General features: G+C 34.9%; 3 protein-coding genes across 4 annotated transcripts; 2 read left to right on the top strand and 1 right to left on the bottom strand.

Annotated features, from left to right (window-relative positions):
• The first annotated feature begins 12,701 nt into the window (after positions 1 to 12,701).
• LOC132056794 (serine/threonine-protein kinase RUNKEL) lies at positions 12,702 to 22,947 on the top strand. The gene is made up of 11 exons (XM_059449144.1): positions 12,702 to 12,833; positions 12,912 to 13,001; positions 14,648 to 14,700; positions 14,831 to 14,906; positions 15,800 to 15,861; positions 15,949 to 16,027; positions 16,120 to 16,179; positions 17,355 to 18,971; positions 19,669 to 20,538; positions 20,887 to 22,005; positions 22,693 to 22,947. Exons 1-10 carry the CDS (start codon positions 12,786 to 12,788, stop codon positions 21,994 to 21,996), a joined length of 4,065 nt encoding a protein of 1,354 aa, XP_059305127.1. The 5' UTR covers positions 12,702 to 12,785; the 3' UTR covers positions 21,997 to 22,005; positions 22,693 to 22,947.
• Positions 22,948 to 35,678: 12,731 nt separating this feature from the next.
• On the top strand, positions 35,679 to 44,561 carry LOC132056778 (uncharacterized). Of its 2 annotated transcripts, XM_059449130.1 has the most exons (7): positions 35,679 to 36,309; positions 38,945 to 39,044; positions 39,531 to 39,596; positions 40,432 to 40,549; positions 41,933 to 42,015; positions 43,397 to 43,458; positions 44,195 to 44,561. In XM_059449130.1, exons 1-7 carry the CDS (start codon positions 36,128 to 36,130, stop codon positions 44,301 to 44,303), a joined length of 720 nt encoding a protein of 239 aa, XP_059305113.1. In that variant the 5' UTR covers positions 35,679 to 36,127; the 3' UTR covers positions 44,304 to 44,561. The 2 variants fall into 2 exon arrangements, with proteins under 2 accessions (XP_059305113.1, XP_059305117.1); XM_059449134.1 differs by lacking the exon at positions 43,397 to 43,458.
• Positions 44,562 to 44,970: 409 nt separating this feature from the next.
• Positions 44,971 to 55,552, bottom strand: LOC132056764 (AUGMIN subunit 2). The gene is made up of 6 exons (XM_059449105.1): positions 55,197 to 55,552; positions 52,639 to 52,764; positions 51,503 to 51,607; positions 50,870 to 50,938; positions 46,178 to 46,291; positions 44,971 to 45,570 (listed from the first exon to the last, which is right to left on the bottom strand). The coding sequence occupies exons 1-6, from the start codon at positions 55,329 to 55,331 to the stop codon at positions 45,232 to 45,234; spliced, it is 888 nt and encodes a 295-aa protein (XP_059305088.1). The 5' UTR covers positions 55,332 to 55,552; the 3' UTR covers positions 44,971 to 45,231.
• Positions 55,553 to 71,202: the final 15,650 nt, after the last annotated feature.

The following is a 71,202-nucleotide window of genomic DNA, read 5'->3' as shown; positions in this document are numbered from 1 at the left end:
CATTGATTCTTTCTTCGCTAAACCAAGTCCTTGATCAGCCTATTCTTGCTCTTTTTCTATTCCTTTTTCCTAATCCTATTATCTTTTCTTTTTGGACTGTAATACTGACAATGTTTTTGGGTGACTTTATTAGGTATGTTTATGCTTGTATTGACTGCTAGAGCACATAGATAATAGTGGAAGATATCTCTGATTTGTGCATATGGTTCTCCTTAATTTATGCCTTGTTGTTTTTGATTTCGTTCATGCTGAGTCGCTTTAATAGCCTGAGTTAATATCTCTGAACTTCTTTAAGCTTGTGCTGTTGATAATCTCTTTTCAATGATGCCAAAAGGGGGAAGATAAGTGAAGATAAATGATGATAATGTTATTAACTGATGTTTCTCTATGTTTAAGTGGCGGCTAATTGCTCATAAATGGCGGTTAATTTCTAATTGTTCTTAAAAAGTAAAAATGGTCACATTTTGTTAAAGGCCAAATCAACAGGGGGAATATCATGCACAAGTTTGTCTTCATAAAAAAAGTGGAAATTGGTATATTGAAGAGTTACGACATTTCATAGTTTTGATGATATGACAAACATGCCAAGGACCTGTTCCTCCATCAGGTCCCCTACACTGAACGACCATGACAACTGTAAAGTAAAGCGTACTGTTTCGAACGGGCAGAGTCACAGCCGAACAGTAGCTGCATTTTGGGCAAAAAGCAAAGGACTAAAGCAACTTTCCTTTCACAGTCACATGCCACCCACATGAGTCCTACAGCTTATATGAATTTGCGAAAACTCATCCTGCTAAAGCTGACTATAAAGAGGAACCTCGTTCTCAAGGGGAACATCTCTTACAAGTTTGTCATCATCAAAAAGGGGGAAATTGATGAGTTATAAGATTCCATAGTTTTGATGATTTGACAAACAAGCAAGGGACCAGGTCCTCCACTGGTTTCCATGAGAGCAGCACAGCACAATAACAGCTGTAAAGCTGCTGCACTATTCACGCAGAACTGCAGCAGAACAGTTGTATGTTTGCCAAAAGGCTAAGGCTTCTGTAAGGTCACTATCCATGGTCACATGTTCCTCACATGCTCATTGCTTGGCCTCATATATATACAAAATGTTGGGATCATTTGACCTAACACTTGAAAAACAAAAAAAGGCCAAAATCTTTACAAGTGCAGCCGCCACCTTTCTCAAGGTGCTCTAAAGAACAAAGTCTCAACAAGCCGAAGGACCAGATCCCAGAACTTAAGATGCTTAAGTCCTTAGGTTTGTTGAGAGTCTTTGTTCCTTGTTCTATATATTGTAAACCTACATTCCTTTAAGAAGGGTTTGTAGGTATTTTCTTGTTCTTTGTTTTCAAACAGTGTGTTAACACTTTGGCTAGAGTTAGTCGTTGTGGTTTGAATTCTCAAGGGGTGCCCTTGAGTAGTACACTATGATTGTACTATAGTCTAGGTGTATTAGTTTCTCGACCTAGAGAAGTAAAAAAGGGTGAAGATTGCAGAGTTGTTTGTGAGGGGAGATTAGTGGTCTAGATTCAATTACAATAGAGGTGTTGTGAGGGGTAGAATTAGGAACTAATTTCGAGGACAAAAACTTATAATCTTACACCTTGCTCAGTCTAGTGAAATTGAAATCCTATTGTTGTAGGTCGTGGTTTTTAATCCCTTGAGCAAGGAGTTTTCCAAGTAAAACATCTTGTCTTATTTACCTTTCCGCACTTAACTGTTAAACAGTTCAGGCACCTAGTCCCCCAGACTATTTTGGTGGACGCATCGGTTCTATCAAAAATATAATACAAACAAAATCTAACCTAATACATAATCGACAATACATTATGACATAAGCATGCTCCGTCTCCCTGTTTTGTGATTTTACTTTTTATGTTTTAATTAAATGAAATTGATAAACTTAATTAAGGCTTCTCTTACTAAGGATTTTGAGTCATATAACCATTTAAATAAAGTTATTCAAAAGTGAATCTTTTTTTTTTTTTGGTCGAAGTGGAAAATTTGTTTCAACCAGGTAAATAATTACAATGCTGTCAGTTTTTTGTACTCTAGAACTGGTCCTCAAAATCAGCCTCTTAATACTAGGATAACCGTTTAACTATCCTAAAATCTTCTTCCACCGCTGTTTTTGATTGCCCCTGAGGTGTAATTGGACCACAATCTCTCAAACTCTATCCATTCTATCCCTCTATTTGTGCTGAAATCTTATGGCATTCCGCTCAATCCAAATGTGATTTTGAGAATAAGAACTTCAAAATGTTTGTCTTTACTCCATTGTTGTTCACTCGTTTAGCCAGCCAAGCAACTTCTGTGCTCCAATCCATTTCAAGAAGGATTTCCAGACACGTTGTGCATGTAAACAGTCAAAGAACGATGTTCCAATGATTCATCTGCCCCTCCATGGCATAACACATAGTTTTTGGAGAAATGAATCCCCCATTTTTCGAGTCTGTTCACAGTTGCCAGTCTCTTATTAATAGCTAGCCAAATGATGAATTGGTGTCTTGGTAGAGGCCCTAACCTGTGGTAATGCTCTTCCAAGGCACCTTAGCACTTTGTGGTATAAGTGATATGTAAGCCCTCTTTATGCTGAACTTTCCTTCTATGCAATAGTTCTGCGATTGTGCTAACTGAGTGCCATTGTTTAGCCATTTCCTTGCATCAAACAACTTTTTCACAACCCAACTTGCCTGTTTTGGAGTTGCCATATCCGTGATGTCCCTATTCTTTATATAAAGGTTTGCTCCCATTTTATCCACAGTGCATCCTTTTTTTGAAGCCAGGGACCAAAGTAACTTGCAGATAGCTGGCTTATACCATTATACACATCAATAATGTTTAGACCCCTACTGACCTTGGTATACACACTCTATCCAAAGCTATTAAAGCTTTTTTTGCCAGTCCTGCAAATACTTGTAACCAGCTTAGTAATCTTCTTAGAAAGAAGAAAAATATGTGCCCGGTAAGTTTGCATTTCAAACATCACACTCCTGATAACTGCGATCTTCCACCATATGATGAGAATTTTGTTGTTCAACACTTTACCCTGACCATTATCTTCTCTACAAGAGGCATACACCATTGAATACTAAGTTTCTTTGATGAAAGAGACACCCCCAAATATCTAAAGAGAATCTTTACTCGTCTCTTCCGTAATTTAACATTCAAAAACACTTTTGAAAGATTAACAGATTATTTTTGTGACATTAAGAAGAACACTTAACAAATAATTTAACAAAATACAAGATGTTACAAGTCAAAAGTACTTCTTGAAACTCAATTTGACCAAAAATATATTTTAAAATAAGTATATTTTAAAAACACGCTCATTTTTTAACAAATAATATAACTTTAGATAAGAAAATGTATCTAGTATTTCATCCGTCTCAAATTATCTTTCGTGATTTCTAAAAATAATTATCTCAAATTATTTTTCATCTTAGAAGTTCAAGACAATTTCTTTCCATTTTACCCTTAGTAGTGAGGGTTTTTTAAGACATAAACAACTCAAATATGGGGGTGATGTTATACTTGTTCAAATATCAATGAAGGGTAAAATAATTAAAAGTTCCTCTTAATTAATATTTTTAAGAGGCGTGTAAAAAAGAGAACTACGACAGATAACTTGAGATGGAGGGAGTATAACTCAAAAAAAAAAAAAAAAAAAAAAAGAGGAAGCATATTTTCAAATCGGAAAAAGGCCAAAAATACCCCTAAAATATGGGAAATGGCTGGGTTAGAATGAATTTGAGCGAGTCAAAATGGGCTGAGTTAATAAATTAACCAGCCAAAAAGATACTTGGGCGGAGATGGGTTTGGTTGAAATGGGGTATAAAGCGGGTCATAACCCAACCTGTCCAATTCGTACTAATTTTAATTCCTTTGCGTGTTCTTTTATAATGTTTTAGTACCTAATAAAATTATTTTTATTCTTTATTATGGTATATATAACATATCAAATAAAACAAATGTATTTTTGAAAATATTTTGACAATATTTCTCATGAGAAAATTTTGGCTCCTTATCATCCCGACTTTTAATGGGCTGAGGTAATAATCGGGCACAATGATCAGCCCAAACTTGAGTGGGTTGAGCGGGTCATATTTCATGGGGTGATTTTACCACCCCTTTCTCCATCCACCTATTGATCTAAAAATAGCCAACCTATTGATATTTGTGAGTAGGGATAGGCGTTCGGGCCGTCGGATTTGATATGAAAATTTCGGTTTGTATTTTTAGTTTTCGGATTGAAGAAATTACAATCCAAATCCAATCCAAATAAGCTTGAATTGGATTGGATTTTTTAAGTTCGGTTTCGGATTAATCGATTTGGATATTTCAGATTTGACTTTTGAGTCTTTAAGACAGGATTATTTGTAACTAAATTCATGTGTCCAGTTACAAAGTTACATGTCTTATGATAAGGTGAAACCAAATTTGAACTAGAAACCAAAGCAGTCAATATACTTTCTGCATAAATTCAAAAGTGCATCTTCCTCTACTTCAACAGAAGAATATTATTCAAGTTTGAGTTCGATAGAGGAAAATCTAAATCTTAATTACTTTGTAATAGTAAGAACAATAGAAAAGAATTTCTTTAATAACTTGAGCTAATACGATCACTTGACATAGTGGCATTTGTTGCGAAAAGCATTCTGGGCAATGCAAAGATAAAAGAATTATAAAAATGTATCCAAATGTAAAGAGAGTCCGGAACCAAAATGACCCCAAAAAAACCTTATGAACCAAAATACCCCAACAAAAAAAAGGTTACATAAGTACCTTTATACTGCGCTAAAGCACTAAACCGTGACGGAGCCATTAAGTGCTTTAGCGCAGTATTTTACTGCGCTAAACCAATTTCTCTCCCCCCTATAGCGCAGTAAAATATTGCGCTATAGGAGTCCACCATTTTCCCAAAACAGCCATTTATTACATTTTCACACATTTTTACGTAGTTTAGCCGGATATTAGTCGTGCTTTGAGACTCCGAAACTTCAATATTTTATATAGAATCCTATTTATATTTGTACGATTAATAAGGTAGGCTCAATACTTCAAGGATACGCAAAAGTTGGGATTGTCGTTTTAGTGGTTGAAAAGTGCTCGAAGTCCTTTTTTATTTGAAGACTTGTAGTCATTAGCTTTACGTTATTTATCTTTTAGGATTTCACGTTATTTTCAAATTAATGCTTAACTTTATTTCGAATGTGTCACATTTTTTTTTTATTATCAATTAAGGATGTGAAACTATAAACAATAATAAAGACTAAGATAGTATTTATAAATATAAATAGATATGCAAAAAATATATAATATTTACGATAAACTGTACAACACTAATATATATACACTATCGTGGATGGGTCCCACATGTGGTATGCCTGAGACTATCCTTAGGCCTAAGGCTCATACCATCCCCACCGCCCTCGCCACCGTCTCCATCGCCCTTTTTCCTCTTAATAACCTGACGCTCTAAGTCATGATCATCTCCTCTTCCCCTGACCCGTGCGCCCTTGACTAAAATGTGCTTCTTCTTGGGATCTAGTCCCGCTAGCACGGGCAGAACCTCATGCTGACCTGGGTCTGGAAACTCGACCTCTTCCTCGTCTGGAGTCGCCACCGCAGGCGTCGAAGGCTGAACCTAAAAAGTATATAATAATTAGTACCATTTCTTATTTATATTGAATACATTAACTTTTGTTGAATAATCAAACATGTGTATCAACGGGCGCCTGAGTAGGCTCCTGAGATGGGTCCGGTGCAGACTATGAGGTAGTCTCCTGGACGAGATGCTGTTCGAAGTCCAAATAAAGGCTATAAAAATTAAATAAATATTTACCTTATATTGAATAAAATTGATTTTAAGTAAAAATATTACCTGCGCCTCGGTAGTCTCATGAGAAGACACCTCTGCCTCGGCAGGCTGATGAGAAGGCTCCTGAATGGGTCGCTCCTGTGGACCCACTGGCGTCGAATCCTAAAATATGAAAAGAAAAAAAAACGAAATAATAAGTAACATACATATTTAAAATAAGTACTTTAAATAATCAAATATGTATTTTAAATATTGACCTTATATTGAATAAAACTAATTTTAATAAAAAGCTTACCTGTGGCTCGACAACATGGGAAGACACCGTTGTTCTCGGCGGGGCCCATGAGAAAACGCACGAGTAGGTGGCTCACGGGACCCGCTGGCGCCGAATCCCAAAATATAAAATATTACTAAATAAATGAGTAACATATATATTTAAAATAAGTAATTTAAATAAACAAATAAGTATTTTAAAGACTAACCGGGATAAAAAAAACCCATCGAAGTCAAGAATCCTGGCTCCCTCTAAATTCCTCATAGGCCGCTCATCAGCTAATAAAGCGTGTAACGCCGCCCAATCGACGTTATCACGCTCCTCCATGTATGCATTCTGGCTCGACTGTGATGAAGACCCAGGTATCTCAGCAAGTAGAAGCGCCGGCGTAAACGTAGGTGAGTCCCCAGGTGAGCTGCCACTGGCCTGGAACGGCTGCGGATGGACTAGACCGGGAACGTCCTCTAGAATGGGATCGGCCTCATCTGCCTCATCTACCAGATGGTGTCCTCCACCACCAGGTCCTCTAGCAGCAGCACCGCGTCCTCTACGCGTACGGCATCCTCTGGCAGCACGGCGTCCTCTGCCAGCACGGCCTCCTCCTCTGGGAGCATCCGGTCCTCCTCCCGGTGCTGGCTGATACTCAGCCTCTGGAACAGGATCCTCCATGTGCCTAATCTCTCCTGCTTGTCGGATACCATCCTCGGGTATCTGTACTAGCTCCGACGCAAGCCCCGTAAGCCTGGGGTAAGGCATATGCTCTAACCCCAATATGCGTAATCGCTGTACGACCACCAGTTGCATTTGTGTTCAATAGTAAAAAAAAGTTATTTTTTAAAATGTAATAATTAATGCAATTAAATAAATCTAAATACGATAAACTTACCAATGCCTCATACTGCCCCGCGAGTGCTGAACATCCTACATCCCTAGCGGGACGCAAAGCTGTGTTGCGGATCAATCGGTGTGTGATCTGATGATACCAGTGCATGTAATCCTCAATGGGAGTCAAATGGCCAACCACCGCTAAAGTGCCCAACCTGTTCTCCCAAAGGTGAAGCTGGACAGCCATGAAAGCCAGAAAATCATCATCAACGGTAGCCCGATCGTCCCGCTGGTAGTGTCGGAGCTCATGACAGACGTCAGGGGGTATACTCTGTGTATGCCATAACTGTCACGACCCAATCCCGTAGGCCGTGACTAGTGCCCGAACTGGACACTCGTAAACATATCTGTTAGATATAATAGACTGAAACTACGGACAATGTGGAAACTTGCAAAAACAAGATATTATCTCAGAATGCTATATATCATAATAAGCCCATCTCCTGAGGAGTCACGGTGAATCAATCAAGCATGACATAATACGCAAGCCGACAAGGCTGCCACTACATATGGGAATATCCCAAAATACATACGCAAGCCGACAAGGCTGCCACTACATACAACATCCCAAAATATATACGCAAGCCGATAAGGCTGCCATTACGTACGGGAACATCCCAAAATAAGTCATATCGACACAGGAACAACATCTATATACAACCCACACATATGTCTACGGACCTCACAAGAGTATCAATAGTGACATATGACGGGACGGCCCCCCGCCGTACCCCCGGATAAACATATACATATACTATACATCAAAAGATCCTCGTACCAAAAGTCTAGGCTCCGTAACAATGGAGCACTCCAAACAAGCTCGATAGAAGTCCTAAGGCCGGATCACCAAATCGAGTATCCGTACTGCGGGCATGAAACGCGGCCCCCCAAAGAAAGGGGGTCGGTACGAAATATGTATCGAGTATATAAAGCATGAAATACATTAAGGAAAATCATACACAGATTTCGGGAGACAAGTATGATAATCAAGAAATCAGGCGTACTCGTGCCTTATGAAATAAAATCATGCATAACTATATCATATACCATATCCGGCCCATTATGGACTCGGTGAATAAGTCGTATACATGTATACCATGCCCGGCCCATCATGGGACTCGGTGCTATCATCACATCATCACATCATCATATCATCATGTCATCATATCATCATATCATCATATGTATATATACCGTACCCGGCCCTCTAGTGAGGGACTCGGTGAATAATGCAGTGGTGCACGAAAACATACCCGGCCGGGACACGGTGAAAGATGTAATAACAAATAGTATGCACGAGCGAGTAGTGAGCAACCATATGCAAATTAAATCATCATAGAGACTCAATAGAATAAGTAGAATAAATTTGCACTTGAGTATCAAGGCGATAGTCATATTAAGTACCCCTTGAATGTCACTATGGACTATATCAAATAGAGCCTCAGGAATCATAGACATGTATCAAGATAATGTGAAATAGCTTATGGAAGTCAAGGACATTAATCATTGTAGAGTCTCTAAGAATAGGAGCTTATACATACCGACTACTATCCAACATATAGAAGACTTAAGAGGCAATCGCTCAATTACCTTAAGAGTTCTAACATCGAAAGTGAATAAGGATCATGAATCACACTCGAAGCTTATGAATAGAATTACCCCAAAGTTCATATCATACGTCACTTATATCTAAGACATGCCAAAAGAAAGAAGGGATAGCTTTACATACCTTGAGTTACGACCCTCGAAACAATTATGACGGATCAGCCCCTTTTTAAAACTTTATCTACAAGATAATGATAGTAACACAAGCATCGACCAACTTGTAATCAAGCACAACCAACAAGACAGCATATGGGCAATACGACGAGCCACGAGCTCGCTATATGACAACTATTCGGCGTTTCACCTTGCCCTTCCTCCTCCAAAACTCCATAACAACAATAATACAACTAGGCTATGTACACATCGTCTCAACATCATATTCAGAAATTTAATTACAATAAGAGCATTAGATAGGCTATAGCCTATACAAATTCGGGCTCTACAAATTTGAATAATTGAACTCGGCTTTTCGAGCACATAACGCGAGTTCTAAGCCGGAAAACATATTACATCGCTTATATGATTTAATCTTGCAACTATAGGAGAGGACGTCATGCCTCACTTGATATATTTATGAACAACAATATTGGTATCAAGTATTAACTATAGCACACTTAGAATCCAAAGTCTAAGCTAGCACGTTACTTAACAAAATTCGGGCATTTTTCCCGAAAACTTAACAATCCTCGAGATTCCAATTCAGCCAAAACATCAATTAAAATACCAACAACGACAATACCAACAATTTCATATCAAACTAGAATTAAATCCATTCTTAAATCACTTCCAAAACAGCCTAATATACATTCGCATACCAATGCTTGTATACCCTTCTATTTTATATAGATAGTATAACAAACATAACAACAACAACTACAAATCCATAGTACATTATTACAAAACAATTCATAACAACCACCAAACAGCCCACATGGTAACAATAACAATTTATCCGATTTCCGATATAGTTTTCGTAATTCTTTCATCTAGCAATGTAGATACGACTTGGTAATTCAAATACATCTAGGAGAGAGGATTTCTTACCTTATATACCAAGATTTAATCTTCTTCCACCTTACTTCATTACGAAGAAATCTCCGATTTGCTATCATCATAACCAACGAAACGTGACCTCATTTGTCGTTCTTCAAGTTCTTGCTTAACAAAGATAATTTCCCTTCCATACGTTGTCTTCTTTCAATTCGGAAAATATATTTTGTCAACTTTGTATTCCAAACGTTGTTGTAAGTAAAAGAACCAAGTTGCTGTAGGATTTGATTTCATTAACAATTAGCTCTATGTTGAGATGTATTGTTAGCTTAGTTAATTCTAAGTGGACCTCACCTAACTTTTGTAGAGTTGTATTAATCGAGTTGTACGCGGCTTTTTCCCACAATTCGAGCTTAGAATCTTGCTCCTTGACTTGAATATACCGAGAATCTAAACTTTCCCGACAAAAAATAATAGAAAACGACGTATTTTGATGTGGGGACCACCTTGAAATCGCCTCCAATAGCGTTTTTGAAATTTTTTTTTTGCCAAAGGACCAAAAAAACCCGATGGGTTTTTTGTTATTTTTAGCGAAGATTTTCACGCGCTTATGGGGAGAGAAAATATTGTTTAGCGCACAATAAAATCGATAAAGCACTTAATTAATCACGGTTAAGTGCTTTAGCGTAGTAAAATACTGCGCTAAAGGTACTTCTGTAACCTTTTTTTTTTATTGGGGTATTTTGGTTCAAAAGATTTTTTTTGGGGTCATTTTGGTTCCGGACTCATGTAAAAAAACCCTATATTATATTTGATTTAGTAGAAAATTCTATGTTTGGACTTATTACTATAATGAATAGGGCAATTCGCAGAATTGCCCTTCTTTTGGGGTGGTCTTTAAATTTTGCCCCTCATATTTGAAATCTTTAAAATTTGCCCTTCGCCACCCATAGGTTTCGGTGTTCGAACCCACGCGCGAGCAAAATTTTAAAAAAAAAATTCGCAAGGCGAGTTTAAATTTCGCTATACTTGACCCGATACTTTTTGTTAAGGAATTACCAAAGTTATGCGGGACCGGCATACTTATGCCTTGTGGGCGACTTGGATAAATATGCGGATCCGGCATAACTTTGATAATTACTTCACAAAGTTATGCGGTCCCGCATAAAACTATGGATAAAGTGGATCCATGCCTACTATGTCAAGAGTAGGATTTGACCAATTTAACATGCTTGGCGTACATATTGGATGGTTAGACAAATTTTTTCTTGGAGAATCCTGGAGCAAGTGCATACTTCTTCTCAACTGGAAAAGCTTGATTCGAACTAAATTCTTATTATTATTAGGTAATCTGAAAGAATCAGGCGAAAATTTATGGTGTTTCAACATGCCACTCGACTATATTTCACAATGTGATTGTGCTTACATGGAAAGACTATAAACTAACTAATAGGATCATACAATGGGGCTTGAGTGTAGAACCAATTTGTGTTATGTGCAAGTGTTGTGATGAAGAAAGTTTGCCATTAAAAGTATGCCCCCACCGCATAACTTTGTGAAGGAATTATCAAAGTTATCACTCCGGATACTTATGTACTTATATGGCTTGGCATAAGTATCAGGTCGGCGTAACTTTGATAATTCCTTCACAAAGTTATGCGGGTCCCATAAAAGTTTATGGATAAAGTGGATCCATGCCTACTATGTCAAAGAGTAGGATTTGACCAATTTAAATGCTTGGCGTCGACATATTGGATGGTTAGACAAATTATTAGTTCTTGGAGAATCCTGGAGCAAGTGCATACTTCTTCTCAACCTGGAAAAGCTTGATTCGAACAAAATTCTTGCAATTATTAGGTAATCTGAAAGAGTCAATGAAAATTTATGGTGTTTCAACATGCCACTCGACCAAAATATATTTCACAATGTGATTGTGCTTACATGGAAAATGCTGGCATTGCTAATAGGATCATACAATGGGGCTTGAGTGTAGAACCAATTTGTGTTATGTGCAAGTGTTGTGATGAAGAAAGTTTGCCCGTTAAAAGTATGCCCCAGATAACTTTGTGAAGAAATTATCAAAGTTATGCGGACCCGATACTTACAAGTCCGCCCATAAGGTATGAGTATCTTAGGGTTCGGCATAAAATTTGTAATTCCTTAACAAAAGTATCCGGTCCCCGGCATACACGCGATTCAACCCTTGTCTTGCGATTTTTTTTAATTTTTGCTCGAAATGGGGTTCGAACTCAAAAACTAGCGCGAAGAGGGCAAAATTAAAGACCAATAAAAATTTAAAGACCACAAATATGAAATTAAATTTAAAACCACCCCCGAAAGAAGGCACTCACAAAAATTTGTTCATAGCAGAAGGCTTAATCTATTAGACCTTTCGAAATTGGATTTATTAGTATTATTGGCCTATTGGACACATATGACATGGGCAGGGTTGATTATAACGTATAAAAATTTTGAATTTTGGGATATCCAAATATCCGTAGTACTAAATCCAATCTCCAATCGGAAATTCATAAATTTTAAAAATAAAATTTGCAATCCAATCCATAATCCAAAATTCCAAACCAAAAATTCAAAAAGTTTGAATTTTGCGTTGGCCCAAACTATGCCCACCCTTATGAATTATGAGACATTTTCTATATATTGGGTGGGGGTATTTTTGGCCTTTCCCGTTTTCAAGCATTGTGGGTTTTTTTTTTTTTTTTTTTCTATTCTTTTTTGTACTGGAAATCAGAATCAAGCATTGTGGGTTCAAATTTAAACTTTATCGTGTTGGTCAATCAAACCGTTATAACCTGCTGAAAAACAAAACGCAAAAGAAAAGTGTACTCATGTTGTTCACCCAATTATTATTGAACAAACAGAATATAATATATATACCCTTTTTGCCTTCTATTTGGAAAAAACAATCTTTTAAATTTTTTAATTTTCTCCAAAAGAAGATCTTCAATTATTTTTTTTCAACTCAACACCTTCCCGCCCACACACACAACACACTCTATCCTCTCTCTTCATTTCCTCACAAATCTCACCATTTTTCAAATTTCATTAAAAATTCATCTCAACTTTAATCACACCATCCAACTACCTTTTTTCCATTAAATCTCTCTCATTTAGCACACACAACAACTATAGTACTTTCAAATTTCAGATTAAAAAAAAAAACCCTAGCTAAAATTTTGAAATATGAATCAATATCATATATACGAAGCTATTGGTCGTGGAAAGCATTCGGTAATGGATTTATCCTTTTTTTTTTTTTGGGTGAAGTATGTTATTTAAGTGATTGATTTTTTTTTTTTTTTTTTGCAGACTGTATATAAAGGAAGAAAGAAGAAGACGATTGAGTATTTTGCGATAAAGAGTGTGGATAAATCTCAGAAAAATAAGGTTCTTCATGAAGTAAGAAATCTTGGACAAAAGTTTGTTTATTTTGTTTTTACATTTTGACTTGTAATTGTAATCATTTCTGACTTAGGGTGTGTTTGGTACGACAGAAAATGTTTTTCAAGAAAATATTTTCTCAGAAATAAGTGGTTTCCCTACTCAATTTCTTTTGTTTGGTATGCTAAGTTGGGAGATGGGGGTCGAGGGGTAGGGGGTAGGGGTAGGGGTAGGGGTAGGGTAGGGTAGGGGTAGGTGGATAGGGTGGGGTAGGGGTAGGTGGGGGTATGCACGTAGGGGATGGGTGGATAGGGCGGGTGTGGGTGGATAGGGCGGGTGTGGGTGTGTTTTTGTTGATCCGGAAACTTCTTTTTTCCTTAAATTTTCAAGGATAACATTTTCTCCTATTTTTGAGGAAAACGTTTTCCTTAACCAAGATATTTAGTGCGACTAAACAAGGGAAAATAGGAAAACAGTTTCCATCAATACCAAACACACCCTTAGTTCATATAGAATTTACTAGTGATATGGAATTGGATTGTTGAAGTTTTGAATTTGCTTTCACCTCTCGCAATAAAATTGTGGAAATGCCCGATTTATGCTTTATATTCCAAGATATAGAATTTATTTGCTCTCTTAGAATTTTGACAACTTCATAATATTGATTTTTAGAGGAATAGACAAAAAGGAAAAATGTGTATGCATTAAGGGTGTGTTGGGTATAAAGGAAAATGTTTATTGGGAAACAAGTGAGTTTCTTACTTATTTTCTAGTGTTTCGTATGTAAGCAATTTTTTTTTATTTTTTATATCAAACACATTTATATGTAATATAGCTAACACTATGGGGTGGGGAGGGGGGTGGGGGAGGCAATTTTTTATTTTATTTTATTTTATTTTATTATCAAACACATTTATATGTATAGCTAACACTATGGGGTGGCGGGGGGGGGGGGGGTGGGGGCCAATGGGATGGGCGGGGAGGAAACAATGAACTTGGAATATCATGTATGGAAACTTGTTTTCCCTATTTCTACTAGGGAAGTCATTTTCCTCATTTTTAAGGAACTTTTTTTCCTAGAGAAAATATTTTCCAAAATCTTTGACCAACCAAACGTGGAAAAGCCAGAAAATATTTTCCTACCAAACACCCTCTAAGTATTATAGGGGTTATATTTCATGGACCCTCCTCAGTATGGAATTTAGAAACCGTCTGCTGGCTGAATATAGTTAGAACACGTTGTTGTGTAAGTTGTTATGCATTGACTTGCTAAGTAATTCTATTGGTGCTGGCTAAGCTACAGTTTCTCAATGGATCTACTCAATTGTTCTGACGTTATACGTAGTTCTTGCAAATCTTCAAAGGCAGCTGAACTACTTCAGAAGCTGAATGTCTATGCTTTTAGTAAGCGTGGTCTTAGAAAAGCAACTTGCCTCGTCATATTAGCAGATGTTTAGGATTGTTGATGCTTGTGACTATTGAGTTGTGAGATTATTGGTAATTATAACGTAGAGTCATAACAAAATCTGTTTATTCTGTGTTATTAATTTGAAGTCTCGCGACCAAAAAATCATGAAGCACAGCTTTTTCAGTATTTAAATCTATTTCCTTTCACTTTTCTTTATGCCTCTTTATAATTCTTCTGTCGGCTGCATTTGCTGCAGGTCAGAATTCTTCATTCTCTGGATCATTCAAATGTGTTGAAGTTCTACTCCTGGTAAGATTTATCTTTTTCCTGTCTTGCATACAACTCCTTTTTTTTCAATTTCGTTTCTGGGGGTGAAGGTCCTTTTGGCGTTTAACAAGAAGATTTCTCTGACTTATTTTCTAATTCAACCGATCCATAGGTATGAAACATCCGCACACCTGTGGTTGGTTTTAGAATATTGTGTTGGAGGAAATCTTATGAGCTTGCTGCAGCAGGTAAACACTGGCAGGTCTGCTATATTTTATAAATAAATTTCATTGTTCCAGTGCTATAACTGCTTACCAAGTTAGGTGCGTGTTGCATGTTTTGGCATATAGGACGCCTCATGCAGACATTAGACATGAACATCCAAATTTGTGACGTCACTCTGATTCTTCTTGGTCTCTTTTTCAATAGAGGCATGGGATATTGAGGTTTCTCGGTAAGTTTGTTGCACGCCTACAGTGGGGATTCCCCAAACAGGCACTAAGGACAACAGTGTCATGTGCGATTGAGCACTTTAATTTAGATGATTGTTTGTAGTCTCACAAATAAAGTTTGCCAGACTTGAGACTAGTTTTTTGTGCCAGCAAAGTGAGGTGAAAGAAGTAGGATTTTCTTTTTTGATTTGTATTTAAAGAGTAGTCAAGAGACCACAGTGGACTGTAGTTGGTAATGTCACATCTGCATCACCTTAAGGGGTCGTTTGGTTCAAAAACAAATTACGCTGGGGTAAGTTATGCTGGGATTAATTATGTTGGGATAAGTTATGCTGGGATTAGTTATTCTGGAGTTATTTTTTATTGACTGTTTGGTATGTTGGACTGAAAGTATTATATATTGGATAATTTCTAAAAAGAAGAGGTTTCTTCCTTATCCCGGGATAAGTTATCCGGGGAAAACTTGTTCCACCCTGTGGCAGGTATAAGTTATCCCAAAGACTATTTTTACTCCTGGGATAACTTATCCCATGATTACTAACCAAACAAGCGATAAGGAATTGCTAAATTCTTATCCCAGGACTATTTATGTTTTTCCTTTGTACCAAACGACCCCTAAGTCCTTACCTGTATTTTAGTTTTAACCACACCTGGGAAAATTTTGACATCATCTAATTTCTGAGTTTAAGGATGGTAAGCTTCCCGAAGATTCAATACATGATCTTGCTTGTGGCCTTGTTAGAGCTCTTCTGTAAGTAACTTTAACCTTCATTGTTCTTTTTTACTGCTTGTTGTTTGGGCATGAATTAACTTTTTGGTGTTGTGTCTACTATACCAGATACTTGCATTCAAAGGGAATAATCTACTGTGACTTAAAGCCATCAAACATCCTATTGGATGAAAATGGAATCACAAAGGTATGGTGATCTTTATGTTGTGACTTTTCCACATCATGATGAGTGCCTTTGACCAATTAAATGACGTTGAAGTTTAATTTGTTTCCTGGCAGCTGTGTGATTTTGGATTAGCAAGAAAATTGAGTGATATATCAAAGACACCTTCCTCCCAGGTAGTTCCCCTCTCTTTCCCCTCCTTTTTGCCCTAAAATGAATAAAAAGGAAAAGCAAAATAGGTGGCATAATGGTTTGGAAGTTCCTTAAAGGTAAATGCGCGAATGGTGCATAAGTGAATTCTTTTTTTGAATAACGGCAGTGTGCGGGTTAGCTTGCGTGCACCTCCGCTATTCCACTGGGTACGTGCTGCCTCCCACCAACATAGGTATCGGGTAACTCTATCCACCACAACTTAGGAAGATGAGAAGAAATCACTAACAACAACATACCCAGTGTAATCCCACAAGTGGGGTTTGGGGAGGGTAGAGTGTACGCAAACCTTACCCCTACTTTGGGAGGTAGAGAGGCTGTTTCCGGTAGGCCTTCGGCTCAAAATAAAGCAATAACAAAGCAGGTCAAATAGGATGAGAAGGAATCAAAGAGTGTTTTTATTGCTTTTGAGATTTGAACCCTGATCTCCAAGGCTTGCACCCACTTCATTGAAAACTAGTCCACACCCTTAGGTGATTGTGCACAAGTCAAGTCTTAGCAGCTTTTACGTTTGTATCAGTGGTTAATATGCATCTGTGAAGGCTTTTCATCAAAAAAAAAAAAAAAAAAAAAAATTGCATCTGTGAAGGCTTTTGCAAGTTGTTGGTTCTTACATTGGACACTTCTTTATTTATCTATTTGATGTAGTAAGTATCTGAGGCTGTGCTTCGGGATTAGGAAGCTGAACCAGAAAACATAAAATGAAGCCAGAAGAGATAGATTTTTATTCTTCTGGTGCAGGGAGTGGGGAAACCTAAGAGGAAGATGGTTTCTGTTGTTTGGGCATTGAGAAGAAGCAAAATGAAACATCTTGCATGAGATAGTTTCTCGTCATTTCTGCAGAAATTCTCTAAAATGTTCTCTTTTGGTCTGTCTAGAGAAATTTTGTAGTGAAGAGGATGCACAAGTTCCCTAAAACTCCTACAATTAGCTACCTTCTTCCTTTCTTTACTTTTACTTTTAATTCACAAACCAAATACGGAAAGTATATATCTAAAGTTTTTGCATTTTTCCTTTCTTCAACTACCAAATGGAATATAGATTTGTATAAAGTGGTACTTATTGCTTTTGATTGTGATTCGTGTCTTTTTCCCACCTGCGATCATTCATCTGTGCTATTTTTATTTCATGTATGTTTCAGTTACCACAAATAAAGCGAGGAACCCCCTGTTACATGGCTCCAGAGCTCTTCCAGGATGGAGGGGTCCATTCCTATGCCTCTGATTTCTGGGCTCTGGGTTGTGTGTTGTTTGAATGCTATGCTGGGATACCTCCTTTTGTTGGCAAAGAATTTACCCAGTTAGTGAGATCAGTCATTTCTGATCCAACTCCACAACTTCCTGGCACCCCAAGCCGCCCCTTAGTCAATCTGATTAATTCTCTTCTAATAAAAGATCCTGCTGAAAGAATGCAGTGGCCTGAGCTTGCAGGACATGCTTTCTGGAAAACAAGATTTGCTCCAGTGCCTTTACCCCCTCAACCTGCTTTTGATAATATGATAGAAATTTCTTCTAAACAATGCCTTTCAGAAAGGAACAGTGAAAAGCCAATACAAAACAAGACCCCACAAAAGACTCGTGAAAAAGATTCAAAGGCGTCCCTCAAGCAGGATGAAAATTCAAATACTGGATCCAGAGGTTACGTGACACCAATCAAGGGCATATCCAGTGGCCGGAAAGCTCAAATGAAGGGTTCTGGCAGGACAACTGATGACAAGCAGAAAGACAATTCTAAGGGTGTCAATCTATTACGTCTTTCAAGAATTGCAAAATCAAACTTAATGAGGGAAAATGAGAAGGAGAACTACCGCAGGCCATTGCCTAATAACTCTGAGAATGATGCTGAACTTAAGGTTGAAAATACTGACATGGAACTTGACTTTAATGAGAATAATGAGGATGATACACAAGATGAACCTGATGAAACTGACAGCACTCAGAGTCTTGAGTCAACTCCGACTTCAACTAATCAGTCGGAGGGTAATGTGGAAGAGATGGATAGTGAAAGCAGAAATCCAGATACACCAGCGGGGCTTAATACACCTTGCTCAGATTATTCAAGGACATCTGACCATGAACAATCTTCTAAATATGAAGATAGCCCTCAGCTAAAGACTCCTGTGATTAAAGAGAATTCCACGAATGTCTCTGATATCTCAAAACCATCTACAAACCTTTCAGATATTCTCTGGCATCCATCTGATCTCTCAGTCAGACCTGTAATGCCTAGCAGAAAATCAGATAAAGGTTCAGATACAATTCCTTCACTTTCATTCGATGCACCTCAACTGTCTGATTTTGTCAAAATGTCAAAGGAGCAATTAGACACTTTTAATAGTAGAATCATCAGTATTGTTAGTGGGAATACTGCCTCAGGGGAGAAGCAAAATGTGATCAGATATCTTGAGCTTTTGAGCAACAATGCTGATGCAGCCAACATCTTGACCAATGGGCCTATTATGTTGGTTCTAGTCAAAATGCTTCGTCACTCCAAGGTTTCGCTGTTGCGTGCTCAACTTGCTTCAGTTATTGGCTTGTTGATTCGTCACTCTACTTTTATTGGGGATGAGCTGGCAAATTCTGGAATTTTAGGTGCACTAACTGATGGTCTCAGAGATAGGCAAGAGAAAGTGAGAAGATTTTCCATGGCTGCTTTGGGAGAATTACTATTTTACATATCTACTCAAAATGAGCAAGCTCGGGATAATAAACCAATGGAATCTCCATCTAAGGACAGTCGACCCTCATCGTGTTGGCAGGTATCTTTTGTCGCTGTAACTTCTATTCTAGTGCAGCTTTGTCAAGCTAATAATTATATTTTGTTAAAATTCCTTTTCACAATAAATTATTAGGCTATATTGCAATGGAGTTTTTAAGTATTAAGTGTTCTATGAGCGTTTCTTAAAAGCATAGACGCTGTCAGAAACACAATCCAAGCACCAATGCAGCTCTTATGGGTAATAATGCAAGTTGTCACTAGGATATAAATGATACTTATTAATGGGCTAAGCACCATACAACAACAACAACAACAACCCAGTGAAATCCCACAACGTGGGGTCTGGATTATCTTGTAGTAAATCATGTATACATATCTGCACATGCACATATTTTTGACATGAAAATTCTAAAGAATAAGATGGATGACAGATGGCAACTTGGCATAAACCAATATTTTCCTGTAAGCTATCTGTCCCACATCACAAAATGTTGTAGAATCTGTATATACGAGATTATTCAAGTTTTTCTCTGTATTTTACCGGAAGAACGAATAAGCTTGCAATCCTTTGTAATGCAAAACTATATAGCAATAAAATGAACAAGAATTTTAAGAGATTTCTCTTGGAGTTACGGGAAAAATAAGGTAAAATCATCCAAGCAGCTGTACTATCTTTACATAAAGCAAAGCGTTGCATTCTGTCTTTACGTTCCTTTCTGAAAATGTTAATGTTGTAGGTTACAAGTCCAACAATTTCATTGGTTTCATCAGTTCTACGAAATGGAGAGGATGATATTACTCAACTTTATGCTCTGAGGACAATTGAAAACATCTCCAGTCAAGGAGGGTACTGGTCAGCTCGTTTCACCAGCCAAGATGTGATTACTAACCTCTGCTACATATTTAGGGCTCCTGGAAAGCAGGAGAGCATGAGGCTGACAGCAGGGTCTTGCTTGGCTCGTCTTGTTCGTTTTAGCCCTTCTAATATTCAACGAGTCATGGAAAAACTTTCATTCAAGGATATGGTTTCAAGCCTGGTCAAGCGCAATCCACGAGAGCAACAAATCTGCTTAAACATTCTGAACCTGACCCTCCTTGAAAGTCATACACTTCCAAGTGTTGGAAGGTACCTTCTTGCCTTGGTCGAAGACAAGAATCTTGTTCTGAACCTTGTGACTCTAATTGAGCAGGGAAGTGAAGTTTTGAAGGGAAAGACACTCATATTTGTGGCTCTACTTTGTATGAATGGGAAGAGGTGGCTGCCACTATTTTTTTGCAATGCAAAACTGCTCTCGACCGTTGATAGGTTGGTAAAGGAGAAGGACGACTTTGTGAAGCAGTGTTTAGATGCACTTGGAATGGTTGTTGCATCAACTGTACCAAGTTTGCTAGAGTCTATATCCGGGGACATTCAGCAACTCAAGGGTGGTAAACGCCGTGGGCAGATGATTAGCCTCACAAGTCGAAATTCTTCTAAGAATAGTATGCATTTATTTCCTGTTGTTCTCCATCTTCTTGGGTGCGCTTCACTGAAAAGAAGGGTTGCTAGTCATCAGGTTCTGCAACAGTTGGCAAATCTGCTTAAACTGGTGGAGTCTCCTTTCCAGGTAATCTGATGATATCTTTATTACATTATCTAATTGAAAAATATCTAGTATAAGATAAGGTTCTTATTTAGAAGAAAAGCAAAAGCCAAGTATTCCTAAAACCCACATACAAGACTATTTATATATCCCTTGTCCTAGTTGGTACCTTGAATTTAACATGGTTCATTTGCAAGACCTCCTAATAATTGCATCTGAGCTGAGTGTTAGCTTAAAACACTTACAGCACGGCTCAGAGATTTAGCTTAGTTTGCTCAAACGTTTGATCCATGATAACTGAAGATGGGTGCAGAAGATTGGGTTTCTTGTTGGTCTACGAAGCACTCACATGATTCTTCCTTTCGGTTGCAGGGTAGAGATGATTTTCAGATAACACTTTTACGGGTTCTTGAATGTATATCGGAGGAGATATCACTGGTTCAAGAATGTTCTAGCATTTTTGTTAGTCAGATTCTACCTAGTTTATCTGTTATTTACAGAGGAAATAAAGACGGAGATGCCAGATTCTTGTGTCTGAAGATTTTGTTTGATGTGATGGTCATGTTACTGGATGAGACGTCTGAAAATGAACAGAAACCGGAGAATTTGAAGTCCATATCTAATTCTTACTTCCTCCCTCTCTACCCCTCTTTGATCGAGGATGAGGACCCAATACCTGCATACGCTCAGAAACTTCTTGTGATGCTCATTGAGTATAACCATATAAAAATTGCAGACATTGTCCACATGAAGATAATCTCGCAGTGCTTTGAATTTCTTCGTGGTGATTTCTCAACTGCAAATGTCAACAATGTACTTCTCTGCTTGGCTCTTACATCTGCTCCAGAACTGGAAACCAAATCCCTCTCCCAACTAAAAGTTGTTAGAAAGATTGGAAGCCTTTTGGAATTCGTATTTGCAAAGGAGATGGAAGATTTCATTGAACCTACTCTTCGTCTGTGTAGGGCTTTCCTTTTACGCTCAGTAGGTAGTACGAGAGGCTCTATGTTTGCAAAAGAACCTGTTCTTTTATATGATGATGGAGCTCGTGGCTTTGATCAAAATGAATGCATCAGAGATATAACGGACTTTGGTGAAAATGTTGGGGTCTTATTAGAACTCACCCATTTGAACGAGATTAATGTTGCAGACTTAGCTTCTGAATGCTTAATTTTATTGCTCAAGGCAGCTCCAAGGGAAGCTACCACCGGATTCTTGACAAACCTTCCCAAAGTCAGTCTCATCCTTGAGTCGTCATGGAGACAAAACATCTCTCACTTGCTGTTGCAACGGATTCTGATCGCACTTGGTTATTCTTGTAGACAGTATCTGTCACATGCAATGATATTGTCAATCCGTTTGCCTGACATATCAAAAATCGAAGGGATTGTTTCTCAGGTCAAAAACTCCAGTATACCATCTCTTGCTGATGCTGCTTCTCGTGCAGCGTTGGAGCTTCAGAGACTGCCTCGTTGCATTTGAGTTTGACAGGTTAGTTGTTTCCTTTGATTGTATGCTACTTTCTCATCTGTAGTTTTCCATTAGGAGTTATTGGGTCATAATAAACCTTCTTGCGAAAATGATAAAAATGCTCCCTTATTTGAGGGTAGGTTCAAAATAGTCCTTTAAGTATGCACTTAACAGTTTTGGTCCTTTAAGTTTGCCAAAAGTTAACACTTTTAGTCTCCGTCAAATATTTACCAAATTAAGTATGTTAGATTTGATGGGAACTATGAAAGAAAGGAAATCACTCGGAACTCACATTTAGAAGTACACTTTTTATAATGTATGCAATTTTTGGATTTATTTCTAGAGGTTGGTGCAGCTTTTTGAGGTGTAACTTTCGCTATTTTTTAAATTTTATTTTAGTATCGAGTGTAATTTTTTGTGTTGCATATTTTAGGATTTGATGATACTTTCTTAATGTTTATGGATAGAAATTTTTCCCACTGATTTTGTCAAATCTAATAAATATAAGTTGTCAAATATTCGTTGGAGACTAAAAGTGTTAACTTTTGCTGAACTTAAAGGATCAAGTTTGTTAAGTGCATACTTAAGAGACTACTTTGAACCTACCCTCAAACATAAGGGACCATTTTTGTCATTTTCTCAAACATTTTTCATCGTATGGATTTTAATTTATTGAAATCTTAAACCTTTCCTTTGCTGTGAGTGCAGCCAACAGTGTGTTGGAGCATGTTATATCTCCCTTTTGGGAAAGATGCATAAACTGCAGCTTGGATCAAACGGATATTGTGCCTGGGGAGAGAACTGTGGTTGTCATCGACCTTTTGTATGATCCAGTGTATGACTATCATCCTTAATATATCTTCAATTGAGTGATATTCTTTGTAATACTTCATGCACATTCCAGTCAATTCTTGTAATCAATGGTAGCCATAGTTCAATTTATCCCCTTCTCCAGGTTCTTCATTTTCTTTCATTTTGAGGTTGACCTTTACATGCCAAGCTTCTCCCAACAACACCCCCCTTCCCCCCACCCAAAAATAAAAATAAAAATAAAAATTAGAGCCTTTGAATAATGGCATTGATGTGAAAAGAGAAGATGAAAAGATTTTAATCCCCAAAATACCTTATTACATTCTTGGTTTTAATTTAAGTGTCTTAGTTTTATTAGACATGAAATTGAAGAAAATAAGAGATTTTTGAATCTTGTGATTTTAAACTAAATATGTGTAATGTATCAAATTACCTTTTAAATCTTGTGGTCTACAACAAATCATGTAAAATGTTGGAATTAAAGAATTACTAAAAATAGAATGAGACATTCTTTAATTAAATTAAAAGGAAAAGCAAAACACTTAAATTGAAATGAAAGAATAAATACTTTATCTTGAAGTGGAAAGCCATACCTTGTTTCTCCATGATATTTAATAAAGGAATTTTTACGCGTTATAAACTTCTAATACATAATTAGTGGTAATAACTACCTTTTATTTTAATTACTAATAATAATAACTAAATACTTTTCTAATTTAACTATTATAGCTACACGTAATTTTTGAATTATCATTTCACAAATACACGTAAAAATTAGCACTCTCAATCCCATATCCCTTTTAATGGTAACAATATTAATCACTTAATATACATTACCATTCTCTCTCTTTTTCATAACTTCTTACCTTTTACGATCGTCTTCTTCCTCTCTTCACCCTTCGCAAAAATTTCACTTCCATTCTCACCAATCAAGAAGATTCGTCATATTCTTTCTTTTTTTTTTTTTTTCAAAAAAAAAGGAAAAAAGAAGCCTTTAAAGACTCATGTTCTATCCCATCTCCTTTGTTTCGTGAAATTTTCGCTATTTGTGTTATTATTCTTCCACCAAAATTAACTTCAAAGGAAGTGATCGTTTTGCTTCGTGCCATGGTGGTGGTTATGGCGGCGCATACGAGAGAAGGGAGAGAGAAAGTTTTTTGGTTTGAGAAGACGAAAAATATATGTATTTGTGTATGTTCTATGATATAACTACCAATTGTTGTGGTGGTGTATTTTTGTAAGTTTTTCTATATATTTGTGTATTTTGTTCAAATTAATTCCATCGCTCATCTAGTTTCAAATATATGGGTGACGCAAATACATGGTAAGTTTTCTATATATTTATGTATTTTGTTCAAATTAATCCCATCAAATACATGGGTGATGCAAATTGTTACTCACACAAATACATGAGATTTAATATAAAATACATGGGTTTGATTGAAACTTCAAATACATTAGTTATGCTATCAAATACATGGGTAAATAAAAAACGAAATCAATATTGAAAACTTCAAATACATTACCACTAAATACATGGTGATGCAAATTGTTACTCACACAAATACATGATATTTAATATAAAATACATGGAGTTTGATTAGTTTGATTGGAAACGTCAAATACATTAGTTATGCTATCAAATACATGAGTAAATAAAAAACGAAATCAATATTGAAAACTTCAAATACATTGGCTGTTGATTGATCGTGTTGTTTTGAAATCACATAAATACAACTTGAATAGACGAAATTTGTGAAATCAAAATGGTGTTTTTGCACGAAATACCTGATGATTGATCGTGTTTGTTTTGTCAATGTATTTTCTAGGTGTTGAAGATTTAATTTGAAATTTGAATTTTTACGTTTGAATGTGGAAGAATGCACGGAAGAAGAGAAACGTGTAAGGAAAGGAATATTACAAACAGATTTTTGCGAAAAGAAGGTAAAAATATCTTAATTTCTCATTTAATACCACCACCGTTGTTTCCAAATTAAAGGAGCTTGTTCCTTTTTTTTTTATCGATGCTCATGTATTTGCCGAAAACAAATACATGCGAAAACATACACAAATCACCGATTTTTAGCTACGAATGGTAATATTAAAAAGTAGAAATACAAATTATAAGGTTACAATAAGGTAATCATTTGAGAAATTTTACCTTTAATAAAACTCAAAACAACATTTGGAGATTGTTTATCAAGTGGACCATTATTTTAACTTCTAACTTGAAATACGGAATTTAAAGATTGAAAAATTGGTTTAGGATTTTTCTCAACAGTTTTCATTCACAAGCCTCCTATAGTATTTTTCATGTATAAACACAATTTGAACTCTAAATTTTTTTTTTTCAACTTAACTTTAATTAATTTTCAAATATCAATCAATTTATATCCAAACACTTAATTTTATATTTTCACCTGGACCTCGATAAATACTGATTTAAACTCTTAAAACTTGCTTCTCTGGCATGGTGAATGGATAGTGTAAGTTTGTTGGGTTGAATTCTTTTAAGAGAGCAAAAAAAATTGATTTTGGCGACTTGTGAAATGTATGGAGTGATCTAAAATCTAAAAGTTATTTCTTCTTTTCTAGCGTCGTTTTAGTGAAAGGGAAAAGGGTCAAATTTACAATTCTACATTAAATATTCCTCACATTATCATCTGTTATACTGTGTGGTCAAATTTACCCCTCCGTTAATAAGATTTTTAAAATTATCCTCAAACCTAACTGATTTTCCGATTCTCAATTTAATAATTTGCTCTCACTTCCCCATAACCCATTTAACAGACGGTTGACCCAAGATTTCAATTACATTTTGTATCCAAAAAGATATTAAAAATGTTAGCATATGTAACTCTAAAATCAGGGTAACATCATCCCATCCAAGCTATAGATTTCCTCTTCCACTATGTGTTGGCCATTTTTACCACACAAAGAAAAACTCCACCACCAAACCTAAACAATTAAGATCTACAAGGGAAAAAAGATAGAAAGAGTGAAACCATCTGAGAGAGAGATTATACACAAGGATATATTGACCATTCACTTTATATACATGTTATAAGTTGTATATGTACTGTATATATGTTTTATACAGTATATACACTGTATATACACAAATCATATGCAGTGTATACATATTGTATGAATATGGGTATAAGTAGTGTATATGCATTATATTCACCTTAATATAATATATATACACTGTATATACACATCGTATGCACTTGTCAGTGTCCACAATAGACACTGTAATACTTGACACCCATTTTTGTTGTATATATGTGTATAATAAATGTAGTTACAATATATAGTCAGTGTATACAGAGGCGAATCCAGGATTTCAAGAGGATGAGTGCACCATTGCTTTTGAGATAAGTTATTAAAAACGTTAAAGACCAACCTTGAATTAAACCGCACTTAACCAGTGCTCCACTCTGTCCTGTTTGACTATGTGTTCGTTAAGTTAATATTGGATATATTTTAAGGATTATATACATAATACATCGAGTTTAGTCGGGTGACCATTGGTTCACGTGACCCATTTTTTAACCATTGGTTCACGTGACTCATTTTTTATACATACATTCGCCCTTGAGTGTATAGTACATACACGATAATTTAACACATATGATACAATTATTATACACGAATTGTAGTGTATAAACGAAGCAGCAAGAAAGTGCTTAAAAACACTTTTTTATCTTTCTCAAACAACACAAAAATTAAAAAAAAAAAAAATTAAAAGCCAAAAAATACTTAAAATAATCCAATCCAAACACCCTCTTGGTTACAAATTGATGTTAAATTGTCTATGGGGTGCAAACCGAGTAATTTACATCAATAAGGCCAATTGTTGTCTTTTTTATTTCCTAGTAGCTACCTGTTGTAGATTTTCCATTCAAATATGCTATGCCCAGACACTTCTATAGGCCACTGAGAACCAACTCAATTTTCAGAAATTCTGAAATTTGGATTTCAAAAATATCAAGACAGATGTTATAATTTTTTACTTACAGAATTCTCAAAAAATTTATTTCGCCACACAATAGATTTAGACGTATGTTTTAGAAACATGAGAAAAATTTTGCCGGAATTTTTCTTTAGTTAATCAAGTGTGTGTATATATATACAGAGGCGGATCCAGAATTTTACGTTAGTGGGTTCCCGGTAAAATAAATTAATATGCAATAATATTCGACAAAAAATGAGCACTGGAATTCTTTATATATTTAAAACATAACGAACCACTTAAACACAACATATTTAAATAAACATTATCATTAAAATATAATGTACATGACGACTTATCATGTTTTGAAAATAATCAATCTTGCCTCATTAGGTACACTTTCAAATATTTCATCCTCTATATAACAAGCTAAGCAATCGTTTAAAAATTTATAATCAATTCTGTTACGCAAATCATTTTTAATATACTTCCTCGAAGAAAAAGCAATCATTCAAAAATTCATCACCAATTCTCCTCACTCTATACATACATTAGGAGGTACTCTGAAATTTGTTTCCTTTAAGTAGGATCGGATTCAAGAGCACCCAAATTCAATATTCTAATCTTTATCTAATGGTCGATTGACATCGTTGTGGATAACTGGACATGGAAGAGAGCTTAGCGAAAGAGAATTTCAAGTGGTTTGAGGCTTGAAAAAATTTGTGATCATATCCGCTCTCATTTCATACGTTCAACATATTTAAATACAAAAAATTAATTTAAAATAAATAACTAAACCCCACAAATTAACTTCTAAAGTACAATAATGAAAATCAAGGAATTAGACAGTGATTTCAACTATTAAGGTTGTGGGTAGGCTAGCAACAGAGAAAATAAGCAATAGAAGAGGAAATTAGAATGTGGAAGACAATAGAAAAACACAAAATATTAGAGAAAAATAAACCAAAATATGTGGGGGAAGAACTTAGGTGGGCCGTGGACCGGAAGAAGAACCAAAGCAATTCTTTAACCTTAAATTTTTGTTATTTCTCACTTTTTGGGTAAAAGTAATATTTTATTGACTGATTTCTTTTTAATTGACTTTTTTTTTTAAAGGGTGAAAAACGTGAAGTACTCGTTATGCGATCTGCAAGGTGCTATGGCTTTTTAAAATTAAAAAGACTTAAAAAGCCACATCCAGCAGGGCTCAATCCCGCACATACTGCGCGAAGCGCAATTCTAAGCCCCCCTCCTCGCCATTGAACTACCCATATATTTGGTTATGGGGTTCCCATCTAAATATACTTATAGGCTTCGTATATTTTTCAGTGTAATTACAGCATCTACCGTAGTGGGAACGCACACCCGCTACTGTAGATCCGCCCCTATATATATATATATATATTTTTTTTTTTTTAATTACATAGGGGGATAGAGGAAGGGAAAATGGGGAAGGAGATTACAACGTGGGGATTTGTTTGGCAAGCAGAGGGAAAACAAAACAGGCCACTATTATCAAGATGGTGTACACTTAGTTCATTTGGGCAATTTGGAGAGAAAGAAACACTAGAATTTTTGAGAGGAAGGCCACTCATAGGGAGCCCATTTCTGGAGTTTGTTGTTGGGGTGTTCCGTAGTAGACTTAGCAGATTGAGCTGATCTGTTGCTTTGTAAATATTACTTTGGTTATTAAAGAAAATTTTGACAGTTAAAAATAAAAAATAAAAAATGGGGATTTGAACCCTCACCAACAAGGTGAAAGTTCAGGTAGCCAACCAACTGAGCTATTAGATCCGTACTTTAAAAGTTTTTTTTTTTTTTTTTTTTTTTTGGGTTTTCCACCCGGTGTTCGGTACACGCATTGGAGCCCGGTTATATCCGGGTTCTTGTCGCGTAGGGCCCATTTCTGAGAAAGCGCTCCCTATCAAGTATTTTTTCATACCCAGGGCTTGAACCCGCATTAATCAAGTATAATTAGAAAAAACTTCAGTTGTAAAACTAGAAAACTACTCCAGAGCTCCTCTCAATTTTTTTTCCAGAAACTAAACTTTTCTATTATGGTATTTGGAAGAAAAAGAATCCAAGAAAATTTAAACAGTTTTTGTGAAAAATGTCGTAACACCTTTTTAGAACAAAAGCGACAAAAGAGTTGCACCAAACACTAGTAAATTAATTAAGTGGATCAATATGAATTGGAAACCTATGTATCCCAAAAAAAATGCCTCAATTTCACAGTATTTATTCCTTCGAGAAAAAAGGAAAGCAAGTCAAGATTGGAATTTAGAGTTGATTCGAATGTGAACAAATCCAATTGACTCTTAAAAAGGAAAATCTAATAAAGAAAGTTGTCTTGTCCGGGACTCCTTTAAAATTCCACTTACCATATGGTCTGCCTTTTTATAGAAGACTTTCTTTTTCCTTCTGTACATGGATGCTCTCACCAACATGCATTTACTTGCTATAAAAGTATGAATTATTTATTAGGCAAAAGACATAAATTGACCCATAAACTATACCTCAAAAGTCATTTTCACACTTAAACTATCCTGGCGATCCATTATACACCTAATTAAAAGTGATATTATTTACCCGTTCAGAGCTGATGTGGCATAAAAAAGAATTATATTTAAATAATAGGAGAGTGAGGTCAATTTTTTTTTAAAATTATTATAATTTTTTTTTTTTTTTTTTTTGTAACTTCTTCTTCTTTATTCAACTACCCCCCAACCCCTCCCCCTTCTCCTCCACATTCTCGCCACCCCAACCCCAGCCCCTTCTCCTCCACCTTCCTGCCACCCCCCAAAACCCTTCATCTTCTTCCTCTTCCTCGCCACCCTCCCCCCCCCCCTCTCTCTCCTTCGCCACTTTCACGCCACCTTCACTTCCCAAACCCTTTTCTTCTTCATTTCACCATCACCACCACCGCCTTCACTCCACCCCCACCCCCCAAAACCCTTATTCTTCTTCTTTGTTTTCATTTCATAAACCCAGCAGCCACCATATTAAAAAAAAAAAAGGATACATAACAATACATAAAATAAAAAAGAATAGTGTAGGCAGAGCAATGGTACACCTCGTTGCAGTTCTCTTTTTTTTTTTTTTTTTTAAAATAGCTTAATGAGTTTAATATCACACATAATAAAAAATAATAAAATTTATTTTATAGGTAGATTAGATGCAAATTTGGTGACTGGAAAATGAAGAAGATCGGAAAAAATGGAAGCTCACCGGAAAATATTGAAGCTCACCGGAAAATATTGAATCATTGGAAACAATGGAGGTTATACAATAAGAAAGGGAGTAGGGATGAAGAAGAAAGGAAGGCGGGGGAGAAGGGAAAGGAAAAATATAAAATTAAAAATTAGAGGATTTTTCGACGTGGCACAAACGTGGACTGACGTGGCATTGATGTGGGGAGAGAGTGTGTACACTCTCCCCTAGTGTAACTGGTCATATTGTATCGAGGAGTAAAAAATATCACTTTTAAATATATTAGGTGTGTAATGGGTCGGCATGATAGTTTAAGTGTGAAAATGACTTTTGGGGTATAGTTTAAGAGTCAATTTATGTCTTTTGCCCTATTTATTATAAATGTTCTGAAGAAGTTTGCAATCTAGCAAGTAGCTCATTTTATGTGACTCGACTTAGTGTGTTGATATCAATATGCGTGACTCGGGATATGTTTAGACTGTTATGCATCTTACGATGTTATTGCACTGCACAATATCTCTTATGTGCTTTAATGTGATGGCTTCTTACTCAATATCATATTGTTTGGTCTAACAGTCCTACTAACGAGGACCCATGGGTAATTTTGTCTAGCCGTTCTATCAACGAGGACCTATGTTATGATCTAGGCTTAATGCATATGCAGCCCCCTAAAATTGTCATTTTTTTTTATTTTGTCATCTGAACGAAGTGTTATTCCTATTGAATCCCTGAACTCATTCTCAAGTGTGTCTATCTAACCCTCTAAATTTGATTTTTATTAGAAGCAGAAATTAAATTGGAGAAATAGGTGGAGTAATATTTTAGACATGTGGTAAGCTATTCTTTAGGTCATAGATGTGTCGGTTTCTGCTGGTTCTGCTCTTTCACTACCAGCTTAATTAAGAGCTACTCTTTTCCCCCCCTCTCAATTGCTACTAATCTTAGCTAAAAGATGGGATAATTGAATTAGAATATATATTAGCATGTTGCTACATTGAAGATGGAATACTATGTAAGTTGGATTGTGTTTGATAGACACACTTGAAGACGAGTTCGGGGGTTTAATAGGAAAAACACTTAGTTGAGGTGCCAAAATGAAAAAAGGGGCAAATTTAGGGTGCCCCATATGCATATGCATTAAGCCTATGATCTAACATGCTGCAATTATGAGAGGCTTCTCATTTTGGTTTGTGGCTTGCCACGAGGGCCTATTGTGCACGTGTTGAAGTATTGTTACTTTTATGCTTTTGAGTTGATTTACCTGCTACGGTTATTTATTGTGTACGTGTTGCATTATTACTTCTATGAACATATATTATAGACTACCTCCAAGAGGTATGATAGGGGCTGTCAATTTTTTAGTGATTGTATGTACCGTATTTATACAAGAATTTCAGCCGTAGAGAGGAATAAAAGTTATGAAAGTGTCCTATCTACTATTGGCTAAGAAATAACAAAAAAAATAAAAAAATCCTATTTACAGAGGAATGATGACTTCGTGAGTATGTTACTTTTTACTCCAGCATAAGCATCATTTAAACCAATGAGAAATTGGATGAGTCTTTCATCCTGAAATCACCAATGTTGCCTCTCCACCACATGAGCATTCACATGTACACTGAATAGAAATGACTAGAGCATCAAGCTCATCCCAGAAACATTTGATTTTTGTGAAGTAACTTGCTACATCATTGGACCTTGTGCTAAATCACTTAGCTCTTTTGAGGTGGTATAATTTGGCTCTGTTAGATTGGCCAAATCTGTCCTTTAAAGCAGTTCAAAGTTCATGTGCTGATTTGAAATAGATGACACTAGCTACTATCTCCTTAGACATAAAATTCAACAACCAGGAAGTGATCATGTCATTACTTCTATTCCACACATCGAAATCAGCAGAAGTAACATTAAGAGATCTGATACTCCCATCAATAAAGTCTAACATATTTTTGGTTGATAAAGTTATCAAGATTGACCTTATCCAACCTTCATAAATCTTTCCTTCAAAAGAAGGGTTCACCAATGTCATTCCTGGTGAATAAGGGTGAAGAAAGGAGGAGTTACTTGGATTAGAGTTTCTAGATCCCAAGAGTAGCAGGTGCTACTTCATCAGTTGAAGATATTCTGACTTAGGAGGAGAAAAAAAAAGAGTATATGACCTCTAATAGAGCTCTGATACCATATAGAAAATAAAGAACAAAGTAGAGATGAAAAATGTGGGTATTTTTTAATGTATTTTTCATTGATTGTATTACCGTATTTATACAAGCATTTCAACTGTAGAGAAAGAATAAAAATTATACAATTGTCCTATCTACTATTGGCAAATAAATAACAACCAAAGAAAAAAAAAATCATATATTCTATTTACAATAATGTGCTTCTCACGTGTGAAGAGTGTGAGAAGAAGCTTCTATTTCCTTCCACTTATCCTAATGAACGCTCAAGATTTGATCTTTCATTAAATGAAATCGTGTTCATAATCTATCCACCTGTCACATTTGACACTTTCCCAAACAGGCACCTAAATCGATCTTTTGGAGATTTGACCTTGAAATTATTTAAATTATCAACAAACTTCAACCCCCTGCTTCTTCTTATTGTTAGCTTGAGATGCAGGACGACGATCACCATTATTACTGACACATAGTAAATTTTTGGTACCACATTCCGTTGGCTGACCTTTTTCTTACAGATGTAGCGTTTTTCATCGACTGCGTCGTGTCAGTGTTTCAGTGTCGCACCAATACTTGTTTTTTTCTCTCCCAATCAACCTGTATTTTCATCAAACAATTTCTGAGTAAGCATTTCATGTTTTAAGCATGTTCAAATACCACGAGGGACTTGTGGTACGGAGTATTCGATAAATATGCTATATTAGTAACTTTGCTAAGCTCTAAAAAAGATTTTTTTTTCATCCAGTTGTAACTCCTTTTAGTTAATTAAAAGTCTATTGCACGTACTTATAGTCCATTTGTACTTTCGTAAAATTTTGCTTATTCAATTTCTTAATCAAATTAATAAGAAGTAAATATATAACCTCTCTATAACGGCACCCGCATATAATAACACCTCTCTATAACAATCAAGTTTTTTCGGAACCGATTTTTTATGTTATATTTTAATTCTCTATAACAGCATTTCACTTATAATAGCAACAACCAACTTTATAACATTACGCTCTTTGTAAAATTACCCCTCGTATAACAACTATTTCTTTTTTTGGTAATATAATAATTAACCATCTTTATAAAAATAAAATATCTATGATTAATAATAATAAGTGTAGAGATTTTGACCAAATATTTTATCATTTAATACACTATCTATGACAAAAAATATCATATGAATATATATATTTTCATCATTAAACGATTTTCCTTTGTTATACAAAGTGTGATTAAGCTTGGAATTTGGCAATTAAAAATGAAAATTAGATTTTATGCATTTGTTTTTGCCTATAACAGCGAAGTATTATTTAAATGTCAATGTCTATTATAGGCGTATAGCATTCTCTATAACAATCAAAAAATTTCGGACTAACGATCTTTATTATAGAGAGGTTTGACTGTATATTGGAAATTGCTAGGTTTAACACGTTATTTTCTCTTTACGAAGCAGGGGCGTAACAAATCGATCAAATGAGAGACTAACAATTTATAATTAGATAAATTCCAATCATTGTCTGTGAATAGGAAGAGAAATAATAACCAACACTGAAATCAATAAACAAATGATCCATTTTGAGACATGCATTTTCTTCAATTGTATGTGTGATAGTTTGATTAGTTATGAAGTTCAAGAAAATAAGAGAGACTTTTAAATATGTATTTTTAAATTAAATATATGTATAATTCATAAGCAGAGTCAAATTTTTTAGTTTATGGGTTCTGAACCATAATTATTTTGTTTTACTGGCATTTTTTTAACATACATATAAGATTGAGCCAAAGCTATTGTGTCTGGCCAAACCCATATCCTGATCTATGCCTCCGGCTATAATATATCAAAATCCCTTTTGAATCTTGTGATCTTTAGCATATGATGTGGATGTTAAAATTAAAAAGTTACTAAATATAAAAATAATAATATTCTTTTTTGAGTAAAAGTCCATCAAATCCCCCTTAACATTTTTTATTTAGAAAAAACACTCTCTTCACATTTTGTAAACCCCCTTATGGCTAGAAATGAGTTGGATCATGAATTGTTTCATTTAGTAATTAAGGACTCAATTTGAAATTCGTTTTTCATATTTAACAAGATACCTTTTTTTTTTTGCTGTGTAAAGCTTTCATTCTCAAAGTTAAAGGCAAAAGAAGAAGCTTTGGCTTTAAATGCCTTTTAGAAAGGGAATTCAGAAGTGAATGAGAAGCTGTCAGTGCGTCAGCTTCCACTTACCTTCTTTCCTTTTAGGACAATCTTTTTTTTCTAAATATTGTACTGACAATGCAACCCCCCACCTCCACGCATGTTAGAGAACATAGGTTATAAATAATTTAAATATTTTGTTTTCTTTAATACCGGTACAAGTTTTGAAACAAAGAGATCATTAATTAATGAGGTACCAGAGTGTGCAATTCCATTAACAACAAAAATTCTAAGTTCAAGTCTCATCATCATTCATTATATTTTTTTCATATGCTTAGTATAAAATAATCATGAGAAATTTTGGGTTCAAGTCATCATTTATTATAGACACAATACACAGATAGACATTTTAACTTGACCTTAACTAAACACTCCAACTTTGAAAATGCACATTTAGACTCCTCAACTCGTTTTGACCGTGTCTCGTGGATGCCGAGTGCGGACATGACACATAATGGAGACGAATTGAGATGTCAAGATGTGAATTCTCAAAATTAGAGTGTTTACTTGTCAGTCGAGGTCAAATTAAAATGCCTATCGATGTATTATGCCTTTATTATAAGCAACGGCATAAACAAAATTTTACGTGTATTATCGATTTATTGTCACAATTTGGCCAGTGAGTTGGTTTATGTCTAGGACTATTGTATTGATTTTTGATACTTTAGTTTATGTCTAGGACTATTGTATTGATTTTTGATACTTTAGTTTATGTCTCAAGCTGATATTTACTTTGTTATTTTTAAACAGTGAGCCAATTGCATGTATATACGACTTGCAGAGCTAGTAAAAGGGTAAACGGGTTCGGTTGAATTTACTTTGTCAAAAATTATACTGTACAAAAGTAAAATTATTAAATTATTTATAGACCATTGAAGCCATCGACATAAAGGGGAAACTATTGTTCTCAAAAGTTACTTTAGGTAAGGTGACAAGCTAAACCAATTAGAACATTGTAATATTTTTTGGATTCCCAGACATAAATTACATACTCCACTATTGATATATTCACATTGCTTTTTCCATTCTAAAAGTGGAGTATATATTTATACACACATACATATATACTCCATTCATCCCAATTTATGTGATATAGTTAGAAATAAAGGAAGACTATTGGATCTTGTGGTCTAAAATAAGCCAAAGATATTTGTGTGGTTATAAATCATCTCGTTAAGCGTAAAAGGTAAAGTTTAAAGTTAAATTATTGTCAAACAGGGAAATATAACATTCTTTTCGAGACAGACCAAAAAGAAAAACATATCACATAAATTAAGGACAAATTGGGATAGGGGGAGTATATAATACGTCCCACAACAACCCTTTCCTTTTCTTTCATCAATTTTATATTCACATAAAAACAAACACAGAATTACATTAAGCAGTTGCATTGTTTTTTTTCCTTCTTTTTTTTCAGTTGTGTATCAACCAACCTTTTTGTCATAACTAAGTGTGATCCTTCATAGATTCCCTCCTTTTTCTCTCAGCTTTCTTTGTTCCAAAAAACTCTGTAATAACTTTGATTTATTTTTTTCTCATTATTATTGATGCCCATGCATCTATCAAAGAATAATCTCACCATAGTATCTCTCATCAACTCCATCTTCAAAAACTTCAACTCCCCTTATTGGCCTTATCTTTTACTCCTTTATTTTGATTTTTTTTGAGTCTCCAACACTCCAAATACTTCATTCTTGGAACATATTTTTTGTGTACAATATAGTTTTTTACACAGAAACAGAGGAAAAAACAGAGTTCTCTGTTTTTACTTTAAAGGAACTTTCTATTTGTGGTATATGATTGATGGAAAGTTCATCTAGTATGAATATTAAAGAAGGGAATATGAATGCTTCAAATTCAGGCAGTGTGAATAATTCAATAGGGGGAAGAGATAGTAATTCTTCACCTACAAGTTTTCAGCAAAATCAGGTTTCAATGGATTGGACTCTAGAAGAACAAGCTCTCTTGGAGGAAGGACTAGTAAAGTAAGTTAATCTTTTAAAGTCTTGTTGTAGTCAATTTCAGAAGCGGAGCCAAGATTTGAAGCTTATGGGTTCTAGATTCTAATCTTTTAAGTTCTTGGTTTCTGTTACTACATATTCTAATTTTTAAGACGGAAATACGAGTTTGAAGTTACTGGTTTCTAAATTTAGTAGTATGTACATATTTGATGAATTTTTAAGACAAAAAAATTACATTGTATATATAGGTGAAATTTTGATATGTATCTAGTCATGAACCCCTAACACAAGTTGAAGTTTGGCAGAACCTGTAGCCAACACTTTGAGATGATAAGTTTGTTGTTTATATTTGTGGGGTTGTCTATTTAAGGTTGCTTGTCAATTATTTGTTTGTTAGTTGTGTTTGTCTAAGCTTTGTGATTGCTATAATGATGAATTAGTCAATTTGATGTTTTAAGATGATAAGCTGTTGTTTCTATTTATGGGCTGGCCAGACAGCCAGTTATGGTGGCCTGTCAATTATTTGTTTGTTGTTGTGGTTGTCTAAGCTTTGTGACTGCTGTAATGATGAATTAGTCAAATTTTGCATGTGAAATTTGTTAGGGTAAAAATATACAGTCTGTAAAGATTAATGTAGCTGATTACAACTTGCTTAAGCAAATCAAGTACAGTTGTTGCTGTACAAATAAATAATTTTTTTGGCTCTTTCCTTGCTTGAGATTCTAATTTATAAGCTCCTTGTTTTACTTCTTTCAACAGTTAAATGGTACTTCAATAGTACATTTAACAAAGCTGTTATATTTTTGTCAGTTTCCAGTTGATTGAAACTGAGAAATTCAGGTATATATGCTCTATTGAGTAGTGTTCTCTGGTTCACTTTGTCTCATAGAAATACCTGAAAACACCTTAAATTTATTAGTAGTACCTAAAAAGCTGCTTATGAAAATTGTATAAGTGCTCCCTCCATCAATTTTTACTTGTCTTGTATACTAAAAATAGATGTCCACTGTTACTTGTCCAGTTTGGAAAACTAAGAGATAAATTACCATTTCATATCTATTTTACCCTTATTATTAATTATTGAGTTAAAAACTTTAAGGAATTGTTAGTGGTTGCACAACTTTTAAAGTATGTTTGATTGATTTCAACTGTTAGATGACTTAGTAATAATTAGGGGTGATACAACAACATTGTCATTTTATTTATGGCTCCTTAAGGGGTGTGCCAAGTCAATACAGGACAAGTAAAAATCAACGGAGGGAGTACTTTCTTACAATCTACTACACTCCCAAACACCTCGTTGAATCTTGGTTGGGTGGCTACTTCCATTTTGTTTTATTTTCTGGACCACAGTTCAGAAAGTTGGCAATGGTTCAATCTTTTGGTTTTATGGGAATATTCATTCAACTTGTTTCCTAATTGATGTTGCTTATTAGTTTTTGTAGTATTGGATTGTAAAATACTAGTTAGGAGACTTACGGGTTTCTCCTTAGCGAAAGCGTATATGCAAAGAACCACGACTTGTGTTATCAGTAGCAGGAATCGTCACAAGACGAATGAAATCCTTTGTTTCTACAACCTAAAACTCCTTTATATTTTCTCTTTGTAAACCCTAGCCGTCATAGGAAAAGTAGCATTTTTCCAACACCACATAATGATGTATCTATACGTTATAGGTAGGGTTTAGGAGGAGGACAAGCTAATGGGATAACGGGTTAATTAGTTTTCAATTTAGAGTTCAAGTGACACCCCCCATATGAAGTATAAGTGATTTTGGACCATTCTGGAGTGACTTTTGCTTACCTTCTAAAAAGTCTTTTATCAAAAAATGTAGCCTCTGTAGTAAACATGGAAATATAGCATCCAATAGCACTACTGCTTGGATCATTCCCTTGAGAATTGCTGATCACCTAAGCCACTTGATCCAAATCATTGGTTTGCAGCAACTGTGTAGTTGGAAAGCCTCGGACAAAAATGACAGCTTAAACGTAACAAGGTTCTGAAAGAAGACAAGCCTTAAGGCAACTAGATCAAGGGAGGTACTCTAAGTGTATCTTATGGAGATAGAAAATGTGAGACATGAGGGAAAAAATGAGAGCACCACGGAAAATCAAGAACGTGAGGATAATATGAACTAAACCTATTATTATCCTATCTGTCCAGAATAGCCTCCGGCTCCTCCTCAAATGTCATATTCCGATCAAGCTTTACTGTGTCCAACTATAATACGTGGGACCTATCCTCATGGTATTTCTTCAGCATAGAAACATGGAAAGCCGGATTAACACCTGTCAAGCTAGGTGGAAAAGCAAACTCATAAGCCACCTCCCCAATACGCTGTAGAATCTCAAAATAAAGTTCTTGAAGTTAAGAAAAGAAGCTAAATATCTCGGTCATCAACATTTCTAACTACTACTAGTTGGTTTATAATACGATTTGAACCTAGTTTTAAAATCTGCTAACATCTAGTATTAGAAACAAGGATAAAAGGATGAATTTCAGGCTGATGTTTCTTTACCTCCTATTCTTTATCTTGTCAAAGTTGTTGGACTCTTATTTCTTTTTTAAGTTACTTTACTCGAGGATTTTAGAGTTTATTTGTAACCTCTATTCCTCGGATAACTAGTACATCTAGGCAATAACTCACAAATATCTGCAGATATGCCTCTGAGACGAGCATATCCCGTTATGCAAAAATTGCAATTATGCTGAAGAGCAAGAGTGTTCGTGATGTGGCATTACGATGCAAATGGACCACGGTAAGTGTTCCTAGCTGCTGCATTTTTGATATATTAGCTGAAAAGTCTACCTGAACTTGATACTTGACCAAAATATAACCAGAAAAAGTAAATTTTTTTAATTTGTTACTTTGCAATAAAAAATATAGACAAGCATACATCAAGCAATCAACTACACCTCAGTCCCAAATAAGTCATAGCTACTACTAAAATCATAGAAATTCTTAACCACAATATAGTTATCCTGTTAAATGAACTCAAAACTCATTTTATATTGGACATAATCTTTTTTCATCTGCATCTGTTACAAGTTTCACAGTAAAATGCATTGTTTTCTGCATATTGACAGGCATAAGAATTTCATTTCTAAAATCCTTATAGTTGTAGTTATTTGGTTAAGAAGAGTTAACACATAGCTATCATATTGTTTAGCTATAATTCTCAAATTCTTTGGAGCAAGTTTTTCTCATTCTAGTGTTGTTGTTGACTCTGTTATTATCCCTGTAGAAAAAGGAAAACAGCAAGAGAAGGAAGGATGATGCAAATCTATTGAAGAAAAATAAAGATAGAAAGGTAAGCACTTGATTTCATGTTTCTTCATTGATAATGTTTTCCCTATCTGTTTGAGCTAATTTTTGCATAAGTAAAATATATTAATTTTTTTTTGAAATTAAGTAAAATATATTAATGAAAACACCACCATGTGAGTCCAGAGATCCGTACAATGATGAAGGACTAGAATTCCTCTCTATGATAGGAATTCATAAGTCCAAGAATATATTGCGCTCCAAATAAGTTTGAAAAGATAATCCAAATAATGCAAAGAGTTTAATGTCTATAGTCGGACAATGTAAAAAAACTTCAATACTATCAGGTCATCTAAAAGATAAATAACTACAGGTAACCATCCATAATAAGTGGGATTAGGAACTTGGAAAATAAGGTACGTAACCTACTACAATAAGTTAAAAGTACTATGATACTGTAAAAATTCTTTATGCACGCCGCCAGTGTATATAAGTTAACAGGTGTAGGAATATCCGGATGCCCCTCTGCTTTCTCACACTCATAGAATCTTATGGATTGTATAAGGGAATGCCTCATGCCTGCTGCATTTCACATGTAAAACACATCACTTCTAAAGTTACATTATTCTTCCACAAAGCTTCTCTAGGCTACAAAAGTGTCTTTCTGAACGATTATTCTCCTCACTGTGCTCGTGGTTTAATGAGAGTAATGGAGAAAGGTTCTCTGAGCACAAAAACATTCTCCTTGGGTGGCTATTCACAGACCAATGTTGTAAGACTTTCAGCAAGAGCGGCGTCTTAGATCCTCTAATTAATACTTTGTTGGCTTACTTTGATGTGTACTCTTAAGGCTCAAGGAAAGTGTTACATTCTTTTCTCAGGAAAAAATGACTGATCCTACTGCAGTGTTGTCATCCCCCGTTGTAATGCACCCTGGTTATGCTCCATATGCTCAACGAGTGGTTTCTAATAAGAGTGAAGGTTTCGCCTCGTACCATGGTCAGTTTTGCTTCTCAAGAATAGCCAGTAGATTAACATTGCTCAAGAATTTTCCTTTTAAGTGGATATATGAATTATGTCTTGTTGGTTGTTAATCATAACAAACACAGGAAACTCCAACCTTGCATTTTAAATTCTTTCTCAATGTTTAGCTCTATACTAGAAGCGATGGAAACTTTGACGAAACTTAAATCTACGAAGTATTAAGAATTTGAGGCCCCCTACTAGTATGGGATTGAAGTATAGTTGTCTAATTGATTATTAAGAATTTGATGCATTTAATGATACATGCATTTCCCTGTCATTGAAGATTTTTGTTTTTAATTTGCTTTTAAGTTTGATTATTTCTTGTCTTTCAATAGAAATACTGTGTAGCATTCTGGAAACTGTTCTTGTCTTTCCACGTTTTCTCAATTTAAAATTTTGTTTGTTTTGTCAATAAAAGAAGGGGGAATTGACATACAAGTGAGATGTGTGAAGATACCAACGTAAGTTTGACTATCTTTTTTCCTTGGAGAAGGGGTAGATGTAATATGAATTTTAGAACTTTTCTAATTAGCTTGTAGTATTACTAGACCCTGTAAGAATTTATTCAACATGAGATGACAAAAAACATTTAAAAGATGTTATCCGTGAAATATATTCTAAACAAAAATTAAGAGGAAGAAATTATGAGGAAAAAACACAAGTATGAAGCATACATGAAGCCTTAACTGTCAAGGCTTAAGCTCATATTGTGGAGCATTTCCTTGCAAAGTCTTAACTTTTAAAACAAAAAAAAAAAAAAAAAAAAAATGAAGAAGCTTTTAAAACATAAAGATAGCATCTGGATGTTGAAGTTTGCTAAAGAAAGTGATGAAAAGACAAAACATAGGGTGTGTTTGTTATGGTATGTTTTCCAATTTTTCCCATGTTTTGTTGGTCAAAGATTTTGGAAAACATTTTTTCTAGGAAAAACAAGTTCTTTAAAAATGAACAAAATTACTTCCAATTGAAGTAGGTAAAACATGTTCTATAAGTGATATTCCACACTAATTGTCACCTCCTACCGTCCAGCAAACCCCACCCTCATAGTGTTCGTTTAGATTATATACACTGATTTTAAGACAATATTTTCTATGTACTTATCAACCACAAGAAAATAAGTTACTTTATAGGAAAACATTTTCCTTCGTACCAAACACATTGGGAAAATACTAGTCCTAAAATCTGATATGAACAACAAATATTATCATCTTGTTGTCGAAAAGAGAGCTATGACTAGAGGTCTACAAATTTTAAGGACAAACCCCTGATATCTCAAGTTAAAGCATCTGATAATGTTCTTCTCATATAATTAATTCCAAGCTCTTTATTCTGAAAAAAGAATTTTGTTCTTTGCAGCCACAGTCAATGTGACCACACAGCTTATTCATCAAAATGCTCGGATCTTCGAACAGATTTCTGCAAATCTTGTGACACATCAAGTAAGTATGCAACTTATCCTATATAATTTCGGTTTTTTGCTTAGAACTGTCACATAACAACTACTTTGCACCTGGAAAAAGTTAACAGTCTCGACTCTCTTTGTTCACAATTTCCCCTTACAAATACCAACTGATGTTTCACAGTCAAGCTATTTTTAACAGAAAGTGCATCTCTTAACTAGGACGTATTGCCCTTTAGAGCCAGAGACACGAGTTTTCTTTATGTTTCTAACAAACATTTAAGGCAATGTCTTTCTCTTACACTGGAGCATCGTAAATTAAGTTTTTCATGATTTTATGGAGAACTTGAATAACCTTGTGCATTTTCAAATGTTATAGAGATCTTGATAGTCATATTGACTCTCTTTAAGTAGTAGCTATTCCTTACCTTACCTCCCGTGTTGAAGGGCTTGTCTTCATAGTCAAATAGTCTGCAATTTGCCTCTTGATCTTAGGGGTCAATTGGTTCAGATGCTAGTAATATGAGGATTATAATATAGGGATTTGTACGGTTAAAACTAAGGAAGGGATTGTTATCCGTTGAATAACAATACATGAGATGTTATGTAAGGATTACCTACTTTAAGAATATTTTTTACTTTAAATATTTCATCTCTGTAGTGCTAATACTGATATTCTTATTCCACATTCTACCGCATAAACTACATAGATACACTCATATGCAAGTATTATCTACTTTTATGGCCAACCAAACGTTGATTTAGGAAAACGGGAGTTATTTATTCTAATACCTCCAACCAAACATTATATTATTTTATGCTGGCAAACGACCTCTTAAGGTGTTTCCTTCCTAATACCTATCTGCTGTTTCAGAATTTGTTCGTCTGACAATATTAACCAAACTTAGGATGCCCCTTTTACATGGAACCTATGTTCTCAAGATTCAGAGAGACAAGTTGTTTTGATTCAATTTGTCTCATCTACTGGCTAGGTTCTTAGTTTTCTCCAAGGAAACCAATATCTTGTTCATTTCACGCTAGATATTCAAACGGGTGAAACTCACATGAAGCTGCAAAAGATAAATATGTCACATGGTAATTACAACAAAAAAACTGGAATTAGAACAAAATTTTCTAATAATTTGTTGCTAATCCTTTGCTAAATAGGATTAGCGACAGATTTTTCTGTTTAGCTGCAGAATCTGTCTCTCGCTAATTCCTGTCTTTTTAGTAGTATATATATATATATAACGGTATATAAAAGCAGGACTACTGATGTAACTTGAACTTTTCTCATGGTAGCATTAGAAGTTCCTTTGTATATCTTGAACATGCATTCTCAAAGAACCTCCCTCTCCCTTATAGTCCCCCGCTGTACACGACATAACTCTATCCTTATTCTCTCCCCTTCTTTCCTGCAGATACACGAGAACACTCGACTTTTGTGTCAGGCTCGAGATAACATCTTCAATATTTTAAAAAAGTACGTTCAGAAGTACTTGATCTCTTGAGTGTGCCTGTTCCTTTACATCTTTTATATTGTTTCTGCAGCACTACCCTCATTCTTGTGATTATTATGATTCTCATGGATGTGCTTCACGATGTTAAGATTTTCCATAGGAAAGTAAGAATTTGGATTATTTCACTTCAACTGGTTCTGAGTTAATTTGTTTTTCAGTGCCTATTGTCCCATTAATCATGATTTTCTAATAAGAGTTTAACTTCTCTACACTGACTATCTACAATAACTTTTAGGCTATCAGCTCGCCTAAAAGATCACTATAAGTAACTATCCGTAAACAGTAGGAATGATAAACTGGAAAAGTAGGGATCTAATAGCTCAGTTGGTTGACAACCTGAACTTTCACCTTGTTGGTGAGGGTTCGAATCCCACGATGTAATCCCCTCCCCCATTTCCCCTTCCCCTACCCCTATGTAATAAAACATTTTTTTTTTAAAAGTAAAAGATAAACTGGAAAATAAGGCAAGCTACATACTACAACAGGTTATATAGATAGCATGAATCTTTACACGAAAGTGTATATAAGTTATAGCCTTCTGAAAATATCTCATTTTTCACTTGGGATCCCTCCTAAAAGGCAAGCACTGCATAAAACTCATACATGATCATTGAGTGAACCAGATATTCTTATTTTCTGGACCACTTGAGAGTTTTGCATTACTTGGATTCTATAACTAGCTTTGTTCTTTAATGGCAGATTGAATGAATCGTCCTACACGCTAAAGCAGATGCCACCACTCCCAGTTAAGTTGGACGAAGAACTCGCCAACTCCATTCTTCCCCCCTCAACTCATGCATTGGGGTGATGATCGATCTCACCATAGAAAATCGGACGTCCACGGCCATTGATCTTTTAGATTTTACCGAGGGAGAAATGTCATCTCCACTGTGAGAAAGAGAGAGAAAAAAAAAAAAAAAAGGAACAAAGAGTTGACTGAATCATGTACAATTTTGGGCATACTGTGTACTTGCCTTGTTGCTCCCTTTCCTTGGTAAAGACTTTGTACAGTAATAAAATAGAGTTTAAGTTTTATGCACAAATAGTATTTAGATTTTTCATACCATCAGATTAAGTGTTTGCCCCCATCATCATTTAGATGCTAAGCCTTGCTTTGTTTGGTGAGTTAATGTCAGCTAAACATCTGCCAATTCTCACTTTTTTTCTTGCCTACCTTCCTCTATTTAGACAACGTTCTTGATATTTACCTAAGAGTACTTTAAAGGATACTGATAACTGTTTATCACATTACTATTTGTTGGTAGTTAAGACGGACGAGGGCCCTCCACCATATAGCTATATATAAAAATATAAATCTGAAATGGGTTTCCCAAACACCAAGATAAAAATAGTTATTAAATAAATAAAAGCATGGGAAAAAAGAGCTTACAACTCCTTCTACAATGGAACCAAAAATATTACTATTATTGACTAGATCTTACATGTGATTGAGCCGAAGATGTGGAGAATGTATATATCTGTGAAAACCTATCTTTTCATTTTGGACACAGCCAGTAATTGCTGCAGTTCGAGATCACAATTGCAAGATTAAAAGCAAACAAATGTCAGGAAATTCGCTAAAGGGACCTCCATCAACCAAGTAATGAAAAGAAAAACGCACCCATCAGACACCGATAAATACAAACAACTAAACGAATACAAAGAGAACCAAAATGACAAATTCATGGAAATGGGGATAAAAATATCACCAGCATGCCAAGATATTGATACCATTATCAGATGTTCTTAACTGAAGGAGGCCATGACAATCTCCTTTGGCTCATACTATCACCTTTTGCAATTTCACTAACTTCTTGCGGCTCACTTTCTTGCTTTCTCAAGCTTCCAACTGCTAAATCATCGAAGCTTGATTCTGTTCTCCATGGGGGAGGAGTCACACAATCAGAATCTCCAAGTGTTGTTTGAGAAGGATCATTGCTTGGTGTTGTAGACAAGGAAGAAGAATGACCGACTCTCAAAGCATGCAGAGTTGCAATTGACTCTCTCATAGCAGACATGGCTTCAAAGAATCGGGTGCTAGATGCCAAAGCGACAGGAATTGGACGAAGCATTTCCTACATTAATTAAAACATCAAACTTGCATATCAAATGCAACTTGGTATCTTACCTAAGATTATTTAATCTTGCTTTTCCTATCCATAAATGTGGATTCATGAAGTTTTTTTTTTTGATAACCGTGGTGTCCGGGCTAGAGCGCGTACCTCGACTAATTCCATGAGATACCTGCCACCTCCCACCAACAACAGGTACCAGGTAACTCTATCCGCCAAGGCTAGGACATATAGGAAGAAATGACTTATTGAGTTTTACAATTTTCTTTCCCTCAAAGTGTATGTAGAACTATAGTGACATGCCTTCTGCCCTTCCACACAACGAAACTCAATATTTTCTTGCATCAGACAAATAGGGAGGAAAATATGAGCAATATCAAGGACCTGACTGTCACCAGGACCGATATATGGTAACGTGACGAGGCCATTTACTCTTACTGATTCATGAACCCAACATACAAAATAAAATAATAGCTTCCATGCAAAACATATTACTTTTAGTACAACATTACGAATAATGCTTCCAACTCAAATCATCAAAACAAATTAGTTTTATTTTGACATGTGAAGAAAAAGTTAATCAGCAGAATTGGAAAAAAGAAGTGCATACCCCCCATACTGTTGGTGGTTCTTTAAAATTCTGACTCCATTGAAAATCTGTTACAGAGGCCGTTAAAGCACCATAGTCACTAGCAGCCCTCATCAGCAATTCTGAAAATTGTTTCTGCACAATTCAATTACATTAGGCATCTATTGGCTCGTCATGTGTCTGAATGATTAAATGAACAGTTTTAAAAAGCTAAAGACTGGTACAGAAGCATATCAGTTCTTTCTCTCAGGGATACTTACAGAAAATACCGGTCGAACTGTAATTACTGCGAATCAGTGTTTTATAAGGTAACTATTGTACAGTAGGCAGTGTTATCAAAGGCGCGCTTTAAGCGCGCTTAAGCCCTGAAGCGAGGCTCAAAACATGTTGAGCGCTTCGCCTCGCTTTATGTGCGCTTCAGTGTCGTCATCAAGGCTCTAAGACATACTTTTCCTTGTCAATGAGCCTCTCTTGGAGAGGTGACACTAGATGATTGATATTTCACTTTATCGTAATATTTTTACAATTTCTTTGCCCATATATTTGTTATTCATGCTTATTATTATTAATCTTGGACTAAACATATATATATTTGTATTTTTGCACCATTGCGCTTTTTTTCATTAAAGCCCATGCTTTATTTGCGCTTTGCGCTTAAAGCCCCAGCTAACCTTAGAGCTTTTTTGCGCTTTTTGCTTTTGATAACACTGACAGTAGGGTGTTTTAGAGTGAAGTGTTTATGTAATTAAGAATTTTATGATTCGTATCTAGTTAGTTCCTCATCAACTAAACATAAGATATAGGTTGCATCCTTATTTTGATAAGGTAATTTTTTTTTTTTTAATTAATGATGGCAGGGACCCCGTATACAAGTACAGACAGTATACCAAACCACAGAGAACCTACACCAAAATATGTATAGTTTTCTACGGAAGCAACCTAATCTATACGCATAGGAACCTCATGGATATACCAAAAAGAAACAAAAAACAGAGGACTACTTTGCAATTTAACAAAATCACTACCTACTCCTTCAAATGCTCTCATGTTTCTCTCTTTCCATAGAACCCATATAATGGCTACTGTAGATTGCATCCTACAACTATATAGGTGGTCTTGTATTCCACTATCATCCTGTTACCAAAACATCTGGTCCTCTTTTTTTTTTTTTTTTTTTGGTAAAAGTTTTATTAAAAGGGTACTGAGAAGCTACTTAGGATTACATAAACAAAACAAAAAGCACCAGAAAGAAACAAGCTACTAGACTTTCCTTCCTAAGAAGTCTATAAAATCCATTAGTTGGTCCAGACTGCCTACTGAACTACTCCTACCCCAGAAGAACAAATTCTGCAAACAACTATCTTTTATTCTAGAAAGAGGAGATCTATATCCAAAACAGGCCTTGTTTCTTTCTAGCCATATTGTCCAGAAAATGCATAATGGAATAGTCCTCCATATCTGCTTGTTCTGTTTATGTGTAACCTGTTGTTGCCAACTTTGTAATAAGCCTCTCACAATCTGAGGCATAACGCATGTAATTCCACAGATACTTAGAAATAATTCCTAGCACTGTTTGGCAACTCTGCAATGTATAAACAGGTGCTCCACTGTTTCTAGATCTTCTTGACACAAGTAACATCTATTACATAATACAATACCCCTTTTTTGCAGATTATTTTGTGTTAAACATGCCCCCCTTGTAGCAATCCACCCAAAGCATGCTACTTTAGTAGGAGCCTTAGTCTTCCATAACATCTTCCATGGCCACGAAACCTCCCCTTGACCTGACTGCTTTGTTAACTGACTGTAACAGTTCTTACCTGAGAATTTATTGTCCTTGCTTGCTATCCAGATTAGGGAATCCACTTTACAATGATCAATATAAACTGATTCTATTTGTTGAAGCAACTGGCAAAAGTCCTCTATCTCCCAATCATTTAAATTCCTTCTAAACTCTAGCTGCCAACCAGAATTTGAGTGAAAATCTGCCACATTGCCATTCTTTGTTGTTGAGCAATTGAATAGAGTAGGGAATTTGTCCTTCAGGCATTCATCTCCAACCCATAGATCTGTCCAGAATTTTATTTTAGCTCCATTGCCCACCTCCAATCTGGTGAACAGCTTGAAATCTTCCCAGAACTTACATATGTCCTTCCATAATCCACCATTTACCTTTCTCCATTCATCCTTCTTTCCATGGATTGCATTTATCAGCTCTTTCCAAACTGCATTACCTTCCATACAGTACCTCCACAACCATTTGAATAGCAGAATTCTATTGTGAAGCTTTAAATTCCTCACACCCAGCCCAACATCCTTCTTATCTTTCATAACCGTCTGCCATTTGACTAAATGAACCCTTCTCTTTCCTGCATTACCATCCCACAGAAACTTATTTCTAATTGAGTTCTTTTTTTTTCCACTGCAACTGGTATTGAAAACATAGACATTAGGTAAGTAAGCATGCCATCCAATACACTACTGATGAGAGTCACATCCGCCCCCAAAGGATAAATATTGCTTTTCCCATGGAGTGAGTTTGTTAGTACACCTGTCCAGAATACCTTGCCAAGTACTAAGAGCATTTCTTTTTTGTCCCAGGTGGAAGCCCTAGATACACAGTGGGAAATCTTTCCACCTTAATCCCAGTATATCAGGAAATTCCTCTATGCATTCATCCACATTAATGCTGAAAATACTGCTTTTTGTCAGATTTATCTTTAGCCCAGTGACGGCTTCAAAGGTTAGTAAAATCCCTCGGAGATACAACGGATGCTTTCTCTCTGCTTCACACAACAGTAGGGTATCATCAGCATATAGAATATGAGAAATGGTCACATTATCACCACCAGTTCTTCCAAAGCTCATTCCTTTTATCCAGCCAAAACTTTCTGCCCTCCTTATCATCATGCTAAAAACTTCCATCACCAAAGTAAATAAATAAGGAGATAACGGATCTCCTTCCCTCAATCCTCTTTGAGATTTAAAGAAACCATGTGGGCTCCCATTGATCAAAATGGAGAATCTAACAGTGGATATACAAAACCTGATCCATTTATCACCAAAATTCATCTGTTTCAAAATATTCAGCAGACACGACCAATTGACATGGTCATAAGCCTTTTCTAGATCTGCTCCTCTTAGTTTTTTTCACTCGGTGTTTCAAGTTTCAAAGGGTTACAAGACAAGGTCTAACCAGTAGCTCTCTGGCAAGACCTCCACAGATATGTGTATGTCAGAGTGGGTGTTTCATCAATTGTCGTTGTCTTTTAATTTTTAATTTGTGTGTTGTCATTACTAAAGTGCTTTCAAATTGGGAACCAATGGTGCACGTAATAGCAGATGAACAAATAGTTAGAGATTTCATAGAAAATAATATTCATTTTTGTTGATAAATCAAGAATAGCAATAACAAGTATCAAATCAGGGAAGGAATAGATTTATTTTCAAAACATAATGAGACACTAAAATTGGTTTTACAATTTCATGTTTGTCCAACATCGCAGCTTTAAGTTCTCATGAGGTGATCTAAACATGAGGTTAGAGTAAATTAAGAGTATTTAGCAAACTAATTGGTAATTTTCAATCTAGAGAACTAATTAAAGTTGTAAAAACAGGTATACTAATACAATTTTTACATTTTTGATAAGTTAGCTTATACAATTTTTAGTGTGCTCAAAATCAGAATTAGGACATGGTCCTTTAAAAGAATTATACCCATACTTGTTCTGTTTGGCCTCTACACCTGAAGTTGGAGTCAACAGGGATGAAATCTCTCTTTCAGAAGATTGTTGTATGACTGGAAGATTGAAAGGTGGCTGTAATTCTGAAGACATTAGAGGTCTTTCATGGTACACGAAATTTTGAGGACTCAATGGTTTGGAATGGAAGCAGCAACAGAAGGTTCCCAATCACTCTCTATGAGATATTGGTTACATTGACCCTGACTGGCCTTGGAAATTTAATTGGAAAGTCAAAGCTCAATTAAAAGTTGTCTGTTTTACATGGTAGGTTGCTAGAAAAGCTTGTTTGACACACGAAAATCTTCAGAAAAGGGTGGTACAGTTGAGCTCCAGGTGTTTTTGTGCAGGAGGAGGCAGAGAACATTAGCCATTTATTTCTGCATCGCAAGGTCACTGACATTTTATGGCGATTATTTTTGTCTTTGGTTGGGGTTAACCTAAAGATACAAAGGACCTTTCGCGGACTTGGAGCAATGCAACAGGAAGTATCAGATAGAAGAAATGGTGGAATTTGTTTCAGCTTGCATATGGACTGTGCGGAAAGAAAGGAATGATAGGTGCTTTGAAGACAGGAGCTGCTCAATACAGGAAATTAAGAACTGTTTTTTGTCTTTTATATTCTGGTGTGAGGAAAATTATTTTAGAGAACGCAGAAACAATTTTTGAATTTTTTGACTCCTTGTAGTTTCTGGACTAGGCCTTTTGTAATTGGAAATACTACCAGCACCATTCTTGGATGGTGCTGGTGAATATAATGCAACCTTTTTCAAAAAAATATCCGGAAATATGATATAGGATATAATATAATGAATCTAATCAAATGATATTCTACAAAAATTCTTCCACATACCTATGTTGTTATTTCCTGATCTCTTTAGTAGTCAGTATATGTATGAACAAGCATCTATCGGAGTTCTAGATATTCATGGCAGATAAACTGATCTTGTATTAAAGTTGGAAAGTAACAAACCTGATATTCAGCTTCAACAGGAATGCAATCCAACGAATATGGTTGTTGAAGGCGAGCAATTATGCGGTCCTAAAAAATCCACAGAAGATCTTTAAGCTAACACAGCACCAAAATAAAGCAAATAGGGAAAGAAATCACAATTACAAACAAATAAATCAATAAATAAGAGGATTCTATCATGTAATTCTGCTATTGTATGAAATTTGCTTAACTACACACCGAATAAAGTTGGCAAAGCTCTTTGCTAGACAATGCAAGCTTTCTAAACCCAATTTTCTGGTCTGGTCTCAGGGTAGGCCTTACTTTCTTCCCGTGCATTTCAACAAAATATTCTCCATATTAATATTTTGAAGGTTTTCACATTACAAGGAGCATTCATGTAAGGCCACGTAACGTCATATAACTAGTAGAGACTCACTTGAGTGTATCAAAGTGCTTTGGAAAGCATGAAAGCATTGACGAATGGAACAACATCAATCAATTAATGGAAAGAGGATTGATGACTCCCCATGGTAGGAGGAATTTATTTTAATTTCGAAAAGGCGGACAAAAGATCGCGATCAAATACATGAATATTACCAAATGTAAAACAATGCAGAAAATAGAAGCTAAAATTCAGATTAGGTCAATTACCTTATTCTGAATAACGTCCTTCAAAATAGTAGTAATCCTTTGCAATGTTTCAATCTTCTTTTCCATTTCACTGACATGTGTCAGATGAGCAACATTTTTGTCCTCCTAAAGTTGTAGCACAGTACTATGTTAGTTTGTGATATCATCTAAAAGACTGAATTTTCAGGTAACCAAGTGATGAAAATAAAATATCCCAATTGTTAGTCCTTGTAAACTCAATTTACAATGTCCAATGTAGTACTCTAGGAGTCCACTATGAGGAGACACGAGGTGAAGACCCACATAAAGTACAGATTGAGTTGAACTTATAGCAAGGGAAGTGGCAAACCCTCTCTGTGCACAATCAAATCAAGATGCTCTCTAGTGTTAAATAATTAGGCTTTTCCTGAATGTAGTATATCATCCGCGAGATTGAGTGATTGAACTGCAATGATCCTCCTTCAGATTCATGTTCATGCAGGTCCAAGTCGAATCTAGAGTTCAGTAAGTATTCTGCATTTAAGTTAGACTTAGACAAGTTATACTACTGAACTTATGTTTTCCCCCAAATGAAACGAGTATAATTTAGAGGTACATGCTCATCAGAAAACTAATTGCATTAACGGTCACCCATCTTTACCAAATCACCAAACTATTAAACTAAGCTGCCAACCCAATGTGAGCTAGTCTCTAACTATAGTGTGAAAGCTGTTTATGCACCTGAATACACGGATGAAATAGTAAACGATGTCTAACAGGTATTAATTAATACACAAACAGATAATTGTATATGCTGTGAGCATTTGTTAACATTGTTCAACTATAGAATGATCTTTTTTACATGGTTAAGTTATATTGATAGAGCGATTTCCAAACTCAAATTGGTCAGACAAAATACGTGCTCACACACAATTACAAGTTTAAAACCTAGTTTAGGAAGTTCTCGAATTAACTTGAACGATCTGGTATCCATGCCCTGCCTAAACAGATAGGACATTTGTATATTAGGGTCAACTGAAAAGTCCAATTTGGTATATATTCACATTGTCAGGAAGCGCGCTCACTAGATTTAACGCACCACATCGTGTTGGATAATTTAAGGAACATGTAAAACCTTAAAATATAGATGAAATTCATTAGAATCTCAACAATGTCACCTTTCGACCTTGTAGTTCCACTTGCAAATCTGCAATCTTCCTTTGAACAGCAGTAAGTTCCTTCAAGACCCTTATCAAATCATCACCATTTTCGCCAGTGGTGGTGGATAAGTTTTGGATCTCCTCCTAAACAAGGGGAATGTTGTTGAGTTCCAATCAATAAATATAAATAAATCTCAAATTGTGAGAGCAAACAAAGTGCAGTAAAAATATAGGGATGAACAGAGAGAGAAGCAAGCACATATTGAAAGCCACTCAAATATAAACAGGCAAATTTTGGGTATACCCCTAGTGTAAGAACAATACAGAAAACAAAAGAGCAAGGAAAAGGAAAGCAACCTGCAATGATGAAAGGTCAATAAACATGAAAGCACAGATAAACTGAAGTACTAAAAAGCACCTAAATTGAATTTTTCTGTTTAAGTGGCAACATGAAATATTCACTTTTCCAGCAAGAACGAACTACACTTTTTATCTTTCTTTTCCTGTTTTCTTTTGATATGGGTAGTGTCTAAGCCAGCTTATGCACACCACGGCTAATCCACTGAGTAGCATTTCTAGCCTACAAGCACAGATTTCCATGATAATCCTGCCCACCAACAAAGCTGGATCAAGAAATCATGTAGAATCTTGAGGTAAACAATGTAAATTTCCCCCAATTCCAAACATTTCTTTGCAACATACTACAGTTGCATCTCATTTTTACTTGAAGACCATTTTAACCATTTTCTTTCCCTTTATCAAAGCCTAAATGCCTTAGGGTGTGTTTGGTATGAAGGAAGACATTTTCCAGAAAATGTTGGAACATGTTTTTCAATTTTCCCTCGTTTGGTTGGTCAACAAGTTCCATAAGTGACATTCAAAGTTCATTATCTCCTCCCTACCCACCCAACACCCCAACCCCCAACCCCCACCCCTTGACCATCCCACCTCTCGCCACCTCCGAACCCCCACTCCCCACCTCATCCCACCCCCATGGTATTTTGCTAGACCACATATAAATGCTCTTGGCCTAAAAAATTTTGCTTACTTGCCAAACACTAGAAAATAAGTAAGAAACCCACTTATTCTCCAAGAAAATATTTTCTAGGAAAACATTTTCCTGCATACCAAACACAACCTAAATGCCTAAGTAGCCGTTTGGCCATGAATATTTTTTACATTTTCCTGGAGTTGAATTCCGGAGTTTTCCAGAATTTGAAAAACACCAAAAAGTTGTTTTCACTTTTTACATTCCAAATCACTCACAAAAATTAAAAAAAACAACTCCAATTTGTATCCATGGCCAAACACAACCCCAATTTCCAAATACCATTTTTCACTTTGAAAACAAAAACTACGTTTTTCAAATTTCACAATCTTCATGGCCAAACGGACCCTCAATGTAACTTCCAAAGCCATTAAACTTGCGTGCATCGCATCAAAATCGATCTGCCGGAAAATGGGAATTCAGCAACAAGTTTTCAATTGCAATTACTACAACAATCAAATTACGAACTTCTAAATACATACAGAATTCCCCCCAAGAAAATCAACAATACAAGTCTCAGTTAGGCAATAAATTCTATAGTAGTAATTAAGAAACTAAAAGGAGGGAAGTCCTAAATTCCTAAATGTAACTTCCCAAAGCGCATCACTATCAATTCGATCTGCAGCAAAATGGGAAATCAGCAACAAATTTTCAATTGCAATTATTACAACTATCAAATTACGCCAGACCCCACTTGTGGGGTTACACTGGGTATGTTGTTGTTGTTAACTAAACCTTGGTGTTAATGGAAGATTGCAGGTACTATGTGATTACTCGCTTTTGATTCCTTGATAAAAAAATAAAAATAAAAAAAAAAGACTATGTGGATTAGTCAAGATACATATAAGCTGACTCAAATACCACTGTTATCAAGAGGACAAATCAGGCATTTCTCACAATTTATTGTTAGAGGTGAAAGCAAATTCAAAAATTCAACGATCCAATTCCACTTCACTTGTAAATTCTAGAGTTAACGGTAAAAAACAAACCTGAACTATCAGGTGTGCGAGTTTCAGTTTCCTACCTGATCTATCACCAACTATTTATCAAAACACACTCAACCACTAGTTTTAATCATTATCTCTAAATTCTACATAAATTAAAGTCTCAAATTACTAGTGAAATGTAAAACAAAATAAAGAAACTTTTTTCCACGGTATGTTGTTGTTGTTATAACTATCAAATTACAAACTTCTAAGGACATACGGAATTCACCCCAATAAAAGTCCCAGTTAGGCAGGAAATTTTATAGTAGTAGTAATTAAGAAAGTAAAAAAAAAAAAAAAAATTTTCTTTATGTACTCTCTAAACATGTAAATTTTATGTTAACAAGTTTTCAAAATTTTTATGTTGGGAGAATATGTAAAGACTTGGATGAAAAACATTTTCCTTCATACCAAACAAAACACACCCTAAAATGTAAGTTCCAAAACCATTAAATCGATCTGCATTGAGCAACAATCAAATTAGGAAGTTGTAAAAAATGAGCAATAGAAGGTCCAAGTTAGGGAGTGAATTTTGTAGATACCTGTGAATTGGGAGGAGAGAAACCGAGTTCAGAAGCAATGGAAAGTGCATCAGACATTCCACCTACTCTTCTCATTGGTTTCCTTCCTACCCATGTTGTTGTTGTTGTTGTTGTTGTCGACTCGCTTCCCATCATCGGTTCTTGTTGTTGTTGGTGGTGTTTCTCTCTTTCTCTACAACGTTTACTATATTATCAAACTTCAAAATTTTCAACTTCAAAGTTCAAACAACTCTGATCGGGTAGATCGTTTCAACAATAAAGTTTCCTTCTAATTATCACTTACAACCCCCCTGGGTTTGGGAAACAACACTGAGCCCCCCTCGTTGTTTGGTATGTGCGGCAAACACAAGGTGAAATTGTGTATCGATATTTTGGCAAACAATACATAAATATTAACTAAAATGACCAAAGTGCCCTTAAAGGAATTTATTAAGGGAAAAGGGTCAAATATACTCCTCTACTTTAGTTTAATAGTTAAATATACCCTCCGTTAATCAAAGTAGATAAATATACCCTTTCCAGTCAAAGTAGATCAATATACCCCTTGAAAAGTACACATATACCCCTGACATACGCAATTCCCAATTCGACCATTAATTATCGATTTAACTTAAAAATACCATACATCGCCCCGCCCCGACCCGCAAATTAAATTCTTTCCACCTAAATATACCCACCACCACTACAACCGACCCAACACAACCACTGACCATCAAATTCCTCAAGATTAAAATTAGCGTTGAACTTTAATTTAATTTATAGTTTCTAATTTAACAAGTTATAAAGCATTATATATATTGATTGTTAAGTGAGCATTTGAAATGAGCCTGAACACAATCCCAATTGTCAAAATATCTTTTGTTATCACGATTATTGCCTTCTACCCTCGCCATATCAATTCTACATCAAGTTTTGGATGCCAAGAATGGGATGAATCATTGTTACCATCTCACGGCTCGCTATAACCGATTAAAAATGATGAAATGCAGTTGAGGAGTAGTTGTGGTAGCGGAAGTGGTGTGGTTGTGTTATTGGTGATTCCTTGGCCGTAGTGGTGGTATATTTGGGTGGAAAAAATTTAATTTGCGGGTTGGGGTCGTGGCGGGCATTTTTTTAATTTAATTTAATGGTGGAATTGGGGATTCCTCAATAATATATTTGTGTACTTTCTTAACTGAAGGGGTATATTTATCTATTTTGACTAACGGAAAGGGTATATTTATCTACTTATATATATATTTAACTATTATACTAAAGTAGAGGGGTATATTTGACCCTTTTCCCATTTATTAATTACTCTAAGCAACCAGTTATCTCCGAAAGCTCTTCTTTAGATGGCTTCTAGATAGTAGTAAAGTAAAGTAATACTCAGTTTGCCGCATTTTATGGGACACAATTACTATTTGAAGAGTCAAAAGAGTTTTCTTTTGATCACAATTTTTTCATATACCAAATATTTTGAATTATTATTTATTATAAGTTATGGTAGTATTTTTGTTTTGTAGTTTCTAAATAAGTAGTAAATTTTATTTTAAATAATTTAAGGAGTTTATGAATTCGATTAAAAATTAGATAGTAATATACTTCGAATCGTGTCTCTCTACCACGTCTAATATATATATATATATACACACTAGATGTTGATGCGCGTGCTTCGCACCGGCCCAATAGGCCTAATATGAGCTAACGACAAACATAATATTAGTATGACAACATTTTCGTTCGAAGAAGTATGTACAGGAAATTATTTGGTTTCATTTCATCTCAAAGTTTTTGTTCCGTTGAAATAGTATAATTTAATAAAGTAACATAACTTATTATTTTTTTAATTATGAGAACATTCATTTTTTTAGTTGTAAAGCACTAAGAATCTAACATTCTATATGCTTTTTACTATCGCTTAATGCTATAAATTTATTAGGTTTGCAAAGATATATATTTGCTTCTTAGATTGAATTGTATTTTTGTTACACCTCGCATTTTGCACATTTGGATATTCCGAGTTAACGGTGGAAGGTTAAGGGCAAGGTCATTTTTTTTCGGTTTGTTAAGTGCATAAGTTGCATATTCTTTTTGTTGGCATGGAGAGTTAGGATAAATTTGGAATAAGGAAAAATTAAGGGCTAAGAGTGGAAACAAATATTTCAAGAAATGGCCAAAAGGCCAAAGTGGCCGTGGGCCCCACCTATATGTTGGCCAATTGTTTAAGCCATAAAGGGGAGCCATGTGTTCACCTCATTTGTGGGAGTTGTATATATATATGTATGATTCATGACTATGCAAGACTTATTTATCTTTTGTAATTAAAGAAATTTCTAGAAAAATTGAGAAAAATTTGGAGAAAAATAAGTGAGGCACATGACCGGCCATATATATATATATATATATATATATATATATATATATATATATATATATATATATATATATATATATATATATATAAAAGTAAGGACAATATGAGACATTACTTCATTTTAACTTTAGAAAGTTCAAGAAATATGGAGAGAGAGAGAGAGGAAGACAATCGGCCAAGGGGCGAAAAAGGTCAATCAAAATTTGATCATGGAAAAATAGTTTCTCTAGTTTTTCCACCTAATTGGAAGGCCCTCGTCGACGTGGAGTAGTTGTTGGAACAAGAAAACCGTTCGTTCTTGCAAATGGTAGTCCTAGCCGAGAGACAAATTGAAGGGGAAAAGGTAAGGTTCAATCTTCCTTACATGTTTTATGGGTGTTTATGCATGTTGGGATATGTAGAAAAGAATGAAGTTCATGAAGTTAGGGTGTTGTGTTGGGTGGCCGTGGATATATATAGTGTGGTGTAAAAGTGTGGAACAAATTTTATGTAGTATTTTGGTTGTTGTTTGTTGTGGATTATGTAATGAAAATGAAGGTTTGATGATTCAAATGGAAATCGTAATTGTGTGGGCTGATTTAGAACGTAATGTGATTTTAATATAGTTGCTTGAATTGATGAAAATGATGATGATAAAGTATGGATTTGTTGACATAATTTATGAATGTGGAAGAAAGAAAGATGTTGGTAGTGTTCTTGTTGAATTGGAATGGTTTCGGGTGAAAAGCATGTATTGGTTTGGCTTGTTGGATCATTGAGTGGATTGTTTGAAATTTTCTTGAACCTTAATTGAATGACCTCGGATTGGTATTTGAACTTGAGAGCATTGGTATTGAATTGATCATATGTAGTTTATTTGAGTATAAATGAAATGTTGTCGAATTGTGTAAAAGGGAATTATTGATGTTAGAATGCGTTTTGAATCACTTATGGATATTGTTGGTATGGTTGTTGGTTTGGTTGTTGTGATTTGGCCGAGTTGAATTCTCGGGGATGTCAAAATTATAGGGGAAGTCTTTGCCGAAATTTCGTAGACAAAGTGTTAATTTGGTATTGGATGCTTAAGTGCTTATGGCTAATGGTTGATACCTAATGACGTTATTGTAGATCGTGAGAGTCGGGACGTAAGTTTGGATTAGCTTCGAGAAGCGGCTAAGGTATGTTAAGGCTCGTCCTTTCTTTCAAAGGCATGATTCTTAGATTACGATTTCATAAATGCTTCCATAACTTTGTTGTTGTCAAAAGTCGAAGTCTATAATTCTAAGGCATGATTTCTTTTCTCCCGTAAATGCTTTCTAAAATATACGTATCTTTCCAAAATGGAGGTATATATAAGCTTTCATGACAACTCGATGAATATGTTTTACAATGACAACGATGATGTCAAAAATGAGAATATTTTCCTACGATGAATATGATGATGATGATTCTATGTTTAAAGGTTCCAAGTTTATGATTTCAATGACGACATGAGAATGTTGAGCTATTTCTTGACTTCCCAATTTTATTCATGAATGATGACTATTTCTACAGATTCCAAAGTATATGAATTGATGTCTTATGATCCTATTTTATGTTTCCTCGTGAAGTTATTCTTCATTGACCTCACCTTATAATAATCGTTCCTTCAGGTGCGAGACAAAGCGACCAATGATTATTCCATATACAATCGGAGGTTACCGACCTTACGTCACTCCGATAAATACATGACTTTCTTTGGGCTCTCATGCATGCTACTTATATGATATATGAATATATATATGTATATGTATATGGGGAATAATAGTAACAGGGCGAGAGCGTTATATACGCGTAACCACCCGATCGGTTGGTATAATATGATACCGTCCCGACGCGGGATACGTGGTTATGGATCGGGCGCACGTTCCCGCGACAATATATTATATGGATCGGGCTGCACGTTCCGCAGCATTATATATATATGGATCGGGCTGCACGTTCCGCATTATGACATATATATATGCATGGTTCCGCATACAAAAGGCACTCGATGTACAGGTTACTCTTTTATTACATATATATGGATCGGGCCGTTCACGTTCCGCGCATTAAATATATATATATATATATATATATATGCATGGTTCCGCCTAAAAGGGCACTCAGATGTGCAGGTTACTCTTTATCTCATAAAATGCCCTATGTTTTCGTCTTGTTACTACTCATGCTTTGTATCCTCTAAAATGTTTTACTCATGCCTTACATACTCGATGTTTAATATATTCGTCCATATTGGACGCTCGCGTTCATGCCGCGCGAATACACCCGTTGAGTTGAAGATATTAGCGAGAAGATGTTCCGGCGGATTAGCGAGCTCCATTTTCTCCGGTCTTTACCGAGTCGGAGCATTATGATATGGTTTCATGTTCCATGTTAGAGACTTTGCGAACTGTCGTGTATGTAGTATGTCGGTTTTGTAAGCGGCTCCATAAGCCGATGTATTGTGATGCATTATTCTACGGGTCTTATACGATCACGGTCTTACTTGATTTGAAAAGGATGAAAAGCTTTGTTTCGAAAAGCTTTCGTATGTGCTATTCGCGCGAGGGCCCAATATGATTATAACGAAATTAGGGTCGGTGCCCATCACGCCCTAACGAAAATTTGGGTGTGACAATTTTATACAACAACCGTAAGTCATTATACATTATTCTCCTGCAGATCAATCATTTCTTATTTACTATTCACAAATAAAAATTAGAAAGTTCAGCGCATAATTCAAATGTGTAATTTATCTTGACAGATAGCAAAAAAGTTGTTAGCATGATACAATATTTGCTTTTGTTCTTCTTTCATAATTACAATGATATATTATTAATAAGTATTTTTATCATTTATATCAATTTAGTGAAAATATTATCGTGTAGTCTCATATCATAAATGTATTTTCTTTAAAATTTAATTTAAATTCTACTAAAGTATATGTTATATAGTTAGACATCAAATTATTTTTTTGACCAATATATTTTTCTTTTATTTCAAAATTTGTTCTTATTAATGTTAATTGGTTATATAATTTCTCAAATTGCAATTATTTTATTCATTATTTTGTCGACTTTTTTTAAATAAAAATTTGCTTGAATCTTTTTACTTACATTACTAATAAGTTGTATTCTCAAAAACACGATTAATATAACATCCGTAGTTTAGTGCTCGTATCCAAAATTTTATTATATTAATGTTTACTACGAACAAAAAGTTTGCAAAAATTTATTAATACTTTTTAAAAGAGAAGACTTGTTTAAAAAGAAACTATTTTCCCCTCGTTGAGACAAAACAAAAGCAATATTTAAGCATAAGTTGATAACTTGAATTTTAATTCGATTAATTTAAAGGTGTAAAATATTCTATTGTTAATGTATGTAGATTGGACCTAAACAATACTTATTATTTTTTATCAAATTTTGATTTGGATAATTCTAAAATTAAATCAAATTTACATTAGTTCAAATTATTAAATTAATTTTACATGTTTAAAACGAAACAAAGTAGAAATTTAATTTTCTATTTAAACGAAGAACTACTATTTTTTAATTTTTGGTGAATACTCTTGGTTTACTCTATTTTCAAGTACTCTATCCAGTTCATTTTACTTGTCGTGTTGTCTTTTGCACTTTTTTTTTAAGGAAACGTCAATTAGAATTATAATTTGACTAATTTACCTTATTTATTATTTGATCTCCATTTAATATTTTTTTTTTTACGAGATTAATCTCTTTTCACATTTATTAGAGTAAGAATAAAAATGAAAAAATAATTAGATTCTATCTTATTTTAAAATATAAATATTTTAAGTATATTTATTTTAGTAGACATAACAAATAAATGACATGGCAGAACAACAAATAAAACAGTTAAATATCTAGATTAAGTCTCAGGCTAATATAAGCAAAGAAAGGAAATTGTATGGTTTGACTACTTAACCTTTTAAAGAAAAGCAATAATATGGGGTCTACGCTTTTTGATGTACAATGATTTTATTTGCTCCACTAATGGGTTGATACGCATGTCCCAATGAATCCACCATTATTGACTTAATAGGGGATACTTTGGAAATTACATGGATATTGTCTTATTTTTTAATATGGAGTCCACGTTTTTTTGCTGCACAATTATGGATCCCCACCTTAATTTTTTTCTTTTTTTTTTTTACATGGTTGACGACGATCCGCACTTTCACTTGCATTTCTATATAGTAGACTAGATATTACTACTATATATAAGGTTTGACAATATATATATATATATATACACACACTATGTTTAAAACACGATTAATATAACATTGTAGTTTGTTATCGTATCTAAAACTTTATTATATTAGTGTTTGCTAATACAAAATCGGCAAATTTTTAATATTTTTTTAAAAGAGAAGACTTGTTTAAAAGGAAACTTTTTCTCTCTTTTGAGATAAAATAAAGAATATTTAAACATAATACTTTCAATTTTAATTCGATTAATTTAAAGGTGTAAAATATTTATTATTTTTTATCAAATTTTGATTTGAATAATTCTAATTCAAATTATTAAATTAATTTTACATGTTTAAAACGAAACAAAATAGAAATTGATTTTCTATTTAAATGAAGAAATACTATTTTTTAATTTTTGTTAAATATTCTCCGTCTCATTTTACTTCGCTTTTGCATGGTTTTTTAAGTAAATGTCGATTAGAAATTATAATTTGACTAATTTACCTTATTCATTATTTGATCTCATTTGATATATTTTTTTACCATTAATCTCTTTTCACCTTTATTAGTTGTAATTATTCTCCTTAATTAAATTTTAAGTATTTTATTCTAACAAATAAATGACATGGCGGAATAGCGAATACGACGGTTTAATAGCGTTTGTAATATAAAAAAGAAATTCTTATTACATGTAAGATATTTTTTTTTACTTTGTATTCGTAGTATGAAATTACATGAATATTGTTTTGATTTTTTTAATTTGGGATTCTTTTACTTACTATTTTTATGTATATATATATATATATATATATACGCATGTTCTTAATTACTTTATATTTATATTAAAACTTTTATTATATTAGTGTTTAAAAATATTTGTACTATTTAAATGGTTTTTTTATTTTTTATTTTTTTTATATTGCTTGATTTTGTTATATGGGGTCCACTTTTTTTTTAGTGAGTTTAAATTACTCCCAGTCTTTTTTTATTTTTTTATTTTTTATATTGCTTGGTGTTGTTTTATCTAAAATATTTTTTATTTTAGTTTGCAAAATCTATCCTCAACGAAATATAATTAATTATCTTTTTTAAAACTTTATTATATTAGTGTTCTGTTTGCTATAAATCTAAGTACGCACTTTTTCTTTTTTGACATTATTTGTTTTTTTAATATAGGGTTAAATTTTTTTTTTTTTTTTATAGAGAGATAGGGTAAATGTGGTGGTGTTTAGTATGGGGCCTCCCTTTTTATATGACTTGATTTTGTTAATATGAGGTTACTACCTTAATTGATATATATATATTGCTTGGTGGTGTTTAGATAGTTAATATTTCAAAATATGGCAACTTTCCCCGTGAGTTTGGAGGTGGTGGGTTTCACTTTTTTTCCTCTCTCTCGTTTTTTTTTTTTTTGGTAAAATATGACATAATTTTTTTTAATATTAGTTGTTGTTTAAATATATATGGCTTTTTTTTTTTTTTTATATTAGTTAAAATTTCAAGAATGTAATATAAAGTGAATAAAATATATATATATACCAACTATGTCTTTTTTTACGTTGCCTTTGAAATATCTCTTATTTATTTGGGAAAACAACACTTAGCCCCCCTCGTTGTTTGGAATGTGCGGTAAACAAGCAGAATTTCTCCGATAATTTATTTTGGCATTGTCAAACATATGGTGCAAATCATAAAAATGAAAGGACCAGCGTGCTATATAACCGGTTTAACGAGGAACCGGACCGATTGAGTTATCTTTAAAATGCTCTTTTTTGTTTTTGTTTTTTGTAATATATATATATATATATTATAGTTTTTAGTATATTGTAGGTATATTTACATATGTTATATATAAGTAAAGTTTAAATGTTTTTATTCGGTAGCTAAGGTTCATTTGTAACATATATATATTAAGTTATATCTTGAATTATACTACATATACCTAAAATATAGTAAGTTAACGTATATATATCACATATACCTAGGTTATATAACTTTTATATATATATATATATATATATATATATATATATATATATACATACATACTTTAAAACATATATGTATAACTTATATATTATAACTATATAAAATTGTTTTCTAAGTTTATAAATTCACATACGTATACATACAATATATATATATATATATATATATATATATATATATATATATATATATATATATATATATATATATATATAAATATAGTAAGAATATACTTATATATATATCAATATATATGTATCGGTATACTTAGTTGTATAACTTAATATATATAAATATACTTAAGTTATATATAACTTATATATATATGTATAACTTAATATATATATAACTTAATATATATATATATATATATAACTAAAATATACTAAGAATATACTTATAATATATAGTATATATATAACTTAAACATATATATATATATATATAGTTTTTTTTTTCAAGTATATAACTTTCTAGTTTTTTAATTTAGGTATATTCTTAATATTTTAGGTGATTCCTAACTTTATAAAAGTAAAAATTAACACAAGTAAATAGAAAAAAGCTCAATGAGCCATATATTTTATTCATTCTTGGATAACATTTTATCAAGTTGTAGCTTTTAACTTGCAAATACATGAGCGGTAAAAAATAGTAGAATAATAAAATCACCAATTTTGAACCATTTCGTTAATTTCCCCCGAAAAATATCTGACACTAGCTATCAAATCTTCATTTCTTTCTCTTAAAGTTTTGGTTGCGTCGCTCCGAAAAAAATTATTTTTATGTCTATGGTCTCCAATTTCTTTGTCTTCCTTGGCTAAATGCGCTCTCACGGACGGTTGATACTTGAACCGTAAGGATATCTCGAGCCATTCTTGAGAGTATCGGATAACTTGCCTTGTAATTCTTCCATATATATATATATCCACTTTGGCTGCATCAATAAAAGTTATTTCATCAAAGTTTGCGGTACAACTTGGCGGGACATGTATCTCAGATTTTCGTTACCATCAAGTCTTCATTAAAAGTGTCGGTAAAATGTTGTTGCATTGCCTCTTAATTGGATTATTTCCTCCACAAATACCTAAATTAGGTGTTTCTTCCAGGTTTCCTCATTAAGAAACAATACCAACTACTACTGGCACCCCTTAATCTCTTTGACATTATTAAATAGTTAATTTAAATCACAATCGAATAATCACAACAAATTAAATTGGAATGTGCTAAAATTAAATTAGAAAAATAAAGATAAGTAAACGAAGGTACCAAATTGAATTAATTTCCAACAAAGTGAAAAAATGCCCCTACATTGTCTATCCAACATTTTGGCAAAGATGATCCAAGGGCAACCTTTCAAACATGTAGTGCAGTGCAAATAATACACAAATATATAATTGTTTGGGGGGTTGGGGGGCCAAAAATTAAGTAAATGACGTTTGGCAGCAGCCATTTTTGCCCTTAATATGAACTTTTAATTAATCTAACCGCATTTCCGGATTAAAAAAAATGCGGTTGCCAGTTCGGAGCCGGTTAAGCTTCTCTTTTTCTGTTTTACCGCTTCTACAACCGAACCGGTTGATAGTAAAACGTCGTATGAACTCCATCTCTTTTACGCTACCAACCACATTAGGTGATACAGTTACTAGTTAGCTAGCCAAAATGAATTTTTTTTTTTATCGCAATTTATTCAAATGCTAAATATTTTAAATTGTTAATTATTATGACAAGTAATACTTTTTATGTTGCCTCTAAAGATGTAAATTTTATTTTAAAAAGTTTTTATGTTGGCAGAATACCTAAGACTCTCCTAAATTTGGTGTGTTTTATTCAGATCCAGATCCTCCTTAAATTATATTTCGTCTTCAGCCCCCCCCCCGTCCCCCCCCGCCCCCCGTACTTTACGTTTCTATAATCGTTACTCTCTCAAACAATAGTTTGGTCTAATTACCCGTTGTACTTTGCTTTTCTATAATCGTTACCCCCTCAAACAATAATTAGTCCTAATTATCCTCACGTACTTGACTTTTCTATAATCCAAGTGATTTCAAATTAGTCCTATAATCATTACCCCCTAGAAAGAAAAATGGGAAAAGAAGGAAAAAATGGTAGTTGTATTGTAATGGAGGAATAGGGAAGATGTATGGAAGGAGATAAAATAATAGCCGTTGGAATGGCTAAACATAAAAGGAAATGGTATTTTAGATTCTTTTTACACATCAAATTAATATAATGTGGTTGTTATTTTACATTCTCACATGCCAAAAATCATTTGAAATCACTTAGATTATAGAAAAGTCAAGTATGTGAGGATAATTAGGACCAACTATTGTTTGAGGGTTTTTTTTTGGGGGGGGTGGGGGTGGGTAATTAAGACCAAATATAATTTAAGGAGGATTGAATAAAACACGTCAAGTGACGTATAATAACGCAACCCCTGTTTTTGAACATTTGTGTTTCAAGTTTGAGATCTTAATAAGTTAACAATACTGTTTGAGACTTGCCGGCATGGTTTGGATTGAGACGCGAAGGCCCGAGTAGGTTTTAGAGAAGTTTTCCACTTTTAGTTGTTGCAGATTTTTGTTGATGCCACGATCGTGCTGAAGCCTGCATGAGTGTGGTCGTGCTTGCGCAATCACACTGAAGAAGGACTTGACTAACCTTTGCAATCACGGGCAACCATGCATTATATATCTCGCTGAATAGTGGGGTCTAGCTAGGGAATTTGTTTAGCACTATCGCGACATAGGGTGTGTGATCGCCCTAAAGGAATTTTTTTTTTTTTTTTTTTTTATTGCATTCACGAAATTTGTCTCGTGCACTGAAGGAACTGACAACATATAAATTGTTGGTTTCGCGAAACCAACATCCATTTTCTCTATAGTTTGGCAAGGTGCTCTCGGATTGGGGATCCAAAAGGGTGAAGATTCAACCCACAATTCAAGGTAATGATTCCCTACACTAGTCTTGAGATTATTCTTGATTATTGGTTGAATTTGAACCATTAAAACATGAGTTTTCATGGTCCAAATTAGGTAATTTAGACATAGGAAAGAGGTAAATTGAGTAATTGGATCGGTAAACTAACTTGGATTAGGAAATCAATTATATATCCAGAATTCTTAATTTGAGTAAATAAACAACAACAACAAATTCAATGTGTGGTCTCGCAAGTGGGGTTTGGGGAGGCTAGGATGAACACAGACCTAACCCTTACCTATGTAAGGTAGAGAGGTTGTTTCCAGTAGACAATCAGCTCAGAAGAAAAGTACCTGGCACAGGAATGTAAGAAAAGAGATAGTAAAATAGCAAGTACAAAACAAATGTATGGCAATAGATGGTAATAAACATCAAGGAATAAGAAATTACGCGATAACTGAGTAGTGCTATCAGCGTTTTAAAAGATGGGGGCGTGAGGCGGGGCATTTTACTTAGCAAGGGGCGAGACTTAAGCCCCGGTACATGGTTTGTAAGCTTCATGGATCTTTAAATTTGTAATTTATAATGTAGTAGAACAATATATAATGTAGTAGAACAATATAAGGACATAAAAATTATATAAAAAAAAATACGTTTAAAATTTAAAAACATGATTAAAGAAACCCATAGAAAATAAAATTCTAACATGATTTTAATTTACAAGTATAAATAATGCAATAATATAAAAGCCAATATGAGATACAAACCAACTAGCATCGTAACTTTCAAACAATAAAAGAATCATAATTTCTTAAAATATTTGTTTTCTAAGAAATTAAAATATATTACTATTATACTTTGTAATTTGCCTCCCTAAAAAAATAATTAATCAAGTTTATCAGTATTATAATTAAGCACCACTCCTTCATGAATAAAAATAAAATTACTTTCAAATAGAGAAATAATAAAATATGAAATTTTGAGAGGACAAAAATATGAAAATCAATGATGAGTGAAAATGTAAAATTGGACTATGTATTCTTAAAAGAAATGTTAGTGATATTCACCCTCACGATGTTCTCAAATAGTAGTAAATATACAATAATATGGCTTGTTATAATTTAAGTTGCTTTCAATCTTCTTATTTTTATATATGAAAAAAAAAACTATTAAACATAATTCATTTATTAAATAATTATGAAGGTCACTAGAGTTAACTAAGAAATTTGAAATATAATTTGTGTAAGAATTATTAGGCGAGCCTCGAGCGTTAGGCATGTTTAGGGCGTATAGTCGAGCGCTTAAGGCATAAGTCTCACAGAACTAAGCTCCACACGTGAACCTCGAGGCGTTTTTTTTACGTGATCGGAAATCCCCCGTCGGTGATGAACCAGTACGCACTTAGGATAGCACTTCGGGAGAGTGAGATCCGGGTGGCATATCAAAAAGACAACTCAAAATTGCCACCGTACGAGACTTGCAGGGCATGCCCGCCAGAAAGTGAAGAGAGGTTTATAAGCACCCAACTTAGGAATCATGACCCACCAAAGAAGAGAAAAAAAGTATAAGTTCTAAGCGAATCTCAAAAATTCCTTTTAAAAGATTGACTACTACTAAAAGGAAAAGAGGGGAGGAGGAGACTCGCCCCGTCCTCCCTACATATAAGGGGACAACAGCTACCTACTAACCTTCTGCCCTAATTATTGACCTCCACATCTTCCTATCTAAGTTCATGTCCTCAGTCAGCTAAAGTTGTAACATGTCTTGTCTAATTACCTTCCCCCTGGTTCTTCTTCGGCCTACCTCTACCTCTCTTTATTCCTGCTACAGCCAACCTTTCGCGCCTTATCCTTCTTGCAGCGCGTTTTAACACACTTCCACGCTGACCGAACACGCCTCGGCCTCGCTTCCTCGTCTTGTACGCGCGATGCCTTTTTGCCATATTGTCCCGTATAACTTCGTTCATAATCATATCTCTCCGAGTATGCCCACACATTCATCTGAGCTTCATCATCGCTGCTACTTTCATCTTCTGAACATGAGAATTCTTGGTGTGACACTACGCATTGACATTGTTTGGTCTAACAACATTTAAGAACTTACCTTAAGCCCTCCGGGAGACGAGTTCGGAAGAAAGACTGCTGCGACTTCCACACACACACACACACACGGAGTTAGATTCCTCCGAGGAGGAGTAGATAGGCCCATAGGCTTAGAAAAATGTACATTTCTCTTATGTATGTAAATTTTGTTGGGGTCGGCATTTGGCCTTATGTAAATATATTTTGGAAGTGTTTGTTTTCACCGATGTCTTTGAAAGTCGGTCTTCTCATTTCTTGACATTTTAAACATTTAATGTCTATTTGAACGAAATATATTCGTACTGAACTTATTCAAATATAGGTTCGGGCTTGACCTTGAGTGGTCTTTGCACAAGTTCATTGTTTAAGGTGAGTTACCTTTGAAAACAAGCGAGTTTTGCACCGAGGGTTGGTGACTGTATATTTTATGCTCGTGAATTCGGACGTCTCCAAATCGCTTCGGGCATTTGGGTTGGTATTTCCAACCTTTTAGACTTAAGTGTTTTTGAGTCTTTTAACTTGGGCTAAGTCTACTTGAGATTTTTTAAAGCCTTTGTGAATGTGTCGAGCTCAACTCGCTCAGAATTTGTTTGAGCCGAACCCTTATTTTGTCCGTTGATTGTTAACGATAGTCCCTGGTTCAGGGTTGTTTACGAACTCAGAAGTATAACGGACATACGAATGTGAAGTGGATATATTGCGAAATAGTAACCTTTGCAAAACTTAAACCGAAGTGTTCTTCTCATTTCACAAACTTGTATGGTACAATTGACCAGGGGCATTCGATTTTGTCGTAACAAAATTAACTACCCGGGCACGACTCATTTGGTCGTTTGGCCCTTACAACAAATCCTAATGCAGGAATTTTCAAAGAAGCAATAATTGATTTGGCCTCGTTGGGCTTACTTGATACAGTCGGTTTGGCCTCGTTGGGCTTATATGATATAATAGTCCGCTCGTGTTTGTGTTTGATGTATGAGAAGAGAAACACTATCATTGATTCCGAGTAGTCCCCGGTCCTAGCACTTGACTAGTCTTCTCCATTAAAGTAACACACTTTACGTTGTTGCCTCATTAAAAACCTTGCCGGAAAATCCACTTCGGGACAAAATTGCGCTAAGGGAAAAAGAGTGCAACACGTGTTTTCAGGCCTAACTCTAATCTCTTGACTTCACTCGGGCTTGCCCCTGTAGGAATCGAAACGGGTAAGTTAAAAAAATTCACGAAGAGGGTATGGGTCATACCTTAACAATAATATCTCTTCAAGTGTGCTACATTCCAATTGCTTGGCAGTTGTTGGCCATCCTCCGACTCGAGATTGTACGAACTTTTACAGGTTATACCAGTTACTTTGTACGGCCCTTCCCAGTTTGGACCGAGCTTCCTTTTATTAGGGTTCTTTGTGTGCAACGTGACTTTTTGAAGGACCAAGTCCTCGATCTGGAAGTGCCGAAGTTGGTTCTTTGGTTGTAATACTTGCCCATTCATTGTTTTTCTGCTGCCAGACGGACTAGCTCGGTTTCGCATAGTTCCTCCATTAAGTCGAGCTTTACCGCGATGGCCTCGTTATTTGTTCTCTCTGTAGAGTATTGAAACCTCAGGCTCGGTTCACCGACTTCGACTGGGATCAGCGCCTCCGCTCCATATACCAAGGAAAATGGTGTCCCACCGATGCTCGACTTTGAGTTCATCCTGTAAGCCTAGAGTACTTAAAGCGAGATTTCTCTCTTTTTTCTTTGGATTCGTCCAACCGTTTCCTGTTACGAATAATAGTCTTGTTTGTTGACTACGCACTTGCTGTCCGTTCGCACTTGGATGATACGGAGTGGACATTATTTTCTTGATCGTCGGGCCTTCGGAAATTATTGCCTTCTTGTGTCTATGAATTGTCGGCCATTGTCACATGTGATCTCGGTCGAATACCTGAACTTAGGCATGGTGTGATCCAATTATAAGTTGATAACCTCCTTTTCCCGGACCTTTTCGAAAACTGTGCTTCAACCTATTTAGAAAAAATAGTCAATCATAAACAAAATAAAGCAGGCCTTACCTGGTGCCCAAGGCAAAGAGCGACAATATCCGTTCCATTTCATGAATAGCCGTAGGACAGCATCTTGGATGAAGTAATTCCTTGATTGATGGATCATTGGTGCGTGCCTTTGACATCGGTCACATTTCCAACAAAATTCTTTTGTCTTCTTCCTATGGTCCCGGAAAAACGCCAAAAAACGAACTAATAACTTCGGCCCGGGGGATTACCCCCAGTTCCTTGGGGGCCTCCCCTTGCAGGGTTTGGCCCAACGGCTAAGGGGCGTAAAAAGAAGTGGGATAATTTTTTCGTTTAAATTTTTCTTTCGCCTTGGTCCCAAGAGCCTTCCCTTGGATCCCGCAAAATTTTCCCCCCCCAAATAATTTTTGTTTTTTTTGCTCCCCGTTAAACTTCCATTTGA

Source organism: Lycium ferocissimum, chromosome 1 (assembly GCF_029784015.1).
Source record: "Lycium ferocissimum isolate CSIRO_LF1 chromosome 1, AGI_CSIRO_Lferr_CH_V1, whole genome shotgun sequence".
In the NCBI taxonomy this organism is placed as follows: Eukaryota; Viridiplantae; Streptophyta; class Magnoliopsida; order Solanales; family Solanaceae; genus Lycium; species Lycium ferocissimum.
The sequence above is the reverse complement of the archived record's forward strand: the minus strand, read 5'-3'. Positions and strand labels throughout refer to the sequence as shown.

Excerpts from the sequence above, each read along its gene's own strand:
- LOC132056794 (XM_059449144.1), top strand. The coding sequence starts at position 12,786 with ATGAATCAATATCATATATACGAAGCTATTGGTCGTGGAAAGCATTCG. Across the intron at positions 15,862-15,948 it reads GGCCTTGTTAGAGCTCTTCT|ATACTTGCATTCAAAGGGAA; the intron begins GTAAGTAACTTT and ends CTACTATACCAG. Across the intron at positions 20,539-20,886 it reads TGGTGGAGTCTCCTTTCCAG|GGTAGAGATGATTTTCAGAT; the intron begins GTAATCTGATGA and ends TTTCGGTTGCAG.
- LOC132056778 (XM_059449130.1), top strand. The coding sequence starts at position 36,128 with ATGGAAAGTTCATCTAGTATGAATATTAAAGAAGGGAATATGAATGCT. Across the intron at positions 39,045-39,530 it reads TACGATGCAAATGGACCACG|AAAAAGGAAAACAGCAAGAG; the intron begins GTAAGTGTTCCT and ends TTATCCCTGTAG. Across the intron at positions 42,016-43,396 it reads CAAATCTTGTGACACATCAA|ATACACGAGAACACTCGACT; the intron begins GTAAGTATGCAA and ends TCTTTCCTGCAG.
- LOC132056764 (XM_059449105.1), bottom strand. The coding sequence starts at position 55,331 with ATGATGGGAAGCGAGTCGACAACAACAACAACAACAACAACATGGGTA. Across the intron at positions 52,765-55,196 it reads TCTCTCCTCCCAATTCACAG|GAGGAGATCCAAAACTTATC; the intron begins GTATCTACAAAA and ends CCCCTTGTTTAG. Across the intron at positions 45,571-46,177 it reads AACCACCAACAGTATGGGGG|GAAATGCTTCGTCCAATTCC; the intron begins GTATGCACTTCT and ends TAATTAATGTAG.